This window comes from Chaetodon trifascialis, chromosome 7 (genome assembly GCF_039877785.1).
Source record: "Chaetodon trifascialis isolate fChaTrf1 chromosome 7, fChaTrf1.hap1, whole genome shotgun sequence".
Taxonomy (NCBI): Eukaryota; Metazoa; Chordata; class Actinopteri; order Chaetodontiformes; family Chaetodontidae; genus Chaetodon; species Chaetodon trifascialis.
In genome coordinates this window covers 9401721-9471691 of record NC_092062.1, presented here as the reverse complement: position 1 = coordinate 9471691, position 69971 = coordinate 9401721, and the positions used below count along the sequence as shown (strand labels likewise).

The window sequence follows — 69971 nt, the reverse complement described above, 5'->3', positions numbered from 1 at the left end:
ATGGACTCACCATCATCATGATTTAAATGATTATTTCTTAGTGGTAAAATGTCTTGGTGGTGTCTGGCCATAATTGATATTGCGTGTGAAGCTCAGGGCTGACAACACAAACAGTGACTGCTGTGGGACTTACTCATCAAATACACACAGCGTCACGGTTTTCTCAACTCAAAGGACTGTGTGGAAGTGTTGGGGAATAGATGGTGACAGCGAGAGCGGTTAAAAAAACTGAACGTCAGAGAATTTAGAATCAAAGATTTAATTTTGCGACTTCTGTTGCAGAGGGATTTCACTGTGGTTACAGTCAGTGCTGTGCAGTCTTCAACAACTAAAAACCAGCACCATCTGCGAACAGCTGAGCTAATGTGATATATTTTGTTTCATAAAATGCTCAAAGTGAAAATGTATCCACTAAAGGACTGGCACCGTCACTAATGATCTCCCTGTAGAGGCAACGTGGCCTCAGTGAACTCAGTGGGAAGTTTTAGCCAATTGCAGCACACAAGTGTAAAGTGTTGGATAGAACAGTGCAGCACGACTGACAGGGTCAGTTCTCCCAAATCACTCCAAAAAATCACTTATCCCTAGAGGTATTTGACCATGCGCATAGTTTTGGGGACTATTTCTTCAGTTGAAAATAGTTCCCCTAAAAACTGTTGACAGTGAGGTCTGTGGATGATCCAGCCTAACTGGGACATTGTTTCTGGAAAGAGATCTTACAGTTTTTCAAATATTATTTGTCCGTGCATTGAGCAACACGCATAACTCCACTTGCCTCAGATGTACTGAGATACCACAAGAGATAAGTGGGTAAATATATGGGGGGCGGGTTGTAATTTGTGCAAACAGATCCTTTAAATCAACTTGCTACAGTGTAGCATTTGATAATAAAAGTGGTGTCTGACTGCTAACACCTACTTGCTGGGAAGTGAGAAGTATGAGGTCAGAGTTCAGGACTTAACTAGCAGTGTTGGAGTGGCTAAATATTACCAGGTAACAGCCATATATATGCATACAATGCTCCATAATGTATTTCCTGCAGAGAAACTGGCTCCCTCATAAATGTCTTGGCTGAAAGGACTGGTGTGACACAGGAATGTTGTGGTTAGGATTGGATTTAAGCATGCAAAGTATTGACAGAACAGTCAGTTCCATTTTAAAAGGTTATTTAAAGTTATTTGTGTTGCAAGGTTGTACAAAAACAGAATGCGAAAACCAAATTTGAGTATTCCTTAAATTTGGTGATGACCTAAAAGTGTGCTGCTAGCATCAAACCTTGATTATGCTTTTATTGTGTTTGTCTGTGTGTGTCACAAAATAAATAATCCATCTGCTGAAAACTGATGTTTTTAGTGTGCTATAAGTCCAAACTATGGCAAGATCAATAGGTATCACAGCTCAGCACAGTCACAGAGGCATATAACCACAAATACACAGACATATGTACATCTGTTTCGTTTTTTCAGCACTGATCAATCACTAATAATGCACTTAAAACTTTCAAGACGTTTTCCCAAAAGACATCAATCCTGCCAGAAACACTCAACGTCTAACTTGGCTTCACCGTCTGAATGATCACAGATTTTATTTCTGATTTATAAGACAGAGTCTGTCATGACCTCAGCATTCAGGAGGTTAGCAGCTGGAAAACAATAGATGCTCTGTTTGACAAAGGCCGAAGAATCTTTGAGATCAATGAATTATTTAACATTTTCTACACTGAATGTCAGGAGATATTAAAACTATTTTGTAATTCATGTCAGAGCAAACCTAAGGAATGTATCCCATATGTTGAAGTTTAATCCAGCTGTTGGAGTGCTGAGTCTATTCAGAGGATGTACATATTTATATAAGAGTTAGATCAGCAATGACAAGCTGGAGCCAACAGTTAATTTATTTATTTTTTCCTCAAGGTTAGCTGTAAAAAGAAATCTAAGTCTGTTAATTCACATAACTAAATGAGGCCATAGTTAAATACATTCACTTGTTTCACTTTTTCCTCTCACCTGTAGAGCCATGGATTCATCCAACTCTGGATTGTTTCGGTGTGAGCTGCTGACTTCTGGTGAACTGCATTGGCTCTAAAGATGTCTGCCTTCTCTTGAATATAATGGAACTAGATGGCCCTCGGCTTGTGTTGCTGAAAACACCAAAACAAACCTTTGAAAACCTCAGTGGCAATGTCTCTCTCCAATGTCTCTCTCCAATGTCTCTCTCCAATGTGTCTCTCCAATGTGTCTCTCCAGAAACCATGACCTGGTTAGCCAAGATAATCCACAGACCTCGCTTTGAGACGCTTCATGCAGGAACTATTTTCTGCTGAACTACACCAACCATATCAGCACGCAGAAGGAAGCGTGCATCTGTTTTAAATGATTCATTATATCAGTTTCAATACAAATCTGAGTAGTAGACAAACAACATCACCTAACATGTGACTGTAACTTGATTGAAGAATTTAATTAGAATTATCTACTTTCACAATCTCACACACACGAAGACAAGGTCAGTTTCTTTTCTACAGTTTTGACATTTTTCATTGAACCACAGCGAGGTATTTTGTATAGATGTTCTCTCTGATTTGGTAGCTGCACTACGCTGTTCACCTTGATCATCAAATCAAGCATTAACAGGTGGATTATGCGTGCTGCTCAGAGATCACACAGTATTTTCCTGCTGTGTGTGCACACTTTCCGCTTCCAGTGTGTCTGTGTCTGTGCGGGAGTGTGTCTGTTGTTTGACTGTGTGCGTGTATTGCTGCCTTTTTCTTCCCCATCACACAGAGCCTGCTAGAACTAAAAACTAGCAGGCTAATTAGTATTTGGCCTTTGGTTTTCATCTAACGACCCCATGGCGTTCTGTGTCCTGATTGGCTCTGACACTGCAGGTCAGCAGCTAATTGGATCAGCACAATTACTTACATTCTTACCATGTTCAGGGTTCTTCCTGAAAACACACAAACACACACATGCAGTCAAACACTAACCAACTTTACATACGCCCACACAAATGCTATTGTAATCTCTGACCTAAATCTCATTCTCATACTGTTGGTCACTCTTTTGGTTGGTGATACGGTTCTGCGATTTGCACAAAGTTGCAATTTAATATATTTAGTGAGTAGAGATTTAAGGGGACTTGTGATAAAGAGTCAGCTAAGTGCCTTGCTGACAGCTGGGGCTTATGGGAAATCCTATTTCAACTCCAGCTTCATAACTGGGCAACCAACATGCCATATATTTCACCACCTCTCTGATTTGACTGTTTTTACAACCTCTTACTTATGTCTTGTATTTAGCAGCCTTTCACCCCATGTTCCCATTTTCTCTCCTCTGCATTTTCAAGCTTTTGTATTTCCTCTTCCTTGATTTCTTTCACTTGAACAAACATTTCTTGCCCTGTTGGCGTTGCTTGCATTGTGTGCTCCAGGAAAAACCAGCAAACAGATTAGGAAGTATTTGAAAATCCCATGTACGTGTTACGTCTTGTAACATCTAAATATCTCAGCTGCTGTTTTCTCCCTCTTTATTAGCGGTTTGAGGATATTTTCTAAGGATTTGGAATTCAAAATATACTTTACTTGATCTGTATTTTGAAATATATGTGCTGATATGCTGTAGCATGAAAAGCTAAACTACTGTATTAATTATAATATAATAATTCCACAATTTACCCAGTGAGTCTTATTTTCAACGATAAAACCAAAATGCTAACAGTCAATTCATAATATTCTCAATAATTCACAGTTGTAGTTAAAGCTGCAGTAATCAGTATTTTTATATTACATTATTAATAATGTAATGTGAAAGAGTCCACGCTGACATGTCACCCACATCTGTGGTTACACTGAGCTCAACAGAGTTTTAGCTTCTTTCAGCTCATCACTTTGGTTGTACTGTTTTGATTCACTGTCACCACTTTCATCAACCTGCTTTAGAGCCACAGCAAGCAATTGTTTTAGCAAAAAAGCTCTGATAAACCAGCTGTATGCTACCTGCCTGGCGGGAAAAGACAAAGTTGGTGTCTAGGTCTTGACAGCTAAAGAGCCAAACATCTTCCTCTGGAGTTAGTGGAGACCAAAGCAGGGCTGAAAAAGGAAAGTAATGTTGGACATACATTGGTTGGATGGCCAAAAAACTCCAAATGCCAATGTAGCTGCGTGTCTGTTTGCTAACATATTCTTCATATCAATTTAATATGGTGATAATATGTTGTTGTGTTGACAGCATGGTGCCCTGCCACTCAAAAAAATCTATTTCAGCATGTGTTTAGTGAATCAAACTGAGCCCATATTGAAGGTCTTTAATGTTGCTGTGTTATACTATAGGTCAGTACACTGCAGGTGGAGAGAGACCAAAAAAGGAAATGTAGACATAAAGCACAAATTAATTACACATGAAAAAGACAGACAGAGAAGGAGCAATGAAGAAAGAGTGTGTGTTAGAGAGTGAGTGAGAGTCCTGGCTACATAACAAACCACTTCAGTTCATCTGCTGTCCATTTGGCTCCAATTAGCATGCAGCCCCCTCTAGCCCCAGCTTTCCTTCTCTACCTCCCTCCTTTCCTGCCTGCTCTGTTCTCATTGCAGCCTCAGTCACTCTGTTTCTAACACCATACATCTCTGACACAATTACCTCCAGTAGCCTCTCTGATCAGGCTGCCTGTGTGTAAGAGCAAAATAGTCAGTGCGTGCATGGATGCGCATGTGTATCTGTGTCAACACACACACACACACACACACACACACACACACACACACACACACACACACACACACACGCATGGTCAAGTTATTAATTCAGGTTCTCTCTTGGTTGCTGGTGTTTGCACTTACTCTGATTGGCCTGGGGTTCCCTCAGGATGAGCTCCTATTATGTCATTTGTAATCCACCACCCAACAATGAATACTGCACATGACCTGTGACTCCTACTGCACGTCACGCCCTTCTCTCCCTGGTATCTTGTCCCCAATCAATATTTAATATCAACAGAAAAGGTCATGAAAACAGTGTTAACATGAAAGAAGAATGCAATCTGAGGTATAGTATGTGGTTGTAAGATCTGCTCATTATGTCTGTTATGATCAGGAGGGCTCATTGTAGAATCTCAGACAGGCTAAACAAGGTCAATGTGCCTTTCACACATGCACTGCAACCCTGAACTTATTTAGACATTACTGGAAGGAGTTGCATGTGTGAAGGAAAATGTCCGAACAAAGACTTAACCCTACCAGCTCCCCAGTACAAAGTCTGTGTAATGTCGGATTGAGCCCATGTGTGAATCGAGCTGGTCACTGTCTGGAGAATTCACATGTTGATGGCACTGATGGCGTAGCTGATTCATACTCTTCTCTGCTTGTCTGTATATTGATTTCCACTCTTTCACTGATGTTGGAGATACAATACATATGTAGTATTGATATCAACACAAAAATGTTCATCATTACAGATCAGTCCTCCTCCTGCACGCTGCACCCAGGCACCGTCTCTCCTAAACCAAACAGAAGATTTCCAGTAGGTGAGAGCATATCTGACAAGACATTCTCCTGTTGTGTGCTGAATGCGTGAAAGGTCAACTCCGGACAAAGTCCAGACCTGATTCTCCAGATCAAATGCAAATTTCAGCCTCAACATTCTCACACTGACAATGCTAACATGCTGGTATACCGTTTACAGGTTTCGCATGTTGACATGCTAGCATATGCTAATTAGAGCTAATCATGAAGGGCTGCTGAGGCTGTTGGAAAAGCCATTAGTTTGCAAGGTTTTGGTCAAAAACAGAGACCTAATTTGTAGACCAACCAATTAGGTTGCCATCCCAAGGGCCACGTTAATTTTTAGCATGGCTAAAAATAATTCGCAAATAAGCAAAGCTAATTGAAAGAAGCTATTATCTTTTTATACTTTAGCCTATTTACCAGATGTAGAATATGCTTAACATCCCTCGTTTTGGTAGCTGCTGATCTTAGACAGGGGTTAGATTAAAGTGGTGTGTTGCAGTGTCAGGCCTCAAGGGTGAACAGGATGTTGCTGTACTGTGCAGATGTTTTATGAAACATTCCTTTCCTGCTCACCTTCGTCCACATTAATGTCTTCCTTAAGGGTACAACTTTTTCTTTTCCTGTCTGACAGCGCTGACATCCGTAATATACTGTATGGACCTTTAGAACTGTTTGATATGTATTCATATAACATCAGACTCTCTCTGTACAGGGTGTGATGTGGGTGCTTCCATTAAACTTCTTAAGATACAATACAGATGAGGTTAATTGCATTGTTTTATAATAGTGTACACTGTAGGACTTTTAACAACTGCAGAGTTTTCCCTCAGTTCTAATGGTTGCAGTGTGTTGAGTCATTGTGTATTATTGTTCAGAGTTACAAAGTGTTTGTCTCGTGTGTTTGGTTTGGGAATTTGTGTCTAATAATGTCTTTACTTATCTCTTGTTTGGGACAAAACAGCTGTACAGGAAGTTAAGGAGGTCAGCAGTATCCAACTACAGTCGCCAAACAAAACCCAGCTTTAGTTGGTTTGACACAGGTGGGACTTACAGTCTCACTAGATTTTAATGAGTCACGACTGATGGACCATAAATCCCAAGTCATGTCCAGAGTTCTGATGTTTGTACTGGACAAAAAGTTGGGCATGAGTCTAGTTGATACATTTTTTACACTTAATTTACAGATTTACACCATATTTGAGTGCCATAATGGCCAAACTGTTGGGTTTGTCTACTTTACATTCCTTGAGATTGACACCATTGTCTATTTCGATACAATCATCTTACATAGGAGAAAATTTGATAGCATCTCCAGAGCAGCTGCCATGATTTTCCATGTATGGAATAGGAGGCAAAGATCAGTGACAACCCAAGTGGTAAGTTTGTGCAGTAAGGGACAAGAAACGTTTAAGGTGATCTCTGAGTGAAGGAGAAAACCATCAACCACGTGTTGTCAACCAGCCTATTATAAACCATGTCTGTTCCAGACCACAGTGGCTCAAGTAAAGATTATGGTATACAAACAGTTAACTACAACAGGAAACTGATAAGATTCTTGCAATGAGCACTAGATCCATTTAGCTATCCGCTGACGTCATTTGGTTTTGACAAGAAATGTCTGGAGTACATGTGTTTAGCAATGAGAACAATGGCCAAAAGATATCCAGAGGATAACCATGATGGGGTTTTTTTTACCAAATATGGATGTGAATCACTCTTCATTGTAATGCTCAGTCTCTGTTGCAACATTCAGGAACTGTAGAATCGCCTGTAGACAAGGTTAACTCAATGTTGAGAAAGCACTTTGGATCAAAGAAACCACCAAACAGCATAAAATGCTCTGCCTGCAGATGGTGAAGGTACAGCAGTGTGGTTCACCTTCTCAAAGCTGGTACAGATGTCCAGTGGTTTTTATTTCGGGTTACAGTGGGGACAGAGGCTAACCAACCGACAATTAACAAATGGTCTCCCAGCTTTTATAGAGCTGGGGAAAGGAAACCAGAATGCCACTCAACTTCCTCTAGCTGCCACACACACACACACACACACACACACACACACACACTGGCTCACATACATGCCACTAAAAAGTGATGAGGAGGGGACTGACTGCGGTCACATTTACAAGAAGACTCAACTCAACAGCAGCCTACAGTTTCAGTTTCCCAGGCGGCTTTATGGGGATTATATTTCAGTTTTTGGTTAGTGAATATCCTGCGAAGCACACATATTCGATTTTATCAGCTCCTAACAGATTTTTGTGATTGTGTTATCTTAGGAAACACAGATGAAAGATACAGTAAGGAGCAGCCTGTGACAGTAATGCGTTTTGATCAGTGGAGCTGTTGGAGGGGGCCCTCAGTGACTGGAACTGGACAGGGGGCCTGAAACATGTCAAGGATTAGTGACGTATTGTGTCACAAGTGTTGTTGAGATGTTTTCACAGTGCCTTAGATTTCTAATGCCCATATCTCCACCAAGACCACACAATCCTCTAAAAGTGTATGATTATTAATAAATGCACATAGTTTTCAGCAGTTTTGTGATGCGGCTTTATGCAAGAATGAATGAAGCAAATCTTGTTGTGAAGATGATCATGTTACTGTCTTGCTCATGTCCCACTTTTGGTAAACCCCATCAAATTTTGCAGTGTCAGTGTCAGTACACATATGCATCCATCTTCTAAGTCTGGCTGCAGCTGCACAGTGCAGAGAAATTGCATTTTATGTCCAAAAGCCATGACAAGAGGAATTTGGCAATGACAGAAAATCATTATTGGATATCAAAAAGCAAAAGAACAACTTTTTTCAGAGTCATGGCTAAATGGCAGAAAATCTGTTTAGACAGGAATGGACTATAAGTAAATATAAATAAAACAACTCAAGGACCACTTACTTTATGTTTGTATCACACAGTTTTTATCAGATCAGATTTGCTCTGTTGTCATGAACCTGCAGATGTTGAAATCTTCCGCAATGTTGAGCACTTTTAGTCAGGCTTCACATCTCATACTTGACCTCTGAAACAGCAGTGGAAAGACCAATCTCTAATCAAGGTCCACTTAGCCATTTGTTCTGAGGCTTTTGATCATATCACATGGTCTTCACTATGACCAAAACATGAGAGCTTATGCTGCATTTCTGTTACCTCTTCTTCTGTCCTATATAGAGAGTATAGTACATTACAATTGTATCACATGTCTAGAAAATGAAGCACATTTGTTTAGGACTGCTCTAACAGGATCAAATGACATTCAGATTTAAAACCTGACCATCATGCACGACAAAGTGGAAATAATTTGACTTTGCAGGTATGTCATATTCAGAGAGTGCACAAGCCCAACTGCGGTATAATAGAGGCGTACAGTATGGAGTGTCCACCCCTCTAAGCACTGCAGTGACCTCCTAAATGACCAGCTAATACTGAAGCTGTTACAAAACACCAAGCGAAAACAGCATGAAATCAGGTAGCACTCCAGATCCCATACTGGACATCAAACAGTGTTCTCAGAGTTCAAACAATTTTCCCCTTCAGCGACCACATATCCATTCACTCCTGTTCCTGTCCATTATGCAAGGAAGCTGTTTAACCCAGGTCCATGACCATGGGTCAGTTATTCAATTAAACCAGTAAATCTGAGTGAATCAAGCTGGAATAAATCCTGCTTCCCAGGTGAGTCCAATTCAAGTTGACCGGCTCAGGCCGCAGTCACAGCAGTGCCCCCGTTCACTCGTTTGCTGGGTTTGGTTCGCTTGGCTGTAAACGGACACCATTAGCTGGTAGGGTTGTTAAGCCACATTAGGCCAATTAACTCTCCTTTACACGCAACACACCCAGCTGGAAGGCGCATGTTTGGGTTTTTGCAAAGGAAAATGGAGAGGAAGACAGAGAGGAGGACAAGATGTGGAAATATTTTTACATATATGTACATCCTTTCATCTTGTATTTAGAACAAAGTTTACTGTGTGGTGTTGGTGTACTAATTAAAGACTGGCATGACCAAAACCATCTTTGGAGCAGAGGTTACCAGGATAAGCACCATGATGGGGATGAGAAAAATATGAGTGAAAGAAAGGACAGGGAAATGAGCAGAAACAGAGAAAGCAGAAAGGTCAGTTGAGGTGAGATCAAGAAAGTTAGAGAGGAAGAGGAGAGGAAGTGAGGCAGTGAAACAGAACTTCAGTGTTGTTTTCATTTTGTATCCCATGCTAATTTGCAATATTTTCAGTCTTACTGAAGGATTTTTCCTAACATGCCTAAGCTGATTAAATGCTCACCTACATTGTTCTTATCTACAAGACACAGGGGGAATTGAAAAGCAAAATGAAGCAGGTTTAGAAATGGGAGGCAGCAGATAGATGGTATTTTCTGATAGATCTTCCTCGTAACACAGTGGGTGGAATATTCTCTTGCCTCACGTGGAGTGACGTCACTGACACAGAAAGTTGAAACTGAAATTGAGTCGAGATCTGTAATCGGGGATCAAAAAGATAACACAGACAAAAAGATAAAGGACTAAAAAATGATGTGGCTTCCAAATAACAGAGGAGAGAGGACGACAGACAGCGAGAACAAGGGAAACACTTAGATGACCCATTGAGAAATACATACAATAACAGGCAGAAACAGCCAGACAGAGAAACGCTGTGAAGATGTAGTGCTCTTTTGAAGATTATAGCCTTACTCCCAAGCCTTGCAATAAAACTTAATCTAAACTATTTACTAAATGTATCCACAGCACTGTTTATAGCCCTGTCTTACCTCTACTGCTGGATGCATATTAAGTACCAGACAAGCAAGAAGAGGTTTTCTGAAACGCTATATACACAGAAATGAAAGGGGAGACATACCTCATAATAGCCAGCACATTGCTACAGATAACATGCTGTTGGTCTTGTATACTTTGATTACAGACCAACAGCCCAAGTGCATCATGCATATGTAAACTTGGCAGATATACACGGAACACTGAAAGATGCATTTATGCACGTACAGACAACTGGGATCAGGAAACAAAGTATCAGTGACAACACTGCACAACAGAATAATGATCATTATGATGTGATATAACGCAGTACTTTAACCAGCAACTGTTTGTGTCTGTAACTTCTCAAACCCGACATTCATACACTGGTGGAGGTGAGAAAGCAGGCAGGGTTTGAACTCTCGGACTTTCTTTATTCACACAGCAGCTTTTCAGATGTCTAAACAAAAGTAACACTGTGAATGCCTTCCACGAAAGACCAAAGTGTGTGCCTGTTTTGAATGATTGCTGTGTCTCGTCTCTCTCTCTCTCTGAAGGTTTGAGTATTAACAACAAACCCAGGGCGGAAACTACTGTCAGTCGTTTATATCCGGAATCTCAATCTTTTGGTCAAGACCATAGGGTAGGTTTGGAAAGAAGATTGACTGTTAAGTCAAGAGCTTCATCTTGAGGCTCAGCTGCCTCTTTATTACTACTGATGAGCCACCAATCTGCTGGTCAACCTCAAATACCATTTTACCCTCACTTGTGAGCAAGAAACCCCAAAATGCTTGAACTCCTTCACTTCGGACAGTGACTTGCTGGTCAAGACCACAGAATCACATCATCTGCAAAAAGCACACATGCAATCCTGGGGCCACCACACAACTGTTCTCTACACCACATATAAAGATTCTGCCCATGAAAATCACAAAGAGAATTAGTGACAGTGCACTGCTTTGGTGGAGCATGGCGTCCTTTGAGAAGGCGCTAAACTTCCTGTTAGGAATACAGACGACTAATTGACATGAAAGCAATGCATGCAGGTAAGTAAAGCAGGAGCAATATATACATATGTGCACACACACCATAAGTGCCACACAGTTAAAACCTGATGAGTAAATAAAGCAGATCTTGATACTTTATTGCAAAAACCTGAAAGCAAAGCTTCCAGGTAGCACTCTTCATGCCCCTGTTATCTCCATCCTCTGCTTGTGTACTCTGCCTATTTCATTTTATCTTTCCATCTCAACTCCAACGTCCTCATCTCCACCCCTTCATTTTCCCCCCTTCTCCCCCTTTCCTCCCTCTACTTACCTCTCGCTCCCTGACTTCACCTTATTTGTTTTGCCTCCGTCACCTCTCTCCCTCTCTTTCCTCGCTTTCCTTTTCTCTCTCCTTCCGTTACTTAAAGCCATATGGTTGAATTGTAACCATGTGTGTGTTTGATGATTACAGTGAAAGCTCGGTCAGACCGGAGAAACTTTAGTATGACACATAAAGGTGGCACCGACAAGCACGCACGTTTACATACGTACATTTGTGTCATGCCAGGAAGCGGATGCAATTTCAGAGAATGTCCTCCCAAATCATGTCATTGTGGTGAATATCAAATTGTGGTTTCCTGAAGTGACAATAGCGTAGACCACAAGTGTTTCACAGAAATGGAGTGATAAATTGTCTGGTATGTCCTCTTCATGTTTTCACATGCCTTGGGAAAACATAATACTGCCAAGCTTTGTGCATTGTGTTGCTGCCTTCCTCAATCAGACAGAATACTGTTTTTTGTCTTGCAAAACAAAGGTATTACGTAGATTTGAAATCAAAGAGGGCTGAGCTAAACAAAGACGAGAGGTGCATAGGAGTGGAGGGAGTGACAGAACAGGAACAACGGTGATCTGGTTTCCTCCTTGTAATGACTTCTAGGATTTTTCAGGCTAAACAACAGATTTTAATTCATCAAGTTAATGGAAGGAGATGGGACACTTCAAACACGCTATGGAATAGTGTTTTTGGATATTCTCACATTATATGAAATGATTTTGCAATCCAAGGAAATCATCTGAGAACTGCTGCTCCTTTGAACAGTGTACAGTAGAGACATGAGCCAAAGAGTTTAGAGTTGGATTTGACCTGAGCCAGCAAGACAATTTCAGTATTGTTTAAAGAGCAGTTCTCCGCTATAAAATAGCTTAATCCAACACAAGGCTGGGTCCTTTTCTGTGAAACTAGCCTGTGGCGATTCTGTGGATTTAAAACGATCAGCACAGCGAACTTAATTGACCTCCAGAATCCCTTCACTTAATGAAGTACTCCTTTCCTGTGACTGAAAGAGGGTTTGTGCAGCAATCTTTTCCAAAAAGTGTAGTCTGCTGTATTATTTTACTCAACATTTTCACTGTTGTACTACAGGCCACACTGTAAGAGCACAGCTGTGGCAGGACAGTCTCTTAAGCCACAAGGTCTTCCCTTCTTTGTCCCAATCATTTGAGTCGGGGTCCTTGGTGCCAGTCCTTTCTACTCTCAGTGCTTCTCCTCTCCTACTCTCCTGTTGCTCTTCTTCCCTCCCTGCAGTTTCCTCACTCTGTCTTTCTCCTCCTCTTCATTTGCTGTATCATGATTGTATCAACAGCTGTGTCATGGTTGAACCTGAACGTGGGAAGGGAAGTCGGTTTGAGGTTGCAGTGGTGATAACAGGATTTATAAACTCCCACTGGATGAGCTGTTTGTGAATGCATCATTACCAAACGGTTTCTTGACTACAGTCTGTCTGAATGAGCCAAGGGGGAAGAACACACACACACACACACACACACACACACACACACACACACACACACACACACACACACACACAGTCTGCAGACACACATACATACACACACACACAAAGTCTGCAGATATACACACAGACCCACACACACCTTCTCTCACACACACACACACACACACACACACACACACACACACACACACACACACACACACACACACACACACACACACACACACACAGCATCTGCATTGCTTAGTGCAATCTCAGCAGTCATACAAAGCAACAGTGAAACACTACATTTGGCCATTTTAATAAATATTCAGTCATATTATAGTACTGGTGAAACATCCAATTGGTCAATCTGCTACGTCTAATCCCCCTCAATTAGTTTTGCTGCACCTGTTAAGCTTTGCCTTGCTGCTTACATATGAATATTTTTGGATATATAATATATTTGGAATTTCCCCTCGCGGGATGAATAAAGGCATATTGAATTGAATATGCTTTTGTTGTTGTTGTTGTTGTTGTTGTTATTGTTGTTGTTGTGAGTTGAGACTGATACTAAGACTGATAATTCCCCAGGCAAAAAGTCAGCATCTCCATCAGTTGATGATAAAAATGCACATGGTATCCTTTAGGCTTTCAACTAACTCCAGTATAAACCCATCCTCAGCAATCACAGACAGTGTTGGGTCAGTCGTGAATGTTTTGTTCAAGCGAGCAAATCTTCTGGGTGAATGAACTGATCTGAATCACTTCCTGAAAATGATTTCTTCATTAGTTCAGCTGAGCTCCGAATCAGTTGTGAGCCAACATGCAGTGATTCAAGTCATTCAAGTCATTTGTTTGAAGTAGAAATGGGGTGTGTTCAAGACAGCAAGTACACAGCTGATTGGAGCTGCTACCATTGAGCTGCAATGATTCAGCAACGCTAGTGCTGAAGTGCAGTCCAGATACATGACACTATGTAGACTGATTTTACACATCGGCTGACATTTAACATTACTGTGTGCAATGCTGCAAGCACACACATGTAACATTTGATTTCAAAGAGAAAACAGGAGTAAAAAATGTCTCAGATTCTGTCACTGCGAGGGAACGGTGCATGTTCGGTGATTTGTTCACTGAGTGTACTACTACCAAGAGAACTTGAGTGACACAGCCAAACTCCAGCCCACCCCTCCTCCTCCCTCTCATACTTAAAGTCTCAAAGTCGAAGGAAAAAAATATTTTATTCAATAATGAGGTGTCACAAAAATATACATGCTGTACACAATAAGACAGATAACTGAATCTTAATCCAGCTAAATTTTCCATTCTCAGTTCACCAGTTACTTTCAGTTCCGACTGTGCAGCCAGAGCTCCAGTCTGTAACTTAACATATTTTCTTTAATAAACCATGATCTTTTCCTAAACCGTTTTGGTGCCTAAAGGCCCTTTCAGACAATGCAACAGTGGCACTGCTAGCTTGCACCACACTTCGATGGCTTTTGGCTGCGTCGGACAAAGCGGCATGTGCAGCCCAGCATGCAGCTCAGCAAGCTTGCATCCAAAGGTGAATGTAATTGAATCACATGATGGACAAACAAATAAATCAGCAAATGAACAGAAGGAAAGCTCTCCACTGGGGATAGATAAATGAAGAGGAGAGGAGGAGTTGTCGAAGTCTAGTATTCCGTGTGTGTGTTCACATCAACTTCCTTATGACCAGTGACACTTTACCTCTTTATAAACTTTTTAGACAAAGTCTTTTCCAGTTTAATCTATCTTCTTTGAGTTTGCCTCCCTCTTGAGTTGAAGTCATTTCTGTTGAAGACTGTTGTAAAAATATATGCTCATATAACTCAATCATATGAATTACCCTCAGTGACAGCAGTTATAAGTGTGTGTCAAGTCAGTATAATTATAAGTAAGGATATTATTAGATGCACTGACAGTTGGTCACACTTCCACCATGTATGCACTTCAAACAACAAGCATACAGCCGCTGTCATTCAGCCCCTTTCAGGAGGTTGAGGAAGTCTACACAGGAGTGATCATGCAGCCATTTGGCACCATCTAGTGCCCTTTTATTTAAATCACATCATATTTATTCTTTTGATCTTGAAACGGAATTTACTGTCCATGTGTTTCTGAAGCCCTCACAGTATGTTTCTCTGTTGTCATCACCTGCATCGCTGTGGGGCCATGAGACAATGGTCAGTGTGGTGAGTAATGGCAGTGGAGGAATTGAAAACTGGCACCAGAGTGACCCTCGTCCATTTTGAATTAAAGGATTATGCTGTTAGTTTTTACACAGAATTCACTTTATGTACTTTTCATCAGGGAAATTTAATGTAGCTTATTTGCATTACTGTATACTTAAAACTTAATTAGCTATGTGCCTTTGTTCAGTTCAAGTTAATATTATTATTTAATGATATAATAGTTAATATTATTTTAAACAGTCTAATTTTTCAAAGACAAATTGCAGCAATCCTTTGTTTTTCCCATAATAATCAGTTCGCTATTTGACTATATGTAACAGTTCACTCTCATGTACATGAACTCTGATTCCCAGCCGAGACCCGGTTCTGCTGAATAATGTCATGATATAGAGGTAAATGTTTCAGAACGTGACAGTGAATTGATTTATGCTGCCCAGTCTCTACAAAAGGCAACCTTAAGCTTTGGTTCATCATTGGCAGAGAATTTTCAGCCAAACCACAATGTACCCCAGGAGTCAAATTTCCCTCCATATCTATATATATATATATTATCAAAGAAGCAGATGTTTTCTAGCACAGTCACTCATCTTTTTTCAGATGATTTAAACTGGAGAGTTTCATGGCTTGAAAGTGCTGCCACGTCACCTGTCATTGCTAGAAAATGAAGGAGACTTTCACTTACAGTGTATTGGGAGCACTTCTTTTTTATAGGAAAGAAAAAAGAAGCTCACGTCGAGTAATTTCAATATTTGTGTGTACTATTAACTGAAGCTGGTGCACTTTGACACATCTTGTCCTTGTGTTTTTGTTCTTTCGGGTGTTCTGTAATGCTTTTTTCTTAGCTAAAGTGGAAACACTGGTTTACATTCGACTGATCTGGACAAAAAAATATTGGGAAAAAGGGTTTTCTGTGCTTAAAAAATGTTTGAATTATTGGAATGCTTCAAGTACGACAGCGAGTCGTGGTGTGAAGGAGAGAGCTTTCAGTACGGCTCACACTGTGAATGTGAAAGGACCAAAACTGGTTCAGTTACATTGCTATTATTTGATAAGGCATATTAAGCCACAAACAAGAATCCCTTTATTTATTTATGAATTCATTCATCTTTATACTCTGATTAGTATTTATTTATACACACACACAAGTGCACAGGGAAACCTATACACACAATTGGCATTACAGCACAGCACCCCAAGCAGTTTGGTGTTGGGTGCCCTCCAGTCCCAAACCCCAGTCCTTATGGACTGAGCTGCTGCCTCCCCTTTCAGCGTTCTGTGCACTACGGAGCCCTGGCCGTGTGATCATCAAAGCAGGTGCCTTTGTGGATCAAAACATCTATCAGAAATGAGGTATCAAGACTCATTTGAACCAGTGCAAGAAAGGATTAAGCAAGCAGGAAAAACAACAGTGAACTGACATCTAGATTTGAGATAAATTCATTACAGATGATTGAAATTTGTAACATAATTCTGTGGGAGAGATTCAGAGCAGACAGGTGGACAGCTTCATAAAATCTTCAAAGAATATGAGCAATTCTTTCTTTTCATAGACGCTTTTGATATCGCAACCGGAAAAGCCGTGAAATCCTGAATCAACAACATAGTAAAACATTCTGGAGGTAAAATCGTCCTTCAGAACAAGGTTGGAGGAAACACACCACTCTTGATCTTTTTTCCCTTCATAATATTGTTTGAGACATGCGATTTATCAGCTTTTCTCTTGTATTTGTTTTCATCTTGCCAGGGGAATTTGTCTTGATGTTCTGGTCTGAGAGTGAGTAACGGCATTAAAAATACCCAAGCAGCATATCACCCACAATTTACTGACTTTGACTTGTGACATCAGGGAGAGCTACACTACATCTGGACAATCAGAAACTGAACAGGGAATACTAGATAAACAATAGCTAAAGTCATATAGAGATGAAGGCTGTTCTTGCACAAACACTGAAACTCCATTGTTTACATAAAGACACTCACATGATTGACAATGCACAGACAGAAGAAGGTTCTGTATAATACTTTTAATGGTACAGTCTGCATTATCTAATATCACACTCACCAACATGTCTGGGGTACAATGTTTTATGGGGAGGGATATATGCAAATATTTACCAATGATATTCAATTCAATCAATAAATGAGTTAATTATACTCTATTTATGGCCATCCTTTGCATTTTAAATCATTTAGATGTAGTGGTGGAGCGCAGGACAGACTCCAATGCAGAGGCCAGTGTCTTGCTAAGGGGCAGAAATAAATACAAAAATTTAACTAATAAAACTGTACAAACATTGGGGAAACTACTACTACTATACTAAATTGACAAAAAAAAAAAATCCAGATCCAGTAGAATGTCTAGTTCTCCTGAGTTTTGATCCAAGTGAACTTAAAGGGGCACTCCACTAATTTTACACATCAATGTCAGCTTGACCCTGATGATGTCATCAGGGTTACTTGGGCTTGGGGTTGGGAAAATTTAACAGACAACCTGTGTTATGAACAGAGACAACAAGTTTGAAATACCTGGGACCTAGATCATTACTGACTTGCATCATGGGAATTGTAGGATCCAAGTCATCATATCTCCCTCTGCAGCACTAACCTCAACCGTTCTTTCCAAAAATCTGTCTCACACAAGTTCCCCATTTTTATGGCAGTGCAGTACTAAATTCCTGCAGAACCTCTTAAAGATAAAACCGTCACGCTCTGTGCTCTTAAAACCTTGCATATCCAGAAAACCTGAGTGAAATCAGTTGGCTTCTCTTTATGTTTGTTTTGAACTGACATGCCTGCATTTGCAAAGCAATATTGACGCATTTGCATATTCCCTCCGGGCTAGAAAGACTGTGACTGCAGCCAAAGTTCAGGCCTGCACTCTGCCATCCCTGCAAAGAAAGGCAGGTGGAAACACACCTCCCACTTTATTAAAAGCACTATTTTCTGTCTCATATGTTTTATCCTTGGATGACACTTGAGTTTTGTGAATAACAGAAGCATCACTGCAGTCCAAAATCTTTACAGGAACTGCGTGAAGGCTGTGATGCGCCCACGGTGCCAAGGTCAGAATCAATTCTACAGAGGATCCAGTGGAGGTCACTGTTGTGTTTGAGCTCACTGAGCCGTCTGTGCCACCTCAGGACAGCTTCTCTCAGCAGCACACACGGTGAGTAGCCTCCGAGCTGACCTCAGACTAACCTTTGTGGATCCAGATGTGAGCTTTCTGTGCCGAATGAAAGCAGCCCTGCGGTGTCCCCACTGCAGACCCGCATCCAGCGCGGAAAGCACTGCAGCAACTGCACACCTCACATGCACATGCATACGGGGAGATGGGGGGCGAGAGAGAAAGAGGGGTGGGCGGGGTGAAAGCGGGAAGGTGGGACCTTGGGGGTAACAAACGCCCCCCTCTGATACTTAAATATTCAATTAGCTCCGAGCAAACAGGCAGGCTGGCGTCAGCACAGGGACAAGTTGACGGCAACAAGACGCAGTTCATTCATTTTTCCAGCAGCAGGCATGCTTCATGGAGCCACCAGCACTCCTCCTGCCGTCTGGACGGAGAGTTGTCTCACTTCACTCCGCCTGTTTGTGAACTTTTCGCGGCTATAACACCATGGACCCGCTGTGGACGGACATCGGCGCTCCGGTACGGCATGCAAATACGTACTCTGACGTCGGCGATCATGTGGCTTTTGGCGTAGATCCTCCTTGTGATCGCCAATTTTTTCTTTCCTGTCGCCTGTTGTCTGCTCGGCTATTGGACCGCCGCGAGAGTGTTTAAAACGGATTTGGCTATTTCTTGGCTTCGCAGTCGCTTCGGGATTGCGCCGCACTACCTGAGCATCGCGCCAAAACGGTGGGCAGGTAAGAAAAGGATCAACTCTTCCTGTGTTTGTCAGACGGCTCGCCTCTGCTCCCTCTCCCCTCCTTCAAAAGTCCCTCAAGTTAAAACGGCATGTAGTTGTTTTTTTGTGCCTCTCTCCGGGCTGCCGAACACCCACACGCCTCTGTATAAATATTTCAACTTGTCTCGCCGCATGAACTTTGCCTGCCCCCGCCGTTTCCACCTGCGTGCTCACACAACGTGTCCGCCAAGTTGCTAATTGGACGTTTTCTCCGCCGGCGGTGAAGTTTCACTCCGATACGAGGTGACCGCGGTGGGAGAAGGCAGAGAGGAGAGACACCGTGTCTACTTTTCCTCCTCCCCGTGTCGACATAACCAGCAAAACATGGCCGTCCTTTGCCGACATGTTGTTACGTCGATGGCGAGAGGGGGAACATTTGGGGAGAGTGTTTTTCTGCGCCCCTCTGTCACATCTCGGGCTGGCCGGAGGAAACGGCCGTGAAACTGCGCTCTGCCGTCGGTGAACCCGCTCACGTTCAGCGGCACCGAGGCTTCAACGCAACTTTTCGAGTCCGGCGTTGTTTATAGACTTTGATTTGCGCGACTGTGATGTAGGCGTAACGTTACCCCTGGTGATGCCTCCTCCCCTCCGAGACCACGGCTCTCACTGCACACACGCGCGCTCACACGCACGCACACAGCGCTGTGGCTCAGGGGCTGACTTGTCGTTGCAGTAGGCCTGTGCATGCTGTGGAAAGTCAGGCGGGGAAGTCAAAACGAGCCGCTTCAGCCAGGGGGAAACGTGTCCCCAGCGCACCCAGGAGCACCTCTATATTCGGGTGGTGGTGGTTTGATTGGTGTCACGCAGCCTTCACGTTGCCCTGCATTGCATAGGCGCATAAGTGAAGTCACTGAGAGAGTGTTTGAACAAGAAGTACACAAACAAAGCACATGCCATGATTTGAAAAGCAGTCAAATCCTCCAGTGGCAGAGTTCAAACGGGGAAACTGGGCTTGCTCTTCCAGTGGAGGCCAGTGTGCATCACCTTCTGCTTAGATTTCTAGTTTTTTTTTTCATCCCTGTCTCATATAACCATAAATCTCATATACAGTGCTGTGTCATATAGGTTTATTACTGGGACAATGTGCCATAAAGTTTCTTTAAAGTCGCCGTAAACTCACTGGCTCTCCAAGTAAGCCAGGTGTCACTTCTTATTGGCCGTGACTTTACTGACCCACGTTGAATCAGGATTATTTGTCAACGTGAAAGTAAAATTGAAAGTTTCCTCTATGGGTTGCATTCATTTGGTGGCAGAGGGCGGCCAGCTCTGTTTGTGTGTGTGTGTGTCAGTCAGGTCTGCAAATGTTAAATTTAAGAAAAGAGAGCTGGTACCCTACAAGCTGCCATGCACCTGCCATTCATTGGCCTGTACCTCTGCTCTATCCCTGCGTATGGACATGATGGTTAGATGAACATACATAACATGACTTGGACTCTGACAGCATTAAAGTAGCGTTTCATATCTTCCATATCGCCAGCTATAATAAACAGTCCTTGACGCAGGTCCGCTCTGCTGTAATTCAACGCACCTGTTCAGCAGCGCACAGCCTCAGACCTCTGACAGCTCTGCACGCTCTGTCCCTACAGGTGGGCCAATTAATTGAAAAGCATTTAGTGTCTGTTGTGTACGCTGTTTTTCTTAGTAAAGCTGTCACCCAGCCGTAGTCTGTGTTCACCGTCTTGCGTTGCGTCTGATGAAATATCTTGTTCATTAGACGGCATTCCCTTCATACTGCCGTGACCTGTTATGTTGGATTTCCAAACATTCCTTGATCAACAGTGGAGCCCAATCTGTAAAAGATGTGCGAGTTTGATCACAGTGTAGTTACACACACACCCCCCCCCACCACCACCACATTAGCCGTAACCAGCGATTCCTCTGGGTATAAACTTGGCTTCGCTTACTAAGCCAAGCACTCTTGCTCTTTCCGTGTGAATGAAAATGTGGCTCATGTTTGTTCTTCTCATGGGTTCCACTTGTGATCTGCCAAATCACACATAATGTTATATAATTCGGAATGACAACCAGCTCATTTTTACTGGTGTCTGAACAATCAAAGGGCTCCTGTTGATCAAAGTGAACGGTCACATTTCAAACCGCACACACGCAGACAGTCGCTCAGCGCGTTGTGTAGCCAAGCATCTCTGCAGAACGCCGCTATCTGGGAATACAGCCAGAAATAGATGTTGTTATTAATGTATTGGAAATTGATATATGCAAATGACCCGTCTAAATAAGCTGAAACTTACCAAAGCCAGTGTGCTAGAAGTAAGTAGTGACATTTAAAATCCCTGTTGTTGTCAGGTATGTAGGACATTACTGACTTGTTTTTATAGTTTGCCAGATGCAAGATTAAGTCTGCGTTTAAATATTTTTTTGGGGGGAAATTGTTATTCTCAGTATTGCTCGGGGGATTAGAGAAATGCACAGATGTCACCGCTCTACCTTGTTGTCCATAACGTCAGTGATTGTCCCATCATCACTCCACTGTGACGGCAGCAGAGACAGAGACAGAGACAGACAGAGCGTCTCAGTGAAGAGGGATTTCATGTACGGTCTGAAATCATTTGCTTTATTTACAGTCAGGAGTTTGGCAGCTATTTTTGAAAAAGTGGCATGAAAATAAATCTCCCCTCATTGGATTGCCTGTTTTTGCCAGTCTTGCTCAGCCATGCTGTGTTTATCAATGTATTGTGACCTCCCAGAATGTCACCGTCAAAACATCCAGCTGTGAGGTGATCCACCCCGTTTGTTCCTGGAGGTGTTTATTCATTTGCTGACGTTGGAGAATGAAAAAGACTCCATCCATCCGATTCATCTTTAATGGAACCCTTTTGGTATGGTCTGACAGCGAGGAGAGTGCAGCGTGGTCAGATAGCATTTGCATAAATGACGTGCGGGATCTAATTGTTGACAGTCGTCATGCGGCCAGATGTTGCATCTGTCAGACACAGCAGCAAATTGAAATTGTCTGACGCAGCTTCTGATGGCTGCCTGGAACTAACCTGCAGCAGATTGACAGTGAAACACCAAGAAATGACGTCTGTTTTTGAGAAAGTGGTGGCAGGTATTCCTCTATATGTTGTGTGTGTGTAACACTATAGCTGTTCGGCGTCTGAGCCAGACTTCCCTCTGACGGGGGCCCATTAGGCCTTTTCTTATAATAAACCATTCTGTCAAAGCTGTAAACTCAGCGAGGGCTTAAAACCAATAAAACAATTAACAGTTTGTTTTCAATTTGACTAAAGAAATGAGAACACATTTTAAAATCATGTGTGTGAATTAAAGGGTGTTCTCCTTTCATCTGGGCTTATCTGTGCCACTGACAATACTTGAATCACTATTTCACTGGCAGTCAACTTCAAAGTTCATCTGTGTCTGGAAAACCAGACCAGTTCTCTGTAGCCCACAGTTAGTGTTGATAACTGCTAAAAAAAAATAACAGTTTCCCTTTTAATTAACCTAATCATTACATGCAAAAGTGTCATGTTAAGCAATGACTGCTATGTAGTGCTCCACTTGCGCTAATTATGACAAACTGCTGGTAAGTCATGTCTGACAATTACAGCTGACGGTATCAGATGTCATCTCCCCTTAAGCTATAAAGTGATGTGTGCAAGCAGCTAACGCTAGTTTGTTTATGGACCAACAGACTCATCGCTCTGTTCTTTGTGAGCAGCAATAACAAGCGCTGGCTTGCGATGCAGGTTTTACCAGGTAACGGCCAGCGATTCATTTACTGGTTTGGCCAAATCGCAAGATGAATGTTAATGCGTCTTCTAAAATCTGAAGCATGCTAGCAGAATCGATCCTGCCCTTGATTTTTACGGGGACAGTTGGGCACAGCGAGGTTGCAGTGATGTGGTGATGGATTGTGGCAGTGGCTGATGATAACGGGCCTGTGCTTGATTTTCTGGGAGTTTGAGCCCATGTGCCTTTGCTGAAATACTGTGTGCTGCATGTTAGCTGAGATAAACAGAGAAATTAAGGAGCGGATGCTTTTGAGCGCACTCTTCCACAATACATGGCTGTCACAGTATTTTTAGAGTTGTGCTCTGCTGACCTGTGCTGGTTTTCAACAAGTTTTTGTTTTTCACGTTCATCAGGAACATCCAGCATTTCCTCACCGCACATCACACTTCCACATCCAATCCCGAGCCATGCAACGTCTGTCCATTCTCTTGGTGAAACACTGGAGTGAGTCACCACGGGTTGGAGGACGGAGGTTGTTGTCATCATGGCCTGTCGTGCTCAGCCTGGCTCTTTGATGACATCACCAACATCTACGCTGCGCTTTGTTCCAGTGCTTTTTCGGCTCAGGTCCTCTCTCCGCTGTGCCTCCGCCGGCTTCTCAGACGTGTTGTTAGGTGACTAAGGCAACCACGGAGATGAGCTCATCACCTGTAGGTGGGGCTGAGAGGGAGATCGTGATGGAAGGAAGGAGGCAATTAGGGAGGCAGAGCTGAGGAGTTACAGAAGGAGAGGGAGCATGAAATCAACACTGTATGAGAGCACATGTGATGTCTGAGAGAGGCAGAGGGATGCAGGGAAGAGACGATGGAGCGACACTGCACGAGAGCGACGAGAGAGGGAGGGAGAAGTGTTGGAAACTAAAGCCCCGCACGCACCGTAACGCTTAAAGGCAATTTTCCATGTTGGTGTCATGTCAGTTTGTGGTGTGAAAGGCTGCAATTTGCTGGGTCAGGCCTTGGTTGTATTCCTGGAAATCTACAACCACAGCCCGAGCGCAACCCAAATCAGAAGCATTTCCAGGTAAAGCACACAAAAGGTCACAGCAGGCGTATGTGTGATGGTCTTGTGTGTGTGTGTGTGTGTGTGTGTGTGTGTGTGTGTGTGTGTGTGTGTGTGTGTGTGTCGTGGACAGAGTAGAAAATCACCTTAGACTGTTAAGAATTGAAGGTGCTTCTGTTGTACTTAACATGCTTGAAATCAACCAAACTAGAGGTGTTACAGAGGGAACCAGTGACGCTTAGACAGCCAGCGAGGGACAAAGAACAGAAAAGACACGAGAGACAGGATGTCTTTGAGGTGTGAGTGAGAAACAAGAGACAACCTTGGAGTGAGAGACTGCAACATAAGTGTTTGTGTGCGTGTGTGTGCGCGTGTGCGTGCGTGTAGATACTACTGGTGGGGTCTGGTGTACCTGCTCTTTCTCCCAGTCCATCATTTCATAAGTATTTTATCAAGGACTTGACTGCTTCATCGCTGCAATGATTATTATTTAAGTCTATGGGTGCACAGCAGTTTGTACAGCGGTGTGTTTCTGCATGTCTAAGCATGTATTAAACTACCCCGTGTACATCATCCACCAATCAGAGGGCTCATTTCTTGTTGCCGCTGCAGTCTTTCAGAACTTGACAGTACTTCTGCAGTTGACAAATCCCCTGGACTTAACAACCGCTTCATGTAACTGCCGAAAAAGTTTCATACCCTTTGCACACAATCAGTGTCTGCATGTCATGTACATCATTCATGCCTGTGTGAGCATGTGTGTGTGGAGCAGCTCCCCTTCTCCCATCCCACTGTGTCCTCCAAATTTTAAGTTTGGAGGGGGAGGAAAGGGGACGAAAGGAGAGAGAGAGAGCGAGCTTATAAAAGGCCTTCTGCACTGCACCACGTCAGCTGCTGGCAGAGCACAGACACACCCCTCCTGCCAACGCCAGACCAATGAGGAGAGGCTGGAGACAATTCACAGGCCACACCCACTGCAGCGAAGGCAGAGATTGACAGGTTGGAAATCTGGCCGCACTGGAGCACTAACTGCTTGCTGAGACTCTCACAAACACAAAATAAAGGGCGCCAAAGTCTCCTGGCTTTCTCATTTGGACTCCGAGACATAAATCCCCCCCTCCATCCGTGCGGACAAATTAAAGGCGTGCTCTATACATCGGCATAAATATTTCCCTAAACATAACATAACATTGCATTATGTTATGTATCAGATATCAATTGCAGTGATTACAGTGTGGTAAACGTTGGACTGAAGTGTTGCAGAACCCCTCCCACGTCCCTGTCACTGTTGACCTAATTTGCAGGCTGTTGGTTGGGTGCAAGATGACCCTTGCCCTACTCCACTTGTATCTCACAGTGCATTTACTGTAACTAGGAACTCACACTTTTCCCCAGCCCGAACAACAACAGCAAAAAAAAAAAAAAAAAAAAAAAAACAGGAAAAAGTGCATTTTTAACAGCGGTCTAAGGTCTTAAAAGTTGACATTGTGGAGTACAATGTTTCCGTGGGAGAGAAATGCACCATTATCAGTGTGGCTGGCTGTCTGTGCACGAGGCCATTAGGGAGAGTGAAAGAGAGGAGCATAGAGCTGGGCAGGGAGAGCGCAAATAGGACAGCAAAATCAAGTCAAGGGGGGCCATTATCATGTAAACTAAATACAAATGTTCAAGAGGGATAGTTTACCCCTGTGTTACTCAGTATGCTGTAATGAAACCCTGCCCAGCACGCCATCTGCTTTTCATTTCACTCGCAGCCCTCGGATCAAGTGAACGCCTGCTGACGTGTTCGCCTTCGTCACCAGGGTCACTTTGTGTGAGTTTCTGTGGGGTTGCGGCAACAAACTGAATTGAGACAGTCCACGACAGTGCGTGCATTTGGGCACACATCGTTTCCTGATGTTGAGAAGGCACAGGAAAACAGAGCCAGCGTGTTTGCTCCAAACTGTGTGAAACGGCTTCTTCTGAGTCCAGCGGTGGGCTGCAGCAGTGACTGCTACATTTGGAAATGCATGCAGATGATGATGCAGTCCCTAATGTTTTACATGTACGCTGGCTTGCACAAGGTCAGACACAAGGTTCCCTGAATATGTCATTCTGACAGACTGATAATGTGAAATATTTGTGTGCGTGCACAGAATTAGTGGAGTGTGTGCAGAAAAAGTGAAGTTGGGCTGGATTTGAAACGCCGCTGCCGTCGTGACTGATTGACCTCTGCTGGGTTTCTGCTCCTGGATGTGAGCGCACACTCGCACACGCTCTCTGTTGGTTACAGTGTTACCATAGTAACACAACCATCAGCCGCAGAGTGGGTGACACTTGGATATTTTTATAGCTTGCCCTTTGTGTGTGACGGTGTGCCTGTGTGTGTTCGGCGAGGAGACAGGTCTGGCAGTGTGAGACGGGTGTATGTGTTCATTGTTAGGGCAAAGCAGAATAAATGGAAGACTGGCCTCTTGATCGAATGCAGCGCAGCCTGCTTGACAGTGTTTCCCTCATAAGATATATAGGTCACTGCGTCTCATACAGTGTTTGGAGATTGAATAAGGTCGCAGCAGCGGTGGCAGTCTCGCTTTCTGTAACTTCCACGGGAAAGTTTTGCAACTCGTCGCAAAAGATGGTGACTGTGTGATATTGCAAAAGCAGTCCCAGCGACACCGGTGGCTTGAATGCAACAACGTGGAGGAAAGTCGATCGGAAAAAGTGAAAACGTGCTGTATCAGCAATTTACAGCAGGAAGAATTTGCTGATGTGACAAAATCTGGTTAGAATTCAGCACGTGTGTGATAAAGTCTGCTTTACTGTATGTCAGCCAAATGCCAAAGATATGTCAGAGGCAAGGTACAGACGTTATTAGTTTGTCCACCACAGAAACCTGACAAGACTATTAGTCCATCTTATCTAAGCATAAAGACTGGAAACAGGGAAGAAGCTTGGCTGGCTCAATCCAAAGGTTCGGTGAGGCGGTGTGATAATGATGCTGCCGGCGGCTGGTTTCTCAGGTTTGGGTCAGTCAGTCTTCAGTTTTGGAAAGAGCTGCTCATTGGTCGTTGCTTCGCAGCTCAGTGATTTCACGTTGTTGGTCGTCAGATACATCAGCTGGTTCCACATTAACACTCCTCCTGAATGAGCTTTTAGCTTCTTCGCTATGAGCTCGCTCAGTATAAAAGTAGTATAGTAGCAGTAGCAGTAGTATAAAACTCCGTCACAGGGGGGTCTTGTGAAAGCTGCTTGTTCGGCATCCAAAGAACTTTATTCAAGCACATTTGTCTTTGCGGCTCATCCAGTTGAGCGTGCTTCAAGCTGTGAAGACTCTTGAGATTGGTCCTTTTCATCACTGTGAGCGTGTCCCCACAAACCAACTTAGACACACTGGCTTGCCAACAAAAAATAAACATAAAAAGATTCATGTGTCCGTTTCTCTTGCAAAGCCGGACACTGCATCTACTTATGTTTTGTTGCCATGATGCAACATAATATCAGCCAATGTGTGTGTGTTGCATTCAGGGACCACTCTGAAAAATGTGTCCACTATTTTATGTTATCTTCTTTATTGGATATGGTCTTGAGGTCCGAATAGCACCTTGGGACCAGAGGTTTCCACCCCTGTTATAAGGTATCCTTATTTTAAATGTGATTTCTTTATGTATAAAAATAAAAAGAAAGAAAATCATCCAATATACTCAATCAGTCTCAGAAATCCAGTGCGGGTTTGGCTCAAGTGACAGAGCGACCGTTTTCATCATTTATGTACGTTTAGTCTTTATCCAAGCTCAGCAAAAGTACTGCAGCTCTGTTGCTATGCAGAACATACCGAGCACTCAGACACAGCGCAGCGCTGCTTTGCTCCACAGGATCCGCGTGATGAGATTTAAATTAATTCTGCGACGGTCCGAAATTCTGCCTGTGCCACCCCTGCTGGGATGAGTTGTATTAATGGCAGTGGTGCTTCTCCTCAGCCACACAATTGAGACACACACATTGTCCTCTTCACTGCAGTGGCTGACTTGTGGAACCGGCAGTCAGGAGGGAGAACACAGTCAAAACAGACAGACTGGGAGAAACACACCCCATACAGCAGTGCCAACAAGGCCGTGTGTGCGCTCCCTTGGTGCAATATGTTTGCCTTACTTGTGATATAAAATGTGTGGTGGAGGTTCAAAGTTTTAGTTAATGTAGCAGCAAAGTCGTGTTTGTGTTACAGTCAGCGTTTCTGCAGCTTCTTGTCTTGTGCTTGTTATCTTAGAGCTCGGTCTAACAGGCTGGTTTGTACTTCATGCATGGCTTCAAATGCAGGAGCTGCAGAGGTTTCCATTCATATGCTTTTGTGTCGGCGATGAGTGCATGCCTGAAAACTCTGGCACTCGGTCAGCTGTGTCTCCACGTCCGTTTCTCCAGCCGCCGCCTCTCTTCAGAAACAACAATGAACTTCACCAGAATCTGCCAGCTGTTCAGCTGGATCTTTGTTCAGCCCTGAGGTGCGTTGTTTCACATGTTAGGAACCACATGGCCTTATGAGAGTGTACCTGATCAGTCTGCCTGCATTATATAATTCAATATTTAGCAGTGTGCACTGGCTGCTCTGCAGTTCTCAAGCCTTGAACCTCACATGTGCTTTCCTTATTATTGCCTCACTGAAAGTAGAGCTGCAACCTTTTACCTTAACCTCTGAGCCAGGTAGTGCACTTACCACAGTGATCCATAAGAGAAGTTGTTTCCCAATCATTACATCGTTATAAACCTCAGTTATGAGAAGGTGTTTCTCAACAGAAGGCCACCATCCTCTTCATAAATTTCCGTTTCTGGGAGCACAGTCGAAGCTTTCCCCCCTACTACACTTTGAGATTACATTAATGATACACAGAAATAGAAGGCGAGTCCAGTGCGCTGCCGTGACTCATCTGTTCAGCGTCACTCTCTTCTCACTGCTGTTTGGATAGATATCCTTCCTATAGCACCGCCGTGTTTCTGCTGTATTAGATCATCTGTCTGCCTTCATGCATTAAGCAGGCGCTGTGGTACGGAGGATCTGTATTGATTTCCACTGCGTTCTCTCCAGTACGTATGCCAGTGTGTAGCCTAAACTGATTACTGCCAGGGCTGATAAATGTATTTGCTGCCTGGCAGCATTAATGGGAACTCCTTCAGAAAGATGGCTCCACTAATATAATGCACCAATCAGACAGACAGAAAGACAGACAGCCAGACAACAGGCAAGTACAGACAGACGGGCTGGCAAGGGGATGCCAGGCTGAGTATTCATACAAGTTTAATGAGCATCCAGACAGTGGGGAGTTTGTGGCTCCAGCACAGAGCTCTCTCAGCACACAGAAGCTAACTGGCTGACTAGGTTACATACAGCAGCGAAAAGGTGGGAGACTGACTGACATGACCTGGGTTACGAAAGCAGCCATGGCATCCATGTTTAGTTAGTTAATTAGCTTCCCTGCCTGAAATAAAGTGAAAGTCATCATGTGAAAAGCTCAGACGGCTTACTCCCAAGTAGCCAGCGAAGGCAGTAGGAGAGCTGGCCGTCCCTCCTCCACTGTAAATGATTTCGGTGCCAGCGTACCCTCAGTGTTCAGCACTCTTTACACAGGCTTTCCTCTTTGTTTGAGACAGTCAGTGCACACGAGTTTAACTCGCCTGCAACATCTCCAACTGCAGAGCTGTTTGTGTTTATATGGTGTAAGCTAATGCTCCTTTTTCTCAGTCAGCCTGTGCTCAAAGTCTGTCATGTTGTCAACACTTTTTCTATAAATGACTCAATAGGCACGCATTTAATATGCAAAGCGGTGTCTGATGTCATCCAGCGACTTGTAGCAAATGTTTGAGGAACCACTGGCATTAAAAAGCTATGTGGCAGTTGTGTTTACAGACTACTAATATAGATGCCGCATACATGGAGCTGCTCATCCTCTCTCCCTCTGCTTGTGTGGGTTCAACACACCAGTGGGAGGTAACACAGTCCAGCTACAGCTCGGCACTTTCTCTCTTCCATTCTGTTCACAGTCAGATCCTCATCCAGAAAGTGTTGAGGCTGTGTCGCCAGTGAGGCGGCAGAAGTTCAGCAGGTCGTGTGGAGTGGCACTTCAGATGCAGCTGACAGATGCATCTCTGGCTCCTTCTTACCAGATGTTGGTCACGTTGCTGGATTTTGGTCAAACGTGGAAGCGACTGAGGGACAGTGAGTGGAAAACTGAGCGCATGCACAACCCAAAACAGGGTTAGGAAGCTTAGAACCCATTCCTGCTACAAGCTGGCCATGTCGGATCATTCTGGAGTCTTTCCTTCTCCTTGTGTTCCTGTCTGACTTTGAGGGAGTGAAGCTGGAGAAACCTCACAAATGCACCACACCACTCTGCATCCTGGGGTTTCCCGCCCCGTCAGTTATCCCTGCAAGATTTCTGTTTCCCCGAAGATTTCTGGTTTTGTTTTCTGCCTCTGAAACCTCCAAATGCAGTCCCGCACACAGCTGGGTCATCCCTGTACATACAGTCTCTGTCGGTGACACGGATGTAGCAGCTACTTCACTACATCTCTACGTCCACGGTTGCTATAGCGACACCATGGTAATGAGTCTGCATCCTAATGATGCCTGGGTGGGTTGTTTGAGGAGTTGAGATATCTCAGGACAATGAGTCGACTGGCGAATGACAGCCTTCGAGGGTGCAGTGCCATGTGATTAATGCGTAGAGGCCCAAATTATGTATGTGACACTTCGGCGTGATTATAAAGTACAGTCCCAAACTGCAGAGCTGAGCCCCAAGTCACACTTTTCTCATATTCGCCACCGCCCCACCCTTTTGCGCTGTCCCTGCACACCCTGCTTCAATACGATACTGTTAAACAGGATCTTTGTTTGGCGAGGGTAAGCCTATTTCTTCTGTCAACATTTACTCACATTCATCACATTTGATTAGTGTTGTATACAGGAGATTTTAATTTACACTTTGCCTCATCCTCTGTGCTGACTTGGTTTTATGGAGCCTCATTATGTCCTGATAGAAGAGCCCCTCTGCTGCATCGACTCATTTGATTTTTACTCATGTGAATATGAGTATGAAGCTTCTGCATGAGGCCTCCAGAATATCAATCGACTTTTCCACTCAGATAAGCTTCTCCCTCTCTCTCTCTCTCTCTCTCTCTCTCTCTCTCTCTCTCCCTCCCCTCCCTCATTATAATATTACCGTAGGAAAGTTTCCTCTGCTCGCACTCGCTCAGCTTTTTCGGAACTGCTTCTTCTTGACGGAGGTGTCATTTCACAGAACCCAAATAAAGATGCTCTTCACTTTTTAAGATATGTATCTGAAGCTGCTTTGTCTCTGGTTTCTCACTCTGTTCACACTCTGCAGCACGATATGATGTATGATTAGTCAATATTTCTCAGGTCTCGCTGACAGCCGCGGACCTGTCGATTGCATATATTTGCATACCAGCTGTGTAATCACACCACTGTTATCAAACTGATGATAAAAGTTTGCACTCTCTGTAAAAAGACACCAGAGGAGCCCCTCTGTAAAACTTGTCGAACCAAAAAAGCCGGTTGTGAAGGATGTTTTGGGTGATGCTCCAGTTGTGGGCTTTTTGACTGACCTCAGTGTTGAAACTTTTGACTGGTTTGCTGGTCCAAGGACGGGATGCACGTACTCTGGATTTCCCCACATGCTGTTCCTTCCCTCTGCCAGCATGTGGGGAAACATGCTTGTTTAAAATGTCTGCTTCTTCAGACCTCTGGTGTCCTGTGATTTTGCTCCACCGTCATTAGTGTCTATTTCTTAAGGGGGCTGCCTACGAAACCTCTTCTTTTCAGTCCTGTGCTCGTCTGGCAGTCGACGACCTGTAGACCGTCTGCTCTGCCGCACTGTTTGTTTGTCAGCTTCCTTTGACCTTTTTCATTTTGAGACATTTTGGCTCTCTGGCTGAATGTTGACTGTACATCTTGGTTGGCTGCTTGCTGCTGATCCACATAGGACACCGCTGAGCTGATGCAACCCAGCATGTTGCATTTCTTGACATGCTCAAACCAGCGTGTTTTGTGCCCCTGAATAGGTTAGCTACAGTATGGGTTCTTGTTCATTCTGCCTTTGTGTAAAATCCAATGTCTCAGTTGTAGTTTTAACCAGTTTCTTCACGTAAATCCACTTTGTATTGAATTTGTCTTTATTTCCCTGACTTGTATTCAGTGGCCATGTGTCAACCTCATAAATAGCAGCAGTAGAGGAAACAAAGGGGAAAAGAGGGTTTATAAACAAAATCAGGACAAAATGAAAATGTGCTAAATGTTTATATTAATCAGTTTTCCTGCTGTGGCTCTTCCGTTTCCATCCAGGTATCATCCTGTCATGCAGTTCCAGGAGGTCGGCCAGCACTGGAGCTGACACCGTCGGCGAGCACGGCCTACACTACACTACAGCAGTCCCATCTCTACCAGACCTTCACCTTGCACTGCCCTCCTCTCTCTCCAGCCGCTAATCTTACCCCAGGGGAAGACTGTTCTCCAGACTCTTGGCTGCTCCTTCCTATCCCAGAGACTGCCCCGTGTGCACTGCCTCTCCTAATACAAGAGAGAGCCCAGGCCTGTATCTGGGTCCTAGAACAAGCCGGTCCCTCCGACTGCTCTTCAGTACCTCAGACTGTGTTTTCACCCAGCGCTCTGTGACGGTCGTCGTGCATCCTGGGCACGTCAGCCTCCTTTATATCACCACTGGCCAAGCACAGGCACCAAGTGAGGGCAGCTGTCCACCCAGACAAACTACCATCAACATGTCCAGTCGACGGAAGGCCTCCACTCCCTGTATGATCCGGCCAGACCAGACCATGGTGGAGCTGGACGATGAGGCGGAGGAATCACATGACATGGAGGTGAGGGAAATATGATTCAGTTATTTTATGGCTTGTTTTTATTGTTTATTGTTACTATTGATCTAGTGATGTGTGTATGATACGTACAGGGTTGAGAAAGCAGTTTCCTCAAAATCTGAATTCTGCCTTCTTCCTCTGTCAGATAACAGCGGAGAACCATACTGAGGAGGGACCTATGGAGACAGATCTCGCCACAGAGATGGAGCCTTCTGTGGAATTGGACCCCCCCACCGCTCCAGACAAACCAGCTACAGAGCCCCCAGACCTTTCCAAGCCTCAGCGCAGGCAGCAGGGGGGCTACGAGTGTAAATACTGCCCCTTTTCCACACAGAACCTCAACACTTTCAAAGAACACGTCGACGCCAACCACCCTAACGTCATCCTCAACCCCCTGTACCTGTGCGCCGTCTGTAACTTCAACACAAAGAAGTTCGACACCCTGACGGAACACAACGAGAGGTGTCACCCGGGGGAGAGCAACTTCAAATTCAAACGCATCAAAATGAACAATCAGACAATCCTGGAGCAGACGATAGAGGGCTGCAGTAACAGCGCAGTCATCTACAACACACCCAGCGCCGTTTCCGGCAAAGGGGACGAACTCGGCGCTCTGCCGCTCAGCAAACCCACCACGGTCAAGATCGGTAAACCAAAAATAATGCCGTCGGATAATAAACGGACAGAGTCTCTTTTGGGAAAACTGACCCCAGACTTGGCCAAGAAACCAATCACAGCGCTCAATGTGAACGGGACGGTCATCATCCCCGAGTCAACTCTACTCAAAGCAGACAGCCTTTCTCACATCATGCCTTCCCTACAGCGGCCTCTAAACTATACCCAGGTAGGACTTTTTTTTTCTTATATGCATGAATCCTGTGCAGTTAGACATTTTGGAAAACACTCATTTAAGAGTGAGAGGAGAAAATTAATCCCACTTTTCATGTCTGTATGTTGAAATAGAGAGTTACAGCCAGCAGGTGGTTAGCTAATCTTTGAATACGTGTTGGAAGCAGCCTGGCTCTGTTCAAAGGGGACAAAACGCTGCTACTAATTAACACATTATATCATGTTTGTTTAATTACTTGAGGTATTTCCCAAAATGTTGAATTGTCAATGCTAAGCTATCTTAGCAGAACGACTGGAGGCGAGTGGTTTTCTATCTCTGTCGTTTTTCCAGTTACATTTTTGGCAGGATTAGACAGACAAAGATACAACCTGCTCATCAAAGAGCTTTTGATGTGGATGTTTTTTTACACCTCAGCGCCCTCGACAGCCATGGCTGGAGGTGTTACGCTGTCTTCAAATTTAATACAAATGTTCACTTGGAGGCGAGGAAGAACTGATCAGAATTTGGTTCAAAGGTCACAAAATTTCACAAAAATGCCTCATGGGATAGAATGAAGCGATGACATTTTATATCCAAAAACACTCTTTTGTGACCATATTTCACATTTTCAAAGTCTTCACTACATACATATGAGTCTGGAGAGACATGGATATAAACTGCACCCTGATTGGTTAGTGAGGACATACAACCATGAGACAGTAAGTCTAGTTTCATCTTTAGACAAAGCCAAGCTAGTTGTTTCCCCCTGCTTCCAGTCTTTATGCTAAGCTAAGCTACCTGTCTCCAGCTCCATGTTTGTCATTACATGAGAGTGGTGTTCTCATCTTACGCATTACAAGAAAAAGCAGGCGTCTAAATTGTCTAGCACTGGATTGAAAAGTTAGCTTTGTGGAAAAGTTCAATTTGACAAATTAACATTTTAATGTTTTGCTGGCAGTGCTTTATTTTATGGGTCTGTATCGGTCTAATCATTTCCTTGGAAGTTTCCTGCAGAGAACTAATCTAATTAAGTGCTAATTATAAGGAAAAAGGAGATACACTTGTTCATTTGGTGTACTTCAGTTAATTAATTCCAATTAATGGCGAGTGTAATCAAGAGAGTCTGTCAGTCAGTCAGTCAGTCAGTCAGCTGAACATGCAAAAATATCGAATTTGCCGACAAGGCAAGCATACAAATGAGCGGATCTGGAGAATACTTTTCCAAGGATTTTCTAATTCTGCCTGTAAATGGTGCCAAATTACAGACCTGTAAAATAAAGTTTTACCTTTCAGTTTTTTGTTTTTCATATCCACCATGCAAAATTTTTTTGCAAATACACAAACTTTCATCATTTGAGTCACCGTTGCTTCCTGTATTACTTCAGGTGCCGAAGATCGCAGTGCCCCTCAACACAACCAAATACAACCCCTCCCTGGATGACAACCTGACACTCATCTCCTCCTTCAACAAGTTCCCCTACCCGACACAGGCTGAGCTCTCCTGGCTCACCGCAGCCTCCAAACATCCAGAGGAGCAAATCAAAGTCTGGTTCACCACACAGAGGCTCAAACAGGGCATTAGCTGGTCTCCTGAGGAGGTACGAATTATAGTAATAAAAACATCTGAGGCACTCTTTGAATTCCCTCGAGCGTGGTTTTGTGTGTCTTTACCAGGTTTTTTTTTTTTCAAAAGTCAGACGCTCCAATGAGGCATCAGATGGTTTCCCAAAGACTTTAAAAAATAATGATGGTAGAAACTGTATTTCCAGCACCTTATGTTCCAAATACTCTCAATTAACTTGCTTTCAGATTCCAGATAATGAGAACAATTAACCTGGGCTGTTGGCAAATGTCATTATCACTCTGAAGCAGATTATAGCTCAGAGCACAAGTACACAAATTGTCTATTGTAATAACCACCGATTCAGCTGTGGGCTTTTGTTTGGCTACTGATCCGAGTCCAGAAATTAAGCAGTTTTCACTTTTTATTTCACTTTACACGAACAAATAACAAACTAGCAATCTTACATCTCAGATTACAGTAATAATAATAATAATAATAAATAACTTTTCAGCTTGGCAGTCATACGTACAGAGAAGAGATGTAATTCTATTTTAAAACTTACAGGTATAAAAAGTACTTTCCCTCTATGACAGGTGGAGGAAGCCAGGAAGAAAATGTTCAACGGTACAATCTCCTCTGTGCCTCAGACCTTCACCGTGGTAGCTCCTCAGCTCAACTCTCAATCTTCCACCAACCTGTCTGCCCCCGCTGCAGCCTCCAAAGCCATGCAGCCGGGAGCGTCTGTCCTGCAGTCCCTCCCCTGTCAGCTCCTGGGACAGACCAGCCTGGTGCTGACTCCTGTAGCTAATGGCTCCACCGTCTCCTGTGCGCCGCTGGCACTCACCGTGGCTAACCAGGTACAAAACATGTGTGCAGAAATGTTAACTAGTACAGACGCAGGAACATGAATGTATATCGTAACGTGACAGACGGATGATCTGAAGCAGTCAAATCTTCCGTGTATACCACAGGTGGCACAGTCGCTCAAGCGGCCCCTGGCCTCCTCTGTGATCACCACAGACAGCAAACGACCCTCCATCATTCAAACCATCTCGGCGCCCATGGTCACGTCCAAGCTGGTGTCGCCCAAAGTGCTGAGTTTCACAGTTGACCCCAACAAAACGGCCGAGCAGCTGTCAGTGCTGAGGTCCAGCTACACACAGTGTCCTTTCCCTGAGGAAGATGAGGTAAGAATAAGTGAGTGAAATGTCATTCTTTTGCGCCATAAGGATTTTTTTTGGTGCTGCTCTTACTTTCCTCTTTAGTGCTACTGGCTTTTTTTGTTGAACACATCACTGTCACCGATAAACACCTTATTGTTTCATGTTATGTTGCATCTTGTCATGTGATAGATCTACAGGCTGATAGAGACCACCGGGCTGTCCAGAGGAGAGATAAAGAAGTGGTTCAGTGAACAGAGGCTCCTTAATCTCAAAGGTCTGTTGTGTGATCAGAGCCAGACCGATACGATGATAAAACATCCTGACTGTGACTAATCGTTTATCTGTCTGTAGGGTTTAAACAAGCCTGTTTTGGTTCTCAAGTGTGGGTATTAATCCCTAAACCCTTCAAAACAAATGCAAACTGAGACAGCAGATTGTTATTCATCAGACTCTATCATCAATAGTCTCTTTAGTAATATCAATAAACTCCCTCTGTGTGTCTCTCTTGAAGGTGTTCCTCCACCTCCAGTGCTGGTGAAAGCAGAGGTGACACCATCACCCAAAGATGGTCCCGTAAAGAAAGCAGTCCCCAGCCAGTTCCCCCTGCTGGAGAGGGTGAAGGGGAAATCATCCGAGCAGCTGAAGGCGCTGGAGGAGAGTTTCCAGAGGAGCAGCTCTCCAAAGGAGGCGGATATTGGTAAAACCTTCCACCAACCAATTTGTTGTTGGCTTATTCTTACTTTGTTTGAAGTATGTAGCTTGAAAGCTGATATTCCCAACCCGAGTGCTGAATTCAGATGCAAGAACATTATATTTGCCTACAGAAACGCAGGACGGCCCACCTGCAGGCTGGTAGCGAATGAATAAATCAGCTGTTTACATTGTGAAGTTCCTGAGGAAAAAATGCAGAACTTTTAAAGTACTTTTGAAAAACTTTTCCCTGAAGTGGGATAAATTGGGTGAGAATCAGTTGGTCAAATAAGCAGTGGAAGCTCAAATTACTTTAAAAAGTCCAGTCGTGTTTTCTTCTATTTATACGAGTTCCCAGCATGTGACTTAATTTTCTCTCACCCCAAAGGAGCTGCTGGCCCGTCTCAGGTGGGTGCCTGCATGACAGGAATAGCAGAAATGTTTTTAATGAGCCCATTTTTAAGTCCCCTGGAGAGAGACTGAATTCTCAGGTTTCCAAAAAAAAAAAAAACCTTCCACTTCAAGGTAACGCAGCTCATCTGATCCACTGAACTCTGTTCTGCCACAGACCAGCTGGCCCAGGAGACCCGGCTGTCCAAGACCGAGGTGGACTGCTGGTTTTCAGAGCGCAGGGGGCTCAGAGACAACATGGAGAAAGCGTTACTCACCATGGCGTCAAAGAACACGGAGGACAGAGGAGAGCGGCCGGGAGCGCTGCTGAACGGGGCCTCGCACCATCGGGAGCAGGATGGAAAATCTCTACGCGCCTCTCCTCATCCTCCCGTCCTGTCCTCATCCTCCTCCTCATCCTCCCCTCCCGTGCTCGCGGTGTCCTCCCCTCATCCACCAGCCCTCTCCTCCTCGGCGTCACCTCCCATCCTCACTTCATCCTCCTCTTCTTCTCCCCATCCTCCCATCCTGTCGGCCTCCACGAGCCCGGCCCCCATCACCAGCCGCTCCCTCACCCTCCTCAGAGAGGTAAGCAAAGGAAGACATGCCGACACCGATCAGACGACAACATACTCAAATATATTTATATTCATAATGAATGATGGGCTTCTAAAGGTATCGAGACATTAATGAGCTGTGACTTTAAAGAGATTAGTTGATGAGATAGCACCTTTTTAATACAATCTGAAATGAGATGTTTTGTGAAGTTGATTCATCTTGAGGAGGTATTGTACCAGTGCTCGAGGAAAAGCCGTGATTGACACGACATGATGAGATTTGCTGATAATTTAATATTAGAAATGAGATAAAACAGCAGGAGACAAGGTCAGAGCTGACAGACTAAAAGAGAAGCCGCTGGAGTAGTGTTGTGTCTAGAAAACAGCAGTATCCCATAGGATTACAAGGCCTATAAATGGAACATATATCCACGAGATGTCTCTTGTTTTATGCTCTGTAACACGTTTCACAGACACAGGCTGTCACTTAATGATGACCCATATATTTCAACTGCCAAAAATCTGCCAAAAAAAAGGTCCATTAGCCATATATTAAGCTGTCAACAAAGCCGGTGTGTGTGTGGGGAAGACTTTAAACATAACTCTCAACTGAATTGTTAAAGATGGCAGCTGACTTCCCTCCTGTGAGCCGCTTCCATGTTTTACTGCCAGAGAGAATTTGGCAAGAATTGTGACGCTGGAGCAAAAAGGATTTAGCCAAATGCTAACAACGGCGTGCTAACATGTGTGGCAAGTGTATGTTCTGTGGTGGAGGAAGTATGTAAGTGAGATGCATCAGAAACACTGCTCTCTGCAAATACTAATAATCTGAAGTGAAGTGGAGTAGAAATATAAAAAAAGAATGAAAGGGAAGCACCCAAGTTTAGGAAATGTAAGTAATTTCACTTCTCAGTTATTAGTGCGTCTCTTAACCACAAGCTCCTGTAAAGGTCTTCACTCAGCTTTAAATTTGGAGCTTTGAGTTTCTTAATCATACAGGTCCAATCAAGCATTTTGTTTTTGCTCTTTAACACTGAACTGAATATGTATTTTTATTACATAAAATGTTTTGTGCTTCGTCGCATCATCTGTCGGGACAGATGTTCTGTCGGACGCAGTGGCCATCTCCTGAAGAGTACAGCCAGCTGGAGGTCCAAACGAGCCTGGGACGCACCGACATTGTCCGCTGGTTCAAGGACCACCGCTCAGCGCTGAAGAGCGGCGACACTCTGGACTGGATGGAAGCTTTCCAAAAGCAGAACCCTGTGGAGCAGCAGAAAGCAGGACAGGAGCAGAACGGCCAGAGTTCTGAGACCGACCAGAGCGTTTCTTTAGAAGTGAAGGCGGTGAAGGGTGAGTTTTGGAGAAGAGCGGAGAGTCGACCTTTGTTCCAACTTGTATAAACCCCCTTGCTTGACTTTGTGTTTTATCTGCTCTTGTGGACGTTTTTAATTCTACAACCGTCTGTGCAGCGGAGGAGGCAGGTGAAAACGCAGCAGCTGCAGTAGAGCACTCCAAGCTGTCCGAGCAAGACAAAGTCCAGTGGTTGACTGACAGATTAGCCCACAGCGTGGCGGACCTGAGCCGGACCAGACCGGACCAGACCAGCTCGAGCACAGCTGACAAAGGGAGGTGGGTGGAGAGAAGGGAAACGATCCTTTATCCTATATTTACTCTCTGGAGTGAGATTCATGTTATAAAGACAAAAAAAGAGCAGCTCGCTGCCAGTGTTCGATTGTTTTAGAGGAATATCTGAGGAGTTATTTTAAGATTTTTTTTGTGGAAGCGGGCTAAAAATACAGCGCCGTACGGGCAGTGCAATGTGTGGATGCTGAATTACTCCATCCTCTGCACCTGTTATTTGTTGCATCCACTACTTACTTTTATGGCCTTTTTCCACAGAAGCATTCAATGTGCAAATAAAAATCTTCCTTTGATTTTTGTTTCTAGTTCGCAGAAGCAATCTGTGTTCAGACTTTGTGTCCGCTTCCTTACCAGGTGGGTAAAGGTGACCGTGGCTGTGGGGGACGAGGGTGAAGAGGCAGTGGAAAGACAGAGGCTGGCGACGGACGCTGACATTCTGACCTTGGAGCAGCCTGGGAGGGTCACTGGTTGATGGTGAGTTGAACTGTTGAAAAAAACTAGTGTGTGATTTGTTCGGGTTGAGAAAGTCTTTAATGAAGATTTCAGAAAAGGGTTCATTGTAGGTGATGAGATATAGAACATGGCTGCTGTCCTACAGGCTGTGGTGCCTTTCACTCAGTGCATGCTGGGATATGCTCCAGCCCTCCATGACCCTGAAAGGGACTCATTGGCATCAGAGAATGGATGGATGGAGGCTGGAGATGGCTTTTCAAAGTGCCACTGTGTGACGAATAAATAGATAAATAAATGGTGAACTATGCCTTTAAGATGCCACAGCTGCAGCCTCTAGTTACCCAGGAAGTTATTAGGGTGCAATTACCACTGATTGGTCCTTCAGAAAGATGGCATACTGGGATGGCAGGATGATATTTGGACTACACCATCATTAGCATTGAAGCTGTAGACGCCCGCACACACAAACACAGTGTTACTGTCACAGGAAGGCAGAACGAAGGGAGCACGTTGTGTTCAATAAATATAAACTTTTAGAATAATTAGCACTTTTGACAGCAAAGTTTAGTTTCAGGGCATGTGCGTAGTACCATGTTTTTGTCATTTTATGATTTCTAAATGTCTCCGTGACCATTGCGGTCAATTATAATCTGGAAACAATCTTCAGAAATCAATACAATGCATTTCCTTTAGAGGCGAGAGCTATGATTTCTATTGGCCAGTGTGTTCATTTAAGTCCGCTTCTGTCTGATTCTGTTCCAGGTCGAGTAAATCATTGACTGCTGAGTCACCGGCCAACAGGCGACGGCTCAAGATGACCAAACATGGAAGCGGTGATGTAACTGTCTGTCTGGGGTGTCATCACAAAGCGCCGGGGCCCACAGTTAAAGCACTGATGTGTTGTGCAGATGCTGACGTTGAGAGGAGTGCCAAAGCTGGACTTGGACTACAACACTTTACAAAAGAAGCACCCTTGTAAATGTTTTTCTGTATTACGAAAAAAAAACGTTTGTACAGTTTTACTGGGAGGCCAAGTTTTGTTACATTTTTAAGAAAAAGTCTGACTGACGCCCCAAAACCTGGAATGTTTTTTTTTTTTTGTTGTTGTCGTTGTTGTTAAGATCAAAATGTATAATAGCCTGTTATTTCCTGAAAATCAGTCTTTTTTTTTTTTTTTTTTCTTGAGAATCATACCTGCGCGCTGCTCATCACGAGTAGTCTTTGATGGCACTTGCATATATCCCCGTGGTAGTGACAGATATCTACATGCTAGGCCACCTTTTTCTCCTGCACTGCCACCTTGTTTCTAGCCCTCGTAGAATTAAGCTTGTGATGGTGGAAATCACTCAAAAGCACCAGAGGCTGTTCAGAAGGAGCGACAGTGGTTCTGGGCAATCTAAACACAGCTACAGCCGCACTGCTGAGATGCCAGAGGACGAACACAAACAGCCACATGAGTCAACCAAGCAAAAACGCATTAGGGCGAACGGACGGATGAATGAATGAAAGCACTGTACATCCCAGGTTCCAGTATCTTTTCTTATCATCTGGTTCACGCGTCAGTACCCAAGGCATGTTTAAGAGGCTTTGAACAGCACAGAATGTTCCTTTTCCTGATATAGAAATGATTAATCACATAGGGAAGAGAGTGGAGTGTCTGTATGATCGCACCACGCTGCCTTTTCAGCTCTCTTATCTGACGTTTGCCGTCTGCCTCAGAACTGGGTACAGTGCAGACCGGTAATGATGACTTCAGCATTTCACTTCTTTGTTTGAAAAACTTGAAATCTTCTTGACTGAACTTGACAAGAACATGTGAGCAAGTGTTTGACGCATGACAAAATAACAGAAGCTCCTTTATTTGAGCCGTGTCGGATATCCATTTTGCTCAGCTGTGATCTGTGAACGCGTCTTTGTCTTCTCTCTAGGTTTTCTGTCTTTAGGAAGGTCCTTCTATTCAAAGCCGGATTGGGTTTTGTTGACGTCTGTACAGTCAGTTCAGAACACCTGAACGCATTGTCTCTGAGTCGGAGATGATCAAACCTGTGCGGATTTTCTGAAAAATGTCAAAAAGCATTTGGAATGTCATCGCAGTCAAACCAGTCATGAACTGCTTGCATGTGCTTCAACGATTTTCCTTTTCAACAGCTCATTTTCCAAAATAATTTCAAGGGATATCTGTGGTGTGTGGGTCCGATGCGAGCGCTTGCAGTATTTGTACAAGCAGAAACGGTGAAGTTGAACTGTCATTTTAAACTGGTTTGAACAGTGAGTGTATGGCTGTTGGCTGGCTGAATGTCTGTTGCTGCTGACGCTTTAGTTTCATGTTCAGATGAGTATCTGGGATACTGTACATTTGGTTTGGCTATAATGGAAAACCGCTTGCATTTTCATTTTCTACTTTAAGTCTGCTGTAACTCAGTAAATACAAAACCGACTGTAAAACCGTCTTGGTCTTCCAGTGTTGATTGTGTGCATCAGAAAGCCGAGGTTGGACGAGTGACGAGGAGACGACTTGCTTACTTCAGTGCAAAATAGTTTTGCTCAAACCCATTTTAATCAAACACACTTAAGCAGCTCTGCTTATTCCAGTTCAGGATTTGTTAGTCAGGTGTCCTTAATAGGCCTTTTTGTATGTATGTGGCTATTAGCAGATTAAGTGGCAACTCCAGAACTGTCAGCTGAACAACATGTAGCTAAAACCTTCCTGCCAGCAGCCCACTGACAACACAAATTATTCCACTTTGCATACATTCACGTTTAACATTTTGAGGCACAAATGTTAGCTTTTGACTGCCAGGTCCCTTTAAGCTTCTCGAGTCTGAAAAGTTGTCCAAAGCACTTAAATATTGAGATATTTTGTATGTTAAGTACCTCAAGCTTTATGCTGGATCTGATAGCAGCCTCGTGGAGGACACTGACATGTATTATAAATCCAGCTTTATGTTCAAATGCTGTTCAATTTAAGCAAAACTGGCACCAGAGAACATTTATATTGGTGCATTTGCATAAAAACCCCGTGAACTACCAATAAATTGGAGAATGAAGCTATACATAAATCTGAAACAGCTGATAAATCGATTGGCAGAAAAATAATCAGCACCTGGAGTTCGCTAATAAATTATTCTTCATTTCGTTCTAGTCGCTGTGAGGAGTTGCAGCTTCTCTTTGTTGTATGTCATCATAAAATTAATATCTTTGGGTTTTGGACCAAAGAAGCAAAGCGTTTTTCAGCATTTTCTGTTATTTATAGAACAAATGATTAATCACAAAAATAACTGGCAGACTGATCATGAGAATGATGGCGACAGCCCTAATTGTATAGCAGTCACACTGTTTCTCAACCAGCCATGCTGGCAGGTAATTGGCTCAGCTCTCCTGACATGAGACAACAAGAAGGCTTTATCCAAATGGTGCCCTGGTGTTGCATTCAGGAGACATGGACATATGATAATTACACACTCAGACTCACTCATCCTTTCAATAAACAACTGTTATATTTACACAAAAAAGAGCAAAATCCCATCTTCACCTTACTTTGGTTCAGATCAGATCTTAAGACAGAGGAAGATCAAGTCTGTGCCACAGCGGCTTAAAAAACACTTCACAGCCATGTAAATTCAGACCTGGAAACAGCGCTCTCTGGCTTTGCCCGTGTTCTGCAGAGGGATGGCTGAGAACACGCTCCCAGCGCGTTGGTAATTACAATGTAATCTGATATGGCATCACACAGAGGGGACGGGAACACGAGAATCAAAATCAACAGCGTGCTGGTGTGCAGCTGCAACATCTCTGGTCTTGACAGTCCGATGGCAGGGTGCGGAGAGAAGGCGGTCGGGAAGGAGGGTGAAAAGAAGAGGACAGAGAGGAAGAAGAGAAGAGGAAAGGAAGAAGAATCACAAAATAAAAAAAATCAGTTTATTCCGATTTTCTTCTATCTGCTTCACATGGACACATCCGCAGTAGTAGTAGTAATAGCAGAGCTGGCTTTAAGTGGTGAACTGAGCCTATAGCCAGAGTCTGAAGGGGGGGGTGGGGGCTCTTGTCTCCACTCATTCATCCCCCAGACGGAAGCCTTGTCCCCAGTTGTGACGTCCTCCTCCCCCGCCTCCTCCCGCCTGCGCCTGGGCAGTTGCTCTCCTGGGGGGAGGGACTCCAAAGCCCGCCACCCCTCCCCGCCTGTTAGGGAAGTACCGATACCTACAGAGAGGAGGAGGGAAGGTGTTAAAATGTAGTCTGTACAGCAGGTGATATTACAGCGAACTCAACGCCACTTTGTGAGCAGGTGATCATGCAACACGTTCTATTTATGAGATGAAAACTCAGCAGTGTTTTGTACAGCGGCCACTGATGGATGGAAATCGTGGCATGATGGTTAACGCTAAAACATAGTGTTAAAGTAGTGCCCATGATCTGTCCTACCTTTGCAAACATTAGCTAATATTAGCCACAATACGCTCAGCAATGAAGCTGGTGAGCAAACTGTTCCGATTCAAAGGAATAGAGGGTTAACGCTCCAAAATGAAACAAAGGGTGGGGAATAAAACTTACAGGATCTCTGGTGTGGAGAGGAAGGCGCGTCCTCCCAGGTCCACGGGGTATTTGAACATGAGGAAGAAGTAGAGGTGACCCACCAAGTTCCCTGTCAGTTCATTCACAAATCTGCATGACAGCAAAGAGAATGAATTGAGTTGACATTTATAGAGCAGCATGTTTGAAGTAAGAAATAAGTATAACTATTGTCTTTGATTCATCTCATTAAAAACGTTTACTTACGAGCCTCCAATGATGAAGTTGAAGACCAGGATGACCCAAGGTAGATAGTGTGCCTGGACAGGGCAAAGGAAAACATAGAAAATATCATTAATATGACTAATAGAATTTATCTTTGATGAGACTAGATAATACAGTATCATTTGGGATGAAAAAAAGATGGCGGTACCTTGAATCGTGTTCCGAACCAGAAGGACACAACCACGTCTTTGTTGAACTGAGCCCAGACGTACAGCACTGACATGATCAGTGGGATCATCAGCAGCTGAGAACAACATAAACAACATTATGTGAGCCCAGCCAAACGGCATCAACAAGACAGCTGTGTCAGAACTCGAGGGTCACAACAGGATCAGCCTATTGTGAAAAGCCTGACTTGAATGAGTCAAAGAAACTGAACCAGGATTTAATGGTTTCATGGCACCGCCTCAGAGCTGATGTGATCAGATGAAGCCACGCCTGGGTTAAGAACTGCTTGTTTTTGTGTAATATAAACATAAACTGGACTGTAAGTGCAGAAAATAAACATACAACACATTTAAACATCTTTGACAAATCAAACAGGAACCCAGCGAGGTGACTGGGATTTTCTTTTTTTAAAGGTCAGATTTCTGGTTGTCTCTTTAAATTTGTGACATGTAACAAACAAGTGGCGAAAATGGTCCTCAGTAAGGCACAGGTCAAAGATATTAATGAGCTTACTTCAAGTGAAGTGCCTTAAAAGCATAAATGTTGACTGGAATTCTGTGCAGGTACTTGAGGATGAAAAAGATGTGAGCTCACATTTTAAGTGCGCCATTAAGTGCAGCCCGTGTCAGATTTGATATGGGCTTCACTTATGGCTCTTATGGTACTGCAGACGGATGCATGTTCACAGTGTAGCACGATGGAGGATCTTTCAGGGGAGAACTTTTACGAAAACACTTTTGTTTTGAATTGTGAAGACGATGAGGTGAAGCTAAAATAAGCCTGATTTGCTGAGAGGAATAGTTCTGTAATAACTTCGTGGCAGAGAGTTCATGTTAGCTAATGTTAGATGAGAGGACTGACACTATGCCAGAGGCACCGATCTTCTCCTCTAACTCTAAAGTGAGTAAGCGTCTTCCCCATAATGTCAGACCTTTCCTTTAAAGTAAGTGGTAGTCCTGCATTATGAAACACTCCTAAGATCTCAAGTGATGACTGCAAACAAATGTTAACTGCTTAATGTACAGTATACATGGTCATTTCATGTTGTGGCGCAAGTACAGACAGAGAGGAGGATTCTCACCTGCATGTTCATCAGCAGCCCAGTTATCTACAGCTAGAGTCAAGGACAAGAAGCTCGTGGCCCGACACAATCACAGCCGGAGCCGTGAGATTAGAACAGCCTATTCCCCTTGAGCAAGCCAGGATCAGACCTCGCCTGACCTCCCAGAGCTCACTTTCTTTGCCCCACCCATTCACACAATTTGCCTGTGGTACCAAAAATTGAACACATGGTACAGATCAGGATTAAGGAGAATATGATTTGGATCATACAAATGTCTGTGAAAAGTCAAGCCGGCAATCAGAGCTCAACTCCTGACTAAACGACAGAGTCGAGATGTGGGCCGGGCTGCACTGCTGGTGCTGCATGTGACCTAGATTAGGTTTCTCTGCTCTGCAGGGGTAGACTGACACTGGGCCACTGGCACAGAGCCACCCTGACATGGCACAGCGCTGCAGAGAGAGAGAGGGAGCAGTACAGATAAGACAGATGAGAGAGTAATGCAGAGGCGCAAAGAACGCAGCAGAGAGCGCAAATCAATGGCGGAGAGGAAAAGCGTTTACCGCGGATCTAACCTCAGGTGTAGAGGGGATGATTCACTGGAGTTAGATTGCATTTAAACAGAAGGTTTAGGGATTTTGTGATGCCAGTCAAAGGATACAACAATACAGATCCAGTTGAAGAGGAGCATGAAGATATAGTCTGCAGGTCTGCCATCGAACGCCCCTGGAAGATAATACCAAAAAAAAGATTACATGACAAAAAGAAGAGCATTCAGTGTGTGTGTGTGTGTGTGTGTGTGTGACTGCGTCTGTGTGTGTACGAGCAGTCTCACCTGTCTCTAGCCGAGTGGAGTAGTGGTAGAGGAAATAGAGGTTAACCATGTACAGGAATCCAGTATTAGGGGTTATCGGGAAGTACAAGGTGGCTGTCACTGGTCTCCAGAGCTGAAACAAACAGAGGAGACATTAACAGAAATACAGTCAGACATCAGCACAGCTGTGTTTGTGACACAGATCCAGACGTTCAAAGCCTGTAACACACATGAAGTCTCATGTGGATTGTAAGCGGTAACTTCTAAGCACTGAAACAGACAGCCGGTGTTCCTCTGCAGAGTCTGTTACCTCTCAATTAGATTCAAAGATTCTGTTTGATTGCAACAGACATCAGATCAATAAAGCATTTAAGAGGTGACTTGAGGGGTGATGAGCATTTTTTTGTGTGTGTGTGTGCATGTTGAGGTGCTATTAATCAAGGAGAAAGGATACAATTACAGCATTCAATGCTGAAGTGGAACAAACTGTAACGGTGCATGGGTTATAACAAGATCTGCTGCAACACCTTTGTTTCATTTTATTTAGGACAATGAAATTAGAGCAGTTACCTTGTTGATTAATTACCCAGTCACAAGAAAATCGAACTAGAATTTGGAATAATCTCCCACCCACAGACAGCATAATAGTTACAGCGATGCTAACTGGGGTGACTCTTAAACAGAACCTCTTACATGAGATATTGAAACTCCAAGAGTCCAGGATATTTGGGAGTTTATGGCACCACACTGTCTGCGGTGCCGTTTAGAAATAATGAATTGAATCATGACTTTCATCTTCTTCCTTTAGGATTAATAACCTATATTATGCCAAAAGGTTGAGACTCAATTTCTTATTCGGTTGCCAGGCAACAAAACAACTTCATGTAAATGGAATGATACAATAATAAGAGCTGCAGCACTGCCTGTGTAACCATCGTTGAACAGTGCACAGTCATAGTTCAATGAGTGCAAGTGTAATGATTGCTGACAAAAATGGAAGGGTTCAAAGCCTGAACTTCATTAGAAGTAGTCATGCCACAGCATAAAAATAGCCCATGATATGTAAAGGTCCTGCATTCAAAATCTTACCTTAGTAAAATGACACAAGTATTATCAGACAAATGCCCTTGAAAGTATCTAAAGAAAAGCAGTAATTGTGCTACTATTGTCACAAGTGGCACATGTGCATCCATGCATCATCTTAAACGGACTGACAATACATTTTTAGGGTATGACAAAATTTTTGTGAGGTTGCTTTTCCTCTAACGTAAGTCAATTAAAGGTATCTCAAACGTGGAGTGCAGTACTTGAGTGTTTTTATTTACTTTCCACTACTCCAAGCAACTATTTGACAACCATTAGGGAAATTTTGCCCTGGGGCAGGTCTTTGAGGAGACATATTCAGATGTCGCCTGCGAACCTCATATACCAAGTAAATACGCCGCCTGAGGTGTTCATTTAACAATGCCCCTTCACAATTACTCCAAATTACCCTCTCCGCCTTGTGGCACGCTCAACAACAGCAGCTGAAAACTAAATGTTTCTATTCCACCAAACACCCAAAATGAAACATTTCGGCCACGTTACCATTTCTGCTGACGCCATTTAAGACCCCCCCCCCCCCCCCCCTTTTTTTTTTCTCCACTGATGTTAAATTTACACCTTATTTCAGTGTTGCTAAATTAAGTAGCATTTTGACAGCATCCGGAAGTCGTAACTTTCTGCGTCTCGTTCTCTCATTGGCTGTCACACAGCTCAGGCCTGCTTAATGAGCTTTGCTAGCCACCTGCTAACCGACCACATCGAAAACACAACAACCATAACGTTCACCAGCTATTCCGACACACACAGGTGAACGGAGTCAATAAAAACTTACATGAAACCTGCTAAAGACCAGCTCCGGAAACAGCAAGAGGTTCCTAAAATCAATCAATCCTAGTTTCCCAATGAAGGGAACAGCAATCGAGGCAGCAAACCAGGACCGGGTGATGAAAGGGATGCTTCTGAACCAGTCCCCGATGTCTGACATCTTTCCATACAATTACTGCTGACTTCTAACTCTAAAACAAGAGCTCGTCTTTAAAAACGAACTTATATCCCCCCAAAAAACTCTGACCCCTCGCTGTCTTTATGTCAGAACTGCTCCACTGCTAAGTTTACATGACGTGGCTAATCAGAGGGAGCTAGCTTGACATAAGTTTCTGAGATCAGACGAGATACTTCCGGTTCAGCTTTTCAAAGTAAAAAACACGGACAACGAAAACTATCGCCACTAATAATAATGATAAAAATACTGTTCAAGGTGATGAGGAAAAAAGCCAAAAACTAAAAGGTGTGTGTTGACAAAGAATTAAAAGTGAGAAATGTCGCTTACTAAATAGTTGGCATGCTAGGGAAATAATGTTTGTCAAAAGAAATTAAGGACTAAAATTATATTAAAAGAAGAATAAAAACAAATGCTTTTTTGAAGGGCTGTGATGTCATTACTCAAATCCTCATAATTACTCGTATCTAGAATAAATTTATACGCACTTTTGTCTTTGGGTTATTTTTTTACCTTCTCCTATCCATTATTCCCCATGTGATAATAATTGTGTTGTTCATACGATTAAGGATTTTGATAGTGGACCCTAGAATAGATAGTGTCAAAGCCAATGAAGGACGATCTACTTTTTAGTCGCGGGCTTCTACAATTATTTAGTTAGTTAGTGAGTTAGTTCGTTATTTACTTCATCATTTATTTATTTAAAAGACGGGTTATAACATGCTCTTAATTTGAAGGAAAACGTTAGAACCGGATTTATTTTCCTAATTAACGCCAACATCTTTTGAGTTTGCTTTGCATTATTATTGTACTTCCTGTAAAATTTGCAAAAGCTCCGACTTGACCATCCAGAGGCAGCCAGCAACAGGAAGAGGCGTGCCAGATGCGACAGCAGCGACCCGTGGAGAGTCGAAGCAGCAGACGAGCAAGCAACTGGAGCAGAATTTGGATGGCGGCCACTTAGAGTGGCAATGAATGTACATAAGAAGAAGCACAATGATTACTGATTGATGATTACTACATTAATTGCTAATGCAAATTGTGCCGTTTTATGAAGCCTCATGTTCTCACTTCACTTCACAACTCAGATGTTTCAGGTTTTTGGGCCCATTCTGAATGAAGAGACGTGTAATAATTGTGCAGCCAATTCAATAAACATCATAATACATTGTGAAGATGCAAAAACAAAAGATATTGTTGTCTGTTGTACAATACAGCATGATAGCAGTAATATTTGTGTGTGAATTTCCCTTGGGGATGAATAAAGTAGCCTATCTATCTATCTATCTATCTATCTATCTATCTATCTATCTATCTATCTATCTATCTATCTATCTATCTATCTATCTATCTATCTGATGCTCAACAGTCTGGGTCTCGGTCTGGGTAAGGTTTAGATTTAGAGTTTACTTAATGAGAAATTACCAGAATAAGTGACTACTGTTGTTGACCAATGAGGGGTCATTGCCACTTTCTTTTTCTGTTAAAGTGAAATTACACCTCTAAGAAAGGTTTTGCTATTTGAATGGCAACACATGCTATCAGCTGTCTGATCGAAATAAACAGCAAACAGGATTTTCTGTGCACCAATGACCTGCAATGAAAAAAAAGAGGGAATAAAGAGGAAGGTCATATATTTTCATTGAAGATGATGATAAGCATATCAATTATTTTATCTATTGATTGATTGATTTTTGCAAAACTGGCAAATGGAGACCAGGTGAAAAAGGAAAACCACGAGAGGGGTCTCAACTTAATTCCAGGCATTAGCTATTAGTTTAAATCTGGTCTAAGCATTGTATTAAAGCCTGCCATGTAAAATCACATTTTATATATTGGACCAGTTCAGCTAGAGAGGGACTCAGTTAATGCAGTCAGACTGGCACAGCACACCAGAACCTCACAGGACAAAGGGTGTGGCTGCTCGCCAATGGCTTACCACCACAAGCTGGCCACAAGCTGTCCATAGTGGTTCACCCAGCTGCTGTGCACCTCTACCTGACTGCATCCCATAGTCATCAGTGAAAAGCAAGCCTACACTGTTAAATGGCTTTTGATGATTTGGAATCTGGGTTTCATAAAGTGGAAAATTAGGAATTTCATCAGTAGTCCACTTTAGAAACACTTTAGGAAATTAACATGGTGGAAACTAAGATAAATTTACTGTCAAATATTTATTTGACATGCCCGCAATTGCTTCTTCTGAAATAATGTCTTTACATCGTATCATGATGAGGGTTTTGAACTACAACTCCCATAATGCACGCATATATTTACCTTTTACGTCACCTTCGAGCGACAAAATAACCGTCCGCAAAACAAGTAAATAGAAAAAAAAGCCCTTCTGTTAGTGAAGTTGAAGAACAGTGTTAAAGTTGTGTGTTGTGGTGTGAAGAGTAAATGGCGCTGAGCTCTGCGGCTTCTCTTTTCTTTACTTCAAACTAAACACATTGAATGTCGCTCTTTCAAATTTCGCGCTGTTTGCTCCGCCTGTGAAGACACCAGCCCGGCTAGCATATTAGCCCGCTAGCTAGCCATGTTCCTGTAAACAGGGGCAGTAACCATTTAATTATCTCCAAAGATTTATCACGACTTCGTACAGACGTCTTTGAAATGGAAGTGACGGACATCGGGAACAAAGAAGAGGGCAAAGTCTGGCATCGAAAGCCAACATTAAGCAAGAGGTAGGTCTGAAACAGCTAAATTTATGCTTGATTACTTTACGTGCACCTGATAGTGACACATTTATCTGTTGTGAGATCTCTCCGTGACATGTATTTCTGATTCTCAAATAACATTGCAAGGTAGTCAAATGCTTACAGTTTAGTAATGATCGGTCACACTTGTTGCACTCTTTGTACATTCATACAAGTGCTCAGTCCTTTATAACGCCAGTGTATTCTCTCTCTGGTGCCTCTGGAGAGTTTTGTTGCCGCTCTTCTTGTTGGCCGATTTATAATTTAGTTTCTAAATTCCAGCCAGAGTACAGGCATAACTGATTATGTTTTAGGATAGAGGAAAAAGATAGAAAGTAAAGATAAATTCCTCATTTTTAGCATCCAGTTTGAGGACCACCTATCTGACGGTGTGCTGAGATGATCTCATGTATCTGGACTAAGATCTTAAAGGTCCTGACCAGTGTTAACAAACCCTGCCTGAATGTCACTGTTGTGATCATATTTTTGGTACAACTGTGCTTTTATCACTTTCCTGTTTTAAGATCAGGAGAATAAAAGCAAATTGAATCACAGTCGGTGTGTAGTCTAACATCAGATGTCTGAATAGATCTAATCAATTTGACAGAAGTGTGTTTGGTCATGAGAAAAGTTTTAGCATTTAATTGATCAGCCACGTTTTTTCAAGTGTGCTCTAACCACCAGAGAGCAGCCACGATGCACTGAAATGTGTTTCTCTCCACCCGAGCACCGTCTGCGTGCTGTGTTCCCCCTTTAAGGTGTGTTCTCTGTCTTCTTCAGTGTGTTGGTGAAGGTGGTCCGCACTGCTCAGCAGGCCAAGACGGTGCGTTTCCTCCATGTGGCCTTTGACACCACAGGAGAGACCTTCCTGGCTGGGGATCACCATGGCAACATCTACGTCTTTGACATCAGCAGAAACAGGTCTGGCTTGTGCTCAAAAGCCCAGAAATAATGTGTTGTAGTGTAGTGTTTTAAGCATTCATTTGTTAATAAATTGGGTTTATTTATAGGATTTGTTTTGCAACAGTTACCTTCATGGGAATTATATCATATCCACAACTATTGTGTCATCATTGTGGCCATATAGTGATAAACCATTTAACACTGATGCATCTCTTCTCTGAGGCTGAATATTTAGAGCAGAAGAAGATGGACAAGAAATACTTCACACTCCGATTTTGTTCCCAGTTTTTCCGCAATATACATACACAAGTACAACAAAAACATGGCAGTGAAATGGTGCAGATGTCTTTATTTCTAAACCTAATCAATTGTTCCCATTTTCTGCTAAACTCGTCTTTTTTCACCCTTAGAGAATAACTCATTTTCCATCACAAATATTTCCTTTTCTGTATAAACTCAACATGCTTTCGCGTTGATCTGGTCTTGTGTATTTCATTGCTTCTTCTTGGGGAAGATTCCGTCTGGTGCAGAAGACAGGACAGGCTTCCACGGCTCTGGCGTTCGGCCTCCGCAGGACGACAGAGTTCCTTGTGGCCCTGGCTGACCACACCATCAAGTGCTTTGACAAAGGTATTATGATGGACACATCTACACGTTGCGTTATTCTTCAAATAGTCATTGTACTGCTGAACTTTGAGGTTCTCAGGACTTTCTCACATAAGTTACTTTTAACTGAAACTTGCTGTTGTTTTATTGTGTTTCTCTCAGACACAAAGCAGCTGGTCAGCTGGATGCGGGGTCACGAGGGAGCCGTTTCCTTCATCTCTGTCCACAGCTCAGGTCGCTATGCCATCAGCACATCCTCGGACACGGCCCAGCTCTGGGACCTGGACACCTTCCAGAGGAAGAGGAAGCTCAACATCAGGCAGTCTGTTGGCATTCAGAGGGTAAACACGCAGACATACCAAAATGTGTGACATGTACTGAATTTGTTCTTTGTTTTCCTTGTTGTCATCGTCTGTTGTTTGCGTTGCAGGTGTTTTTCCTGCCTCTCAGTAACACCATCCTCAGCTGTTTCAGCGATGACTCCATCTTTGCTTGGGAGAGCGACACACTGTTCTGCAAATATCAGCTCCCTGTCCCCGACTGCGGACCCAGAATCTCCTACAAGGCCTTTGCTGTCACTCGGTGGGCCTCTCACGTCACAGCCGCTGGCTAGCTCACTGATTATGTAGCTTTTCAGTGTAATTCTTCATGACACTGATATGCCTGACTTTTTTGTTTGCAGTGATGGTAAAAGCCTTGCAGCTGGTGGGCGCTCTAACCTGCTGCACCTGTGGTGTCTGGACAGCAAACAGCTGATCAGAGTGATTCAGATGCCCACGAAGGTCCGAACTGTGCGACAGCTGGAGTTCCTGCCCGACAGCTTTGACGGAGGAGCCAGCCAGGTACACAGACAGCAGGACTGCCCTGTTCGGTTTCCGTATTTCTGTTTTAAAATTTTCAGTCTTCTCCACAGTAAGCATGTCCGCCCGGTCTGTTTTCTTTTCTCCTCTGTAGACACTAGGTGTGCTGAGCCAGGACGGCGTGATGCGCTTCATCAACATTCACACCTGCAAGATGCTTTTCCACATGGGTTCCCACGACGACGCCATCACCGCAGTGGCAGTCAGCCCTAATGGCCGACACGTTGTGGCCATCATGGATAATGGCAGCATCAATATCTACAGCGTTCAGAGTCTCACGCAGGAATTAAACAAGGTGACAACAGCACAATGCTGTACACAGTGGCAAAACCTTTCAGGTTTGTTGATAATAAGATATTGTTTTGTATGTATGATCATATCACGCGTGTGTGTGTGTGTGTGTGTGTGTGTGTGTGTGTGTGTGTGTGTGTGTGTGTGTGTGTGTGTGTGTGTGTGTGTGTGTGTGTGTGTGTGTGTGTGTGTGTCTCACCCTCACCTAGCCTCCTTCCTCCCAGGTGGCAGTAGTCTGCAGTGGTGAAGCTGATCAGAAATTGTCTAACCTAAAGGTCAAAGTGAGGTCAGAAGTCATTCAGAGACCAGCCAGGAGCTCGGGAAGACGGACACGGGTGAAGACACTCAGATCCCCTGCTGAGTCCACAGCCGAGGATAAAGAGGTGGGAACGACACACAGCCATGTCGTGATACTTTGTTTTTCTTCATTTTCTCTTCATGAAGTTTTATTTATCATAGAGCTAAAACACAAAGCATTTCCCACTTTCTGTCTCGATACAATGAGTGCTTGATTTAAAGGAGTGTTAAGGTTTTGCATCTGTCAATAGAATGAGCTACCTGGTGGTCTGAATAAGAAGAGATTGGTGGCTCTGCTCAAGGCATTTGGAGAATATCCAACTAAGTACAGGTAAAGATTACTTTCATGGGAGGAGGGATCATCGTTCATCCCTTTTTAACACTTAACACTTATATGTGTTAAATGCTTACATGGTTCATTTGTGTGTCCATGTTGCAGGATGTTTGTATGGCGGTCTTTGTTGTGTCTCCCAGAGAACCATGCAGCGTACAGCAGCCTGACTGACAAAGGCCTGCATCCAGCCTACGCCACTCTGCATGATAAATACCCCATCAAAAGTCACAAGCTGCAGAGGGGACTGCAGAGGTGCCTTCACACACACACACACACACACACACACACACACACACACACACACACACACACACACACACACACACCAAAACTGATTCTAAGTACTAATGAGTTGTAAATAAAGATGGAAGATACATCTCCACTTCCTCCCACTGTACAACAATGAAGCCAAAATATAGCGGATACAGGTGCTGCCATCTCGACACTGAGGGGCGATTCAGATGTTTTGGCTTCACTTTTAAGAAACTACCATGTCATCCATCTTTGTATACAGCCATTGATAAGGACACATATTTTCCCATTTTGATTGCAGGATTTTGAGGTTTTGAAGAATTTGGCCCTTTTCTCCGCCCTACAGGGTTTTGTCTGCGTTAGCTCACTGGGCGGCCATCTTTGGAGAGGTGGAGTACCTTCCCCTGGTAGCCTTCCCTTTCGTCAAGCTCTTCCAGAACAACCCAATGCTCTGCTTTGAAGTGGTGGCCACTGTCATAGGTACTTAAAGTTGTTGCTGCTGCTCATTACAGCATTGCTTCATGGAAGCTTTTGGAACAGTTCAACTACACACACTTGAAAGCTTTATGTTGCTTTTGGCTGCTGGTTTGAGTCCAGTATCTTTAGTTACTACATGTTTTGTCTCAACACTGCTGCAATCATAAGCATAAAACCACCTGAACGTTAAGTCTGAGTCTGTTGTTTGGTTCTTCAGTGAACTGGTGTCAGCATTGGTTCGAGTACTTCCCCAACCCTCCTCTGAACATCCTGAGCATGGCGGAGAACGTCCTGGCTCATCATGACAAGGAACTGCTGCAGCACCTGGTGGACTGTGGCATCACGTCACAGGTGAGAGTAGCAGTACGCAGCCTCACGCAGCCACACGCTGCTGGAACACCCATGTGATCACATGACTCTGCAGCGTTTACATCCACACATTTTATATTATGTCTCTTTATCTGCCTCAGCTCTATGTTTGGCCACTGCTGGAGACATTGTTCTCCGAGGTTTTGACTCGTGATGAGTGGCTTCGACTCTTTGACTCGATCTTCTCCAACCACCCATCGTTCCTGCTCATGGCCTGTGTGGCTTACATCACCTGCTGCCGTGAGCCTCTGCTGCTCTGCTCCCAGAAACAGGACTTTGAGGTGACCACTTTCTCTCCTCTGAAAATACAGCCAGCCCTGATGTTGGTCAATTTTTCTGTCTCCCCCTCCATGAAATCTTGTCTCATCTCTCCTGTTTTTTCCCCTTTCAGTATTTCTTCCACCACCGTAACAACCTGGATGTGGGAGCCATGATAAAGGAGGCCTACCGGCTCATGAGCGGCACACCAGCTGACATACATCCCAGGACCATGCTTTCTGACTTTGCACCGCTGACCAAAGACCAGTACCCTGTGTTCAATCACTACCCAGAATTCATAGTGCAGTACCAGAGCCGGGAGAGGGAGAAGATACAACTACAGGAGATGGAGTATCTCCGTGAGAGGTGAGATTACAGATAGTGTTAATAAGATGCTCAGTAATGCTTGTTTAATGAGCTAAAATGAATCTAAGGCAACACATTTCATTAGTCATTATTGAGAAAAGGTGCAGCAGGTGAAATGTGAGTGTTTTTGACTCAACAGGCAGGAGGTGTCAGCCCTGCGTGCAGATTTTGTGCGTCGCCAAGCTGAAGAGGAGGCCTATCACACACAACAGGTAGGTGTGGTCTTTCAACATTTGTAGAATTTGTTGTCATTTTGTGTTGTTGTCGATATATGAAACGCAAGCCAGGAATGGAAATGAAGGGAACTGAATCGTTGGATATGAACACAGGAGCTGCTGCAGAAGGCAGAGGAGCAGCGCAGAAACATCCTGGCACAGGAAGAGGAAAAGCTAACACAGCAGAGGGCGAAGTAAAAAGCACAAGACACTTCACACCTCCAAAGTTCAGCTATGAGGAAAGAAAAAAGGCTGCCAGTGAGCAGATCTGTTTGCTCACAGCGCTCCGTCCTCTGCAGGTTGGCAGCCATGAAGAGGGAGCTGAAGGTGAAGGAGTTACAGCTGCTGGACGCAACCAGAAGACGTTTCCTCAAACACCAGCAGGACCTGAGAGCCACACAGATCCGAGGACTGGAGCAGGAGATCAGTCGAAAGGTGAACCTGCCCGAATGACCGACATTTAAGGTCTTTTTATATGAACACGTGTGCCGCTGAGGCATATTCTGAAGGGGTTTTTTTTGGGGGGGTTGTTAAAGGAGAAGCTTGCAAAACCAGAGATCCTGGGCTGGAATCCCGAGCTGTGCTGCTCATAGTTTAGCAGAATGAATGTGCTTGTCTCTTCATGTTTGAGTACTACCCCAACAATAACCTTTATGTCATGCCTCAGATGGATCTCCGGGAGCGAGAGAGCGCTGCAGCAGTCCAGGATCTGGAAGTCAGACAGATGGAGCTGGAGGCTCAGAGGAGACGGCTTGAACAGGTGACAAACACGCTGCATTCAGCCTTCCTCCCTCTCTCCCTACCTCCTCTTTTTGATTCATTTGTCCCTCTCTTCCTCTCTCTCTGTGACTGTTTTTCCATTTAGTCACCAGAGTTCCTCTCATAAACCTAGAGCACATTTGGCAGTTGAAGTACCTGGAGGCATAAAATGTTGGTACTGCTTTCTCTTTGAATCAGCACCTGTTAAAGGAGCAGGAGCGCATTGGACAGCAGGTTGAGGAGGAGGTGGAGATGAGGATGAGGAGGGCAGAAAGAGAGGAGGAGAGCTTCACAGAGCTGCTACACAGCACCGAGACAAACATGCAGGTTAGTCACCTGAACACTGATTTCAGCACAGGTACTTGGGATCTCTTCCTCTTGCATTTGTTAAACTTTCTCTCGTTCTCTGCTCGCACGCAGGCGCTGGAGGAGTCCCTGGCGGAGGCGTGCCAGCTGGGCTTGGACTCGGACTGGCGGAGAGAGGTGGCGGAGCGCCTGCAGCAGGTGGACGCCGAGCAGGAGAGGAAGAGGGAGAGACTGGCAGAGCTTCACAGGCAAACGCTGGCAGAGGAGGAGAGAGTGGCTGACGCCATGAGAGATGTGGCAGGAAGGAAGGTGAGAAAAACAAGAGCGTGTTTGTCAACACATCAGTTTACATGATGCATTGGCTTGTCTGTGTACAGTCACTGTGATATCATTTAGGAGCTCCTCTCTTAAAATCTGTTTTCTGAAAGAAAACAAAAAGATTGGTATTTTGGAAGCAACATCAAGTCTGAGCATCTCAATGCATGAACTGCACTGAAGTGTCACTTGTATGCATGGTGTTGATTTGCAGTGGGATGAAGTGATGAGTAGCAGAGCTCAGCTACAGGAGCAGCGGCAGCCGTTGCCTTCTGCAGACACAGGTATCGCTCCACTTGTTTGCAGTCTGCGTGAGCTGTCTATTATCCAGACATGGATCTAACATTACAGTGTTTGCACTGTGCCAGACGGGCAGAGGCAGGCGAGGATAAGGACCAGAGAACTTCCTCATAGACCCAGTGCCTCCACTGCTGTTTTCTTTGGAACCAGGGCTGCCGGTCCAGGGGTCGGACTCGACTCTGCCACCCCCCCAAAGCAGGCAGGAGCCAACATGGTGTGTCTGAACAGCAGCTCACCTTCAGAGAGCACCTCCACCAACTGTGAGTCATAGACAACCTGCTTGAAAATCCACTGAGCTATGAATCCATCGCTAATTAACAGTCTGTCAATCAACTAATGGTTGAATCGTTGCCACTTTTCATCACATAACCACGTTTATCTTGTTATATCTCTCTGTGTTCGTTCTCTGTCAGTTTCCCTGGACCGAGGCCGGGCCCAGCTGGACAGCAGCGAGCGAGAGCTGCTGAAGGAAATCAGAGAGCTGAGGCGGAAGCTGGCGGCCAGAGCCAGAGAGGGCAGCTCTGCCTCCTCACAGTCTGTCCACACACCGTCCTCTGTCTCTCAGTGACCACATCTCCGTCTTCAGAGTGTCAGAAAAACATCTTCTTGTCTCGAGCAAACAGAAACACTGACTCAGACTGAGGAGCAGTGCTCACAGACCACGCTCCCCTCCCTCTAAAGCTACAAATTATTAATGCAGCCAAACAAGTTCACTGTGCACCATCAGCCACGATCTCATGAAGACTATCATCTCCCACCTGACGGCTCCCTGTAAGCACAGAAACAGGTGAATGTTATCATCCAGCCCTCCATTTAATGTTCAGTCGTACATATTCATGCTTGTCATTTTTTTTAAATATTTGTGCTGGTGATCCCTTTTGAATTTTTATTTGGAGGAATCTTATCTAATTTATTTGAAACCAGTTTTTGATAAAAATGTTTTTCAAAATCCTGATGTGCCCTTGTGTTTCATTGTGATTTTTAAGATACACGCAGTCCTTTTTATATGGTATCACTGGTAACAGGGCTGCAACTAACAGTTATTTTCATTATACATTCATCTGCCAAGCATTATGATGAACTGATTAATCATCTAGTCTGTAAAATGTCAAAGTATTGTGAAAAATACTCTTCACAATTTTTATAGAGCCTAAAGTGACGTCTTCAGATTGCTCCTCTTGTCCAACCAATAGTCCAAAATCCCAAAACTCTTCCTTTACTATCATAAACGACCAACAAAAGCAGGATCCTTACATTCAAATAGCTGAAACCAACAAATGTTTCTGGTCGTAAAACGAAAAATTGCAATTGATCAATTACCAAAACAGTTGCTAATTATTTTTCTGTCTATCAACTAGTCATTGCAGCTCTAGTTAGTAAGCAACAGCCCAGTGATTGTAGCAGTCTTCCATTTGTAATGCAGCTCTTCAAACTCTGCTGACATCCATTCGAATATGTTTCAAAGCTGAAATATATATGCAGCTCAGTTTCCTGTAAACAGAATGCGCTTGCGGTCTGTGTTCCTGCCAAGCCCAGTCTGATTTATGAAAAGAGATGGAGGCTGAAGACAGGTTTGGATGACAGTCAAGAAGCCAAAGTGTAATTAGTGTAAAAGTAATGAGGAGCTGTGTGCTTCTGCTCTCTCTGGGTGTGTCTGGAACTGTCAAGTCTGTGCTTTCGGTCCTTGAAGCATCCAGGTGTTGCTAGATGTGAGCTGAAATGACAGCCATCCTCATTCCTGTCACTCATTTTCTTTGCCTCCACCCATCTTTTGTCTGAGCTCACCTGCTCTCATTTCATCTCAGGAAAACAGCAAAATCATGATTTGTTCTTTCAGTCTTGACCTTCATCCGCCACATAGAAATACAGAAATATGTCTTGAAGCTAAATTTCATTCAATACAACATATTTCTATATTCATACGTGGACGCACCTTCTTATGTATTTTCTGTGTGCGTTCGATCCTGGAAGGTCACATCAGCACTGAACTGCATGACTTCTGCTCTCACCTGTCATCTCTCATCACCTGTGAAACCCTCTCGCCCTGAGCGGGGGCGGTTCCACACTTTCCTCTCTGTGTGCTTCAACCACAAGTTCTTTCATTAATGTCAGAGACTTGCAGGTAACCGTCTCACTCGTGCAGCATCGGCCCGCTTCTGCTTCAACTCATTCACTGATCATCTTCTGATAAGTGAACTTGAAGACTTGAACTGAAGTCCATCACCCATGGATTCCGACGGTGCGTCTGCGCTGTGGTACAGGAGGTCAAAGCGCCAGGGGAAGGTGAGGCGAAGGGTTCAAGACCTGCGCATCCCTTCCTGCTCGTACCACGACTTCATAGCCAGCAGGCCCACGCTGGACCTGAGCCACAACGAGAGCACTCGGCTGGCAGCGGACTCCCTGCTCAGCCGGGGCTTGGAGGGATACCAGGAGGTGCTGAACGCAGAGGGAGAGGTGGACTTTCTGTCACAGCTGGAGAAGAACTACATCCTGGAAAATGGGAGGGACAGCAGCACGGGTTGGAAACGTTTGTCCCTTTTTTTTGTTTTGTTTTTACAAAACAAAGAGATTGCAGGTTGTGTTACTTTTTATTCATCATAGCTTGATGCAGGGTTTTGTGCTTTACGCAGCTGATCCTGGTTCATGTGAAGATGATGAGGACAAAGAGTTAGAGAATTTGTCTGCTGGCTCTCAGTCTGCCACACGATGTCCTGCCATGTCCACTGACAGTGATGCCACCGTGGTGGGTTTGGACCTGAGCGGGCAAAAAGGTATTACAGGAGTAGGAATCTTGTGTGTAAGCAAATTGTCCAGGTGTTCTGTGTTTAACCCTTTCTCTCCTCACTTGCTGCAACTGCTCATCATGTTTTTGTCCCTTCCAGATGTGAAGAGGACTGATCATGAGCCCAGGCTGGAAATCTATTTCCAGTCTGACAGCAAGGCAGCTGGCATGAAAGACATGGTCAGAGAGTTCCTTAGAAAGGCCACCACGGTAGGTGTGTCTCTGTGTGTGCCTGTACCTGAGCGTGATGATGTGAAAATGTTGGTGTTGGATCTTGTGTGCTGAATGAGCCGTACATCTGCACAGGCCGTAGCGATAGTGACGGACAGCTTCAGTGACGTCGAGCTGCTGTGTGACCTTCTGGAGACGAGCACGAAGAGGAACGTGTCCGTCCACCTGCTGCTGGATCATCTCAACCTGAACGTGTTCGTCAGCATGTGGCAGGACCTCAAACTCAACAGCAAAAACTTTCCGGTCAGTTTGTTCATCTTCTGTATTCTGCTTTGACCAAAATGTGTCTAAGTTGTCAGGAATGTAACTTACAGTCTAAAAACCTGTGTGACCTTTGAGGAGCCCTGGTCTAGAAATGCCCTTCTTCAACTTCTATCCTTTGGATCCAAACACTGTATCACATCTGTGCACTCCAGAATACACCCACAAAAACACACACCCATTCAAAACCCGACAAATCACATGCAGAGACCACATGCATGTGAGCTTAATGCTTTAGGCTTCATGTTAGCTGCTTTAACCTCATAATCTCCCTGAGGGAAAAAAAGATGTGTCAAAGCTTTCATTTTCGTGGTGGACGTGACATCAGCTACAGCCGATTGATGAAAACAGAAATAAAACAAAATGTGACAACTTGCTTATCTTTTTTTTGACATATACTGAAAACAGTTCCAGAACAATATATTTAATGTTTTACCTCATCAGCTTCATTGATTTTTGTAAATATCTGCTTATTCTGAATTGGATGCAGCAACATGTTTCAAACAAGTTGGGACAGGAGCAGCTAAAGTCTGGGAAAGATGTGGAACGCTCCAAAAATACCTGTTTGGTACATTCCACAGATAATCAGGTTCATCATGATTGGGTATGAAGGGGGCATCCTGGAAAGACTCAGACGTTCACATGTGAGGCTGGAGAGAGGTTCACCACTCCATCCACCCGAGTGTCACTTAGTCACCCTCTCCCTCCATGTGCAGGCCGTGCTGCTGTCTTCTGTGTCTCAATAGATGTCTCTTTCTCTTTGTTCTCTTTCACAAGCTGACCTTTGAGCTCCAGCATCCTGTTAAAGAGTCTGTGTTTGGAAAATCAGGGGACTTTTTGCCACTAACGCATGAAACCAAATGACATTCAGCAGGACATTAGCGGATGCTGATTACAAGCAAATGTGAAAAATAGTTCGGCCTCCGCTGTGTCACGGGACAATTATATTTTAAATGAATGCAAGATTTCACTGGACTTTAGCAGGCACTGTTGTGATGCACACAATTAACACTTGACTATTAAATTACAGTGCAGTGGTCCACTCCGATACATAATGGTGACGCTCCATATTTAACATACTTATTTCTATATTTAACTTGCTGCTGCAGTTGCCAACTATTTGCAAACATCCATGGATCATTTTGTGCGAAACAACTACAACTTAAACCTGGATGATAAAGATAATTAACATTTTATTCATGTAATATGTCTGTGTGTGTGTGTGTGTGTGTGTGTGTGTGTGTGTGTGTGTGTGTGTGTGTGTGTGTGTGTGTGTGTGTGTGTGTAGAAACTGTCAGTACGTAGTGTCAGTGGACAGACCTATTGTGCCAAGACAGGCGAGAAGCTGACTGGTCAGATTGCCGAGAGTTTTATCATCACTGATTGGACAGAGGTGCTGACTGGCTCATACAGGTACACACACACACACACACACACACACACACACACACACACACACAATATGTATGCATATTAAGACACATTCAAATAGCAAATCTTGCCATATGACTGCTTGTCTCATGTATTTCTCCGTTCTCTTTAGTTTCCAGCTCTGTTATTAACTCTGTGTGTGTGTGTGTGTGTGTGTGTGTGTGTGTCCGTGTGTCCGTGTGTCTGTGTGTGGGTTGTCTCCTCAGCTTCTCCTGGCTATCCTGGCAGGTCCATCGTAGTATTGCTGTTCTTCTAAGGGGCAGCACGGCCGTACGCTTCCATGAGGAATTCCACAGGTTACTCTCCAGCTCCAAACCAGTTCCTGGCTTTGTCACTCTCCCTCGGCACCCCCCATTACATGCAGCTCAAAACACTAACGCTGATGTCAGTAAGCTGAAGTCCAACCCAAAGAGTCCAGACTTGGAGTTCAGCAAAAGAAATATCCAGCCTCTACACAGAGCAGACACTGGTATGCATCAAAAACTTCCACAACTGTTCCCCAAACCTCTGGTTGAGCCTGGAGCACTGCTGAGTGTATCTGTGGGAAAGCCAAAGCATGCAGTGGGAGCAGGCTGCACCCAGGATGGTGCACAAACAAATGTGGAACCTCTGGAGAAGAATCAAACTCAGATCAAGAGCCACTCAGACCCTTTGGATCAGACCCATGTGTCACACATTCAGTCTCAACTCAGCGGCCTTACTGTCAACGCTCCAGCTGAAAGGAATGTGAGGATTCAAGAGTCAAACCCTCTACACGCTGCTTCGCCCACACACGGACAGCACAGGACTGTGTGTTACCAGCCACCTCTCAAGACTAATTCAAATCTCGAGCAGCATAATGTGGTTACTGAAGGTCCTCTCTTTCAGCAGATGAATAGAGACAGATTGATAAAGCCTCTGCCGATCGCTGAAGGGCTGAGCAGACAAAGACGGCAGTGGTACTGCTCTCTGAATCTGAAAACAAAGGAGGCCAACACAGGCCTCCAGTTCAGTGTAACCCACCCAAGAGGACACATATCTGGGCTACAAACCAGGAAGCAGGATCAACCCCAGAGGCATCGCCAAAGCATGGAGGCTCCAGGTTCAAAGTCAGCCCTGATGGTCATGGGAGCTCATCTTCAACCTCAGCTACAGTCCCACTCCAAGCTACATCTGCAGCCCCCTCCGAGACTCACCTGGACGCCCCAGGGTCACGCTGCAATAACCAGACCTGTGGCTCACCACAGCTCCTACAGCACCACCTTCGGGACAGGACAGCAGGCAGGCTGGAGGCTGTGTTACAACAGCATGAACACGTCATTAGGAAGGAGTAAGAGCATGAGTGATAGACACTCAGCAGGCTACAAAGGAGCAGGTCTGAACCCAAACATCACCAAGAACTGACAGAGTTAAAGAAACAGAATGATTCACACGCAGGAGACATCATCATCCAGGCCAATGAAACATGGGGCATTCATCCGTTCATGTGAAACATACTGTGTTATTCTACTGTCAACACACCAGCTTATTGTTATTTCTACAAGATTGTGAGTTAAAACAGCTGAAAGGGCGATTTTTAGAGCAGAATACATCTATATTTTCTGCAAAACAAAAAGGAATGACCTAATTTAGCAAAACAATCGAAGGCCTTTGGCTCACTTCCTGTTTTCAAACCTGGAAAAGCTGCAGAATTTCATGATAAAATGTGATTTCACAAAGCAGAACATTCAGGTTCATCTTCAACCAAAGGCCCTGCACACCCACACAGGTGTTTTCAGTCATTAGCCGATTAGACCTCTGCTCGGGCAGATTGCGTGCGACGTCGCCAAACCACAATTGTCCTGCCATCACAGAACTAACAGGGTGAGTGAGATGTCAGTCAAGTACGGTCTGTGCACACCTGCACAGTGCTGAAGAGGTCTGATGCAGGCAGTTATGTGACACACCTGTGCAGGTGTACCATGTGTAAAGGCTTTTATTTCATCCATGTATAATAAGGGAATAAAATCTGTGCTGGCCAACTGCTCTGTAGGTGTTAATTCTTACATATTTCACATTTCAACTGAAGAAATGTGATGTTTTATTATTCCTGGCTCTGCTTTCGCTTCAGTGGAAACAGTCCAACTGCTGAGAGGTGAATAAAAAGAGGCCAGCAGCAGACTCTGCAAACAGCTGATGTTGGGAGATGACAACTCCTAAATAAATGCATCAATCGTAAGTACAGACGTCTGCTGTAGTAACAGGCCTTTTAGACAGCAGATATTTTGACTTGCAGAAGCAAAAACACAGGTGGGACTAATAACCTCAACGATGGCTGTTAGATTTAAGTGCCGTGTACTAGCGTGCACAATAGCAAGGCAATGAAAGCGGCACACCCACGGAGCTCTGATACATGTGCTTTTCCTGCTATGATGTGTCACAATGTCTGCTAGACTATCATTCATCTTCAGCTACATCTGCACGTCAGATGATATTTCAGAAAAAAAAAAACCCCACAATGCAATTTTCTTAAAATCATTTAAGATGTGAACATGTTAAGGCATACGTGACATTTTGACAGTGTTTCCTGTCTCACTGCAGAACAGAATGGCTGTCAGAAATGATAGAACAGTTTGAAGTGCATGAATCATTAATGGTCAGTGTGTGCCTGATATGTTTGATACTAAATTCACTGTGGAGAGCTCCCTGGGCTTGAATTACAGGCACAGTATATAGGATTGTCCTAAGAAACAACGTATAGACGAACACATGAGTAGTTCCTCTCAATCATCGCTTATGGCGTGTTTATCTGCAGAGACCCTGCCCTGCATTTTCTTGTTCTGCTGTGAGTTTCTGGGTGTCAACCTTTGGGCAGTGGGTGTGTATCCCTCAGCACAGCACACAGGTAGGGTCGGAACATTTCAAAGAAGCTGACAATGTAATCAGTGTGTGAAGCTCGGGAAGTTCTGCTAAACTCTCCCGTCTAGACATAAAAGCAATTAACTTATCTTGCTGTTGGCTGCCGTCGATAACTCTGCAGATCTCACTGCACTGTAATTACTTTATCATCGTGACATGTAATCATGCCTAACAGCGAGCTAGACTGAAGACGGCTCAACTCGCTGGCTAGTTTGAGCCAGTAATCCCAGTATTAGAGTAGCTGTTGGTTCATGTACACAATCAATTGCATCATGTAGGAGTATGATGTTGCAAGTGGTACTAGGCTGTGTGGGACTGTGGTCAGGAGTGGGGGGCGTGTGCTTCTGGTGGTGCTGAGCCAGGGAGGAGGGGCCAAGGTTTTGGGGAATGTTGGGTTTATAAACATTAATGAACATGAAACATTCAACATGACATTCAACCATGACATTACAGTCATGAGTATTCTGATGTATTTTAGCATATTTGTGAACTATGTCCACACAGTATGAGGACTTGTGATATCAATAAGACCTCATGTCAGCTTCTGTTTTCGGACTTGGATCTGGCTTTCAGTTCATCCAGTCCTGTTTCCCTCCTGTCTGCCAACTCCTCTATACGTAGGCATCACTGGTGCATCAGGACTTTGTGTCTGTCTGCGTCTCATGTCGACTGCCATCAGCCTCTAGTACTCCCGTCTGTAAGATCTTATTCCACCAGCGCTCTCTGAATGTCTGCACACACACACTGGCCAGACTCTCCCCATCCTGGTAGTCCTCCCTCATCTTCTCAGGGATCAGGTCCTCTGACATCACCTGAGAGAGAAGAGAGGGACAATGAAGCCATGTTGCTCTGTTAAAAAACTTCAGCCCCAAACCTCAGCTAACCCCAAACACACAGACACAAACCAGGAGCGTGTCCCCACCTCAGTGACAGCCTGCAGGGTCGTCTCTTTGGGATTTAGCCGCTGTAATGCGTCATCTGTCACCTGCAGGGTGTTTTCACTTCGCTGCAGCACAAAGGAGGACTGCTGCTGCCGGAGGATTCTCAACAGGAGTCTGACAGAGACAGAGGAGACGTTCAGACACTATGATTTACATTCAGGCTCTTCATGAATACATAAAGAGGACACATTGAACTGCTGGAGCACAGAGCTACCTCGTCCTGATGAAACAGGTGCAAGCTTTCAGCCAGACTCTGTCCTCATCGAGCTCTGCTGCCTCCTCCCGTCGGTCCTTAGTCTCTCCATCATTCTGCTCCTCTGCTGATTCACACCTCTGAGGGGAACATGATCCTTGTAGAGGCAAATACAGCAGATCACATCAGCCCACGAGGACAAATCAATTCATTTTCATCCATGTCTTGGTTACAACAAAAGAAAAAAAAAAGCACAAGAGGTCAACTGGTGGGTGTTCAGACAGGAAATGATGTCCATCCTACCTGTGGTTCTGCTGCTGTCCAGCAGCTGCAGACATGTCTGTCCCAGGTTGTACCAGTGCCAGGGGTTGAAGGGCAGCAGGCTGCACAGCTGCTGCAGAGACGACATCTTGGTTCCTACGTCTCCAAAATGCTGGTAGATTGTGACCTTTCAGTGAAAGTTTATATTTCAATAAAATAATAATGTTATTAGATCTTTGCAGAATGATTTGGAGACAAAAAAAAAGGGAAACTGAGTCTGTGTGTGTGTGTGTGTGGGGGGGGGGGGGGGTTCTGGTTAATCCTTACCTTGAGCAGCAGGAGGCTGGTTAGGTGGCAGGTGTTGGAGGCTTCTTTGCCCTGGAAAAAGACGGTGTATACATCACCACTGAGTGCTGGCCCCTTTCCAAGCCTATACTGATCCCTTACTGTCTTGGCCTTGAAACCCAAACCCACCCCACAGAGCATGGTGTGGATGCCATGGTCCACTGTTGGTCTTATGCAGTTGTTTTCTCATGATGGATTATCTCGTTATATCGAGAAACCTCTACTTTTAGCGATTTACTGTTCATGTCCTATATCAGACAAAATATGTAGAGATGGTGCACTATTGTTTTTGTCTATGTCCACCGGACAGCAAGAGTAAACATGAATGTTATTCAAATGAACAAAACACCACATGATATATATAAAGCGTTTCACAATGACAGCAGGCTGATGCAGTCACAATCACCTGTGTGGGACGCTGCTCTGCACAGAAAACCTTTCAGGAAAAGTTCTGAAGAATTACCAGTAAGTCAGCAAAGTGCAGCGCCCTGTCCCTCTGTCCCAGTTTGGTGCAGCATCGGGCCATTCCCTCCAGTACATCTCTTCTGATGGTCAGGTTGTTGTCAGCGATCCACTCCAGGCAGCTGCTGTACGCATCCAAAGCTTTCTATATCCCCCACACCACGACAACAAGCACAGCAAGGCTTTTTAACATGACGCAGAGTGGTATGAACAAAAGCCTGAAGATTTTCAGATAGTGTGTGTGTATAAATACAAAGCATAAAGTATTATTATTGGTAAATCTTTATTTAACCTGGTAAGTCTCACTGCCATAAAAATGTTTCTCGCCACAAACATTACTCAGCTAGTATACATTGATGAAGGACATTAAACTGAGCGTCCGCTTCTTTTCTGTCACTTGCCACCAACTTCAGCATTACTGGAAAAAATCTGAATTGCCCTTAAGAAGTATTAGAAAGTAGAGATGACTGCCTAAAATGAACGACTGTTACCTGATAGCTCCCCTGTCTCACAGCCAAGTCTCCTCTGAACTTGTAGACTTTCTGCTTCTCCAATGAATCATCTGTGTCGAGAGCAGCACTCTCACAAAACCACTGGAGAGAGAAACAAGAGGAGAAAAGATGACAAGCTTAAAACACGTCATGGATCCATTTAAGTCAGCTCCTCACGGACTGTGCATCATTTCCACATACAGAGCCTCACATGTGAGGCAAGGCAATACTGGAAACTTTCACTGAATCCTTCAGCAAAGGTATTCCATTTTAAAACAGGCTCATCTAATGAGTTAAACAATGTTTCTCCACACATTACTACATAAAATTTAGTAAACAAAATAAGTATTTCGACCAAATAACATGGGATATACTGGATTCTTTTAACATAGAGCAACCCCCGTAGCTGATGTCACTTTGCCAACGTAAAGACATTTCAATTTAACCCCCTGTTTATACATTTTATCTGCGTCACATAGTATTATGCATATTTAACGTTTGGTTATTTCATTTCTTCTTTTATTTCGATTGAATCCGTGATTATTGCTTTGGTTTCCTTCTCTTCTTGCAGAACAGGGAAAAATACATGCGTCATATTAAATTTAGCTGTTAGCTAGCCAGCGGAGGTTTGTATTCATAGCTTCTTCCCGCCATAAAACCTTCAGGACAGTCGCTTCATCCATATCCAGTACATGAAGCTGTACATAGCGTTAACCAGTGAAGTTATGGCTGAACAGTCTCACCTCTGGCTCACAGAGTTTGGCGTTGTAAGAGGACAGAGACACAGAAACTCGGTCTCTCGCCTCTGAAAACACCGAGTCATCAAACGTGCTGCCAAATATCTCCATTCGAAGCCAAAAACTACAATTAATCCAACAATTTTAACAGGCACGCGTTAACTATTAACTGGCTGAGCCTTGCTCGGGTACTGTTTGTTTACACCCTCGTGCCTACGCAGTCCTTACGTGAAAAGTGCACGATTAACACATTGTCCGCAGATATCAGTTCCGGGCAGAAAGGTTCCGACAGATGCTGAAAAAGGGGGAGTGCCGCATGCTGCACACCTCAACACACAGTGAATAAACCTTTAAACAAATAGTGGCAGCAAAACCGTTTTGTATCAGCAATGGTGCATGAAATAAATGTGGCTCCATAAAACACATTTAATATGAATGGCAA

The 69971-nt window shown here is 44.1% G+C and overlaps 5 protein-coding genes across 5 annotated transcripts; 3 read left to right on the top strand and 2 right to left on the bottom strand.

Moving 5' to 3' along the window:
- Positions 1-18890: 18890 nt before the first annotated feature.
- Positions 18891-42482, top strand: zhx2a (zinc fingers and homeoboxes 2a). The gene is made up of 13 exons (XM_070965626.1): positions 18891-19091; positions 32214-32746; positions 32889-33587; positions 34958-35170; positions 35730-35993; positions 36108-36323; positions 36489-36573; positions 36811-36996; positions 37558-37967; positions 39037-39289; positions 39409-39568; positions 39935-40054; positions 40796-42482. Exons 2-12 carry the CDS (start codon positions 32648-32650, stop codon positions 40050-40052), a joined length of 2703 nt encoding a protein of 900 aa, XP_070821727.1. The 5' UTR covers positions 18891-19091; positions 32214-32647; the 3' UTR covers positions 40053-40054; positions 40796-42482.
- A 777-nt stretch (positions 42483-43259) lies between these two features.
- Positions 43260-49098, bottom strand: derl1 (derlin 1). The gene is made up of 8 exons (XM_070965627.1): positions 48746-49098; positions 46891-47002; positions 46717-46781; positions 46077-46103; positions 44976-45071; positions 44810-44862; positions 44585-44695; positions 43260-44233 (listed from the first exon to the last, which is right to left on the bottom strand). Exons 1-8 carry the CDS (start codon positions 48896-48898, stop codon positions 44086-44088), a joined length of 765 nt encoding a protein of 254 aa, XP_070821728.1. The 5' UTR covers positions 48899-49098; the 3' UTR covers positions 43260-44085.
- A 2112-nt stretch (positions 49099-51210) lies between these two features.
- On the top strand, positions 51211-59469 carry tbc1d31 (TBC1 domain family, member 31). The gene is made up of 23 exons (XM_070967269.1): positions 51211-51597; positions 52390-52530; positions 53027-53142; positions 53281-53459; positions 53549-53700; positions 53801-53960; positions 54073-54273; positions 54479-54652; positions 54818-54897; positions 55006-55152; positions 55499-55632; positions 55847-55980; positions 56100-56279; positions 56390-56622; positions 56762-56834; positions 56952-57031; positions 57137-57272; positions 57505-57597; positions 57795-57923; positions 58017-58211; positions 58432-58501; positions 58586-58777; positions 58931-59469. Exons 1-23 carry the CDS (start codon positions 51527-51529, stop codon positions 59083-59085), a joined length of 3225 nt encoding a protein of 1074 aa, XP_070823370.1. The 5' UTR covers positions 51211-51526; the 3' UTR covers positions 59086-59469.
- Positions 59470-60704: 1235 nt separating this feature from the next.
- On the top strand, positions 60705-64605 carry LOC139334154 (uncharacterized). The gene is made up of 5 exons (XM_070966916.1): positions 60705-61035; positions 61148-61509; positions 61606-61773; positions 63080-63204; positions 63429-64605. Exons 1-5 carry the CDS (start codon positions 60744-60746, stop codon positions 64603-64605), a joined length of 2124 nt encoding a protein of 707 aa, XP_070823017.1. The 5' UTR covers positions 60705-60743.
- Positions 64606-65711: 1106 nt separating this feature from the next.
- On the bottom strand, positions 65712-69766 carry c7h8orf76 (chromosome 7 C8orf76 homolog). The gene is made up of 8 exons (XM_070966575.1): positions 69536-69766; positions 68793-68894; positions 68303-68446; positions 67822-67872; positions 67537-67681; positions 67255-67390; positions 67022-67154; positions 65712-66911 (listed from the first exon to the last, which is right to left on the bottom strand). The coding sequence occupies exons 1-8, from the start codon at positions 69638-69640 to the stop codon at positions 66735-66737; spliced, it is 993 nt and encodes a 330-aa protein (XP_070822676.1). The 5' UTR covers positions 69641-69766; the 3' UTR covers positions 65712-66734.
- Between the last annotated feature and the right edge of the window lie 205 nt (positions 69767-69971).

What these genes read in the sequence shown, in the direction of transcription:
- zhx2a (XM_070965626.1), top strand. Translation starts at nt 32,648, where the DNA reads ATGTCCAGTCGACGGAAGGCCTCCACTCCCTGTATGATCCGGCCAGAC. An exon ending in AGAAGTGAAGGCGGTGAAGG is followed by an intron (nt 39,290 to 39,408) that starts GTGAGTTTTGGA and finishes CCGTCTGTGCAG; the next exon opens with CGGAGGAGGCAGGTGAAAAC. An exon ending in AGCACAGCTGACAAAGGGAG is followed by an intron (nt 39,569 to 39,934) that starts GTGGGTGGAGAG and finishes CTTCCTTACCAG; the next exon opens with GTGGGTAAAGGTGACCGTGG.
- derl1 (XM_070965627.1), bottom strand. Translation starts at nt 48,898, where the DNA reads ATGTCAGACATCGGGGACTGGTTCAGAAGCATCCCTTTCATCACCCGG. An exon ending in GGCTGCTGATGAACATGCAG is followed by an intron (nt 45,072 to 46,076) that starts GTGAGAATCCTC and finishes TGTTGTTCTCAG; the next exon opens with CTGCTGATGATCCCACTGAT. An exon ending in AACTTCATCATTGGAGGCTC is followed by an intron (nt 44,696 to 44,809) that starts GTAAGTAAACGT and finishes GCTGTCATGCAG; the next exon opens with ATTTGTGAATGAACTGACAG.
- tbc1d31 (XM_070967269.1), top strand. Translation starts at nt 51,527, where the DNA reads ATGGAAGTGACGGACATCGGGAACAAAGAAGAGGGCAAAGTCTGGCAT. An exon ending in TCACGCAGGAATTAAACAAG is followed by an intron (nt 54,274 to 54,478) that starts GTGACAACAGCA and finishes ACCCTCACCTAG; the next exon opens with CCTCCTTCCTCCCAGGTGGC. An exon ending in CCCAGAAACAGGACTTTGAG is followed by an intron (nt 56,280 to 56,389) that starts GTGACCACTTTC and finishes TTCCCCTTTCAG; the next exon opens with TATTTCTTCCACCACCGTAA.
- LOC139334154 (XM_070966916.1), top strand. Translation starts at nt 60,744, where the DNA reads ATGGATTCCGACGGTGCGTCTGCGCTGTGGTACAGGAGGTCAAAGCGC. An exon ending in TGGGAGGGACAGCAGCACGG is followed by an intron (nt 61,036 to 61,147) that starts GTTGGAAACGTT and finishes TGCTTTACGCAG; the next exon opens with CTGATCCTGGTTCATGTGAA. An exon ending in TCAACAGCAAAAACTTTCCG is followed by an intron (nt 61,774 to 63,079) that starts GTCAGTTTGTTC and finishes GTGTGTGTGTAG; the next exon opens with AAACTGTCAGTACGTAGTGT.
- c7h8orf76 (XM_070966575.1), bottom strand. Translation starts at nt 69,640, where the DNA reads ATGGAGATATTTGGCAGCACGTTTGATGACTCGGTGTTTTCAGAGGCG. An exon ending in CCAAACTCTGTGAGCCAGAG is followed by an intron (nt 68,895 to 69,535) that starts GTGAGACTGTTC and finishes TTCTCTCTCCAG; the next exon opens with TGGTTTTGTGAGAGTGCTGC. An exon ending in CCAGCCTCCTGCTGCTCAAG is followed by an intron (nt 67,682 to 67,821) that starts GTAAGGATTAAC and finishes TTTCACTGAAAG; the next exon opens with GTCACAATCTACCAGCATTT.